At 37.4% G+C, this 72,089-nt stretch overlaps 1 protein-coding gene, 2 long non-coding RNA genes and 1 pseudogene across 3 annotated transcripts; 3 read left to right on the top strand and 1 right to left on the bottom strand.

The window, feature by feature from the left end:
- The first annotated feature begins 28,057 nt into the window (after window positions 1-28,057).
- LOC108991427 lies at window positions 28,058-28,618 on the top strand. The gene is made up of 2 exons (XM_018965669.1): window positions 28,058-28,191; window positions 28,318-28,618. The coding sequence occupies exons 1-2, from the start codon at window positions 28,058-28,060 to the stop codon at window positions 28,616-28,618; spliced, it is 435 nt and encodes a 144-aa protein (XP_018821214.1).
- A 2,972-nt stretch (window positions 28,619-31,590) lies between these two features.
- On the top strand, window positions 31,591-35,422 carry LOC108991424. Its single transcript, XR_001996141.2, has 3 exons — window positions 31,591-32,064; window positions 33,217-33,261; window positions 34,137-35,422. It is a non-coding gene; the product is annotated as an uncharacterized LOC108991424 (long non-coding RNA).
- Window positions 35,423-39,622: 4,200 nt separating this feature from the next.
- On the top strand, window positions 39,623-47,883 carry LOC108991437. Its single transcript, XR_001996143.2, has 4 exons — window positions 39,623-40,169; window positions 40,281-40,511; window positions 46,916-46,957; window positions 47,704-47,883. It is a non-coding gene; the product is annotated as an uncharacterized LOC108991437 (long non-coding RNA).
- A 2,550-nt stretch (window positions 47,884-50,433) lies between these two features.
- Window positions 50,434-59,754, bottom strand: LOC108991428 (annotated as a pseudogene).
- Between the last annotated feature and the right edge of the window lie 12,335 nt (window positions 59,755-72,089).

The following is a 72,089-nucleotide window of genomic DNA, read 5'->3' on the forward strand; positions in this document are numbered from 1 at the left end:
GATGAACCTCTGTGAAGGGACTGGCATGACAGTAAAGGTTGCAAGCCTAATAGATAGACACACGGGATGGTGAGATGTTCAGCAGGTTAGAGCTCTCTTCAATCCAATTCTTGCTTATGATATCCTCAAGATAGTGTTGAGCCCTGGTAGATATGAAGAATGGTTCTGGAGCCATGAGAAGAGTGGAAATTTTAGTGTGAGGAGTGCATACAGATCCATGACAGCCCTGGAATCTCAAGACTCACCAAAAAACTCTACAAGAAATGAAGATAAGAAATTATGAAAGTCTTTGTGGCAAATGCATATTCCCCATAAGATTAAGATCTTTGCATGGAGGGCTTGTAAAGATGGGTTACCTACTAAACATAATTTGTTCAAAAGAAAGATTGTGGAATCTGCTCCGTGTGATTTCTGTGGATCCCAAATTGAAGATCTCACTCATGCAAGTATTAACAGTCTTGATACTCTTGCTACTTGGAACATGTTTATGCCTACAATAAGTACTAGTCCTCCTACTGATTCTATTAAGGTTACAGCCAGAAAGTTATTGAACACAGGTAACTTATTACAACTAGAAAGATTCTTTCTCATTGCTAGGGCTTTCTGGTATAGACGAAACAAGTTGATTTATGAGCAATCAAGGGGGGGGGGGGGGGGAAGCTCAACAACCTCCTATGGTGGGGAAATCCAAGACTTTCGCTTTTGATGAAATTCGAGAGAGAGTATGGAAGAAGCAGTAGGGCTGGAAAGAAAAGTTCCTGTCCATAGGTGGGAGGGAAATCTTGATCAAAGCAGTAGCTCTCTCAATCCCATCCTATACCATGAGTTGCTTCAAGCTGCCAACAAGTTTATGTAAGGAATTAGAGAAGATTTTGGCTCAGTTTTGGTGGGGATAGAGGGCTGAGGAGAGGAAAACTCACTGGTGCAAATGGAGTCTGCAATGTGAACTGAAAAGTAAAGGTGGAATGGGGTTTAGAGATTTAAAATGCTTTAATTCTGCTCTACTGGCCAAGCAGGCGTGGAGGGTCTTGAAGAATGAAGAATGAAGAATCCCTTTTACATCAAGTGTATAAAGCTAAGTATTTTCCCCAATGCTCATTCTTTGAATCAAAGTTGGGTTATAATCCATCCTATGCATGCAAAGGGATATGAGAAGCAAGGAAGATTCTATTGAAAGGTTGCTAATTGAGAATTGGGAATGGACACACTGCTAGAATTTGGGAGGACACATGGGTACTAGGACATCAAGCTCTAAAGAATGAGATGAACCTCTGTGAAGGGACTGGCATGACAGTAAAGGTTGCAAGCCTAATAGATAGACACACGGGATGGTGAGATGTTCAGCAGGTTAGAGCTCTCTTCAATCCAATTCTTGCTTATGATATCCTCAAGATAGTGTTGAGCCCTGGTAGATATGAAGAATGGTTCTGGAGCCATGAGAAGAGTGGAAATTTTAGTGTGAGGAGTGCATACAGATCCATGACAGCCCTGGAATCTCAAGACTCACCAAAAAACTCTACAAGAAATGAAGATAAGAAATTATGAAAGTCTTTGTGGCAAATGCATATTCCCCATAAGATTAAGATCTTTGCATGGAGGGCTTGTAAAGATGGGTTACCTACTAAACATAATTTGTTCAAAAGAAAGATTGTGGAATCTGCTCCGTGTGATTTCTGTGGATCCCAAATTGAAGATCTCACTCATGCAAGTATTAACAGTCTTGATACTCTTGCTACTTGGAACATGTTTATGCCTACAATAAGTACTAGTCCTCCTACTGATTCTATTAAGGTTACAGCCAGAAAGTTATTGAACACAGGTAACTTATTACAACTAGAAAGATTCTTTCTCATTGCTAGGGCTTTCTGGTATAGACGAAACAAGTTGATTTATGAGCAATCAAAAGAGAATCATGTAGCTATTATCAATCATGCATTAAGTCTTCACAACCTCATCTTTCAGGAACACTCCAAATTCGAGACCTACTCCTTGCTGGAATGTCCCTCCAACAGGTTTTTTCAAACTCAATGTGGATGGGGCATTGTTCTATGATTATCAAAAGGCAGGTGTGGGGGTTGTGGTTAGGGATGATCATGGTCAAGTAATAATGGCAGTTAGTAAAACAGAACCAGAGGTATCGAAAGCTGAATCAGTGGAATTACTTGCAATGCTTAGAGGGTTTCAATTTAGCTCTCAAATAGGTTTTTCCAAAATAATCCTAGAAAGTGATTGCCTAATTTTAGTGGAAGCTTTGCAAGTAGAGGGGGGAATCCTTATTAGTATTAGGCAATCTCATTTCTGAGGTGAAGAGGATGCTTCATCACTTTCAAGAGGCCAGGGTACAACATGTCCCACGCATGGGGAACCAAGTAGCTCATTGCTTGGCAAGGCATGCTTGGAGAGTACAAGATGTTTAATTATGGATGCATTCTTTTCCTGATTTTATTGCACAACATGTTTGATTGGACAATTCTCTAGTGTAATCTTAGAGCTGTTATAGGAATGAATGAAGGTTTTTTATCAAAAAAAAAAATTACATGTACAATGACTTTCTTATATACACAATGTATGCTACAATCAAGGGCAATTACAATAACTACACGTTAGGACAGCTTGGTGCATGCATGTAACGCCCCAATCTCGGATGAGTAGGAGAGTTACTAACTGTCACCTAATATCATATCTCACAGTCAAGATATAAACTCAAATTTCTTGATTACACGTAAATCTCCTTGTTTTAAACCAACTACACAAAAATAATTAATTAGGAACACCACAAAGTCTAAAAAAAAAGGTCAACCTTCCAAAACCAAGATAACTGAGCAAAACAAAACTACTTAATGAGATCTACAATAATCAAAGGTCCATCCTTATACTTAATTTTCTATGCTCCCACAGTTTACCCATGCATGCTACTTAGTTTTTATCATCAACTGAAAAATCCAAAACATCAGAGAATTTTGTGGAGATAAGGGGTGAGTTATCAACAATTCAGTAAGCAGATAACATATACTAGTATGTAGACATGAACCTTCATAAAGTTTAGAATGCAGAACAAAACATTTTAACTTCAGAATGCATATCCAAAAACATATTATCAAAATATCAGACCGATTTTTCCAGAATCATTCATGAACAAAAGTCCTTTGGCACATTATAACAGAAACATCAACTTATTAGAACATAGACTACTACTATCACCCGTGACAGGACCGTACACTACTATTATCACTCGTGGTAGGGCCGTATACACTAGTATCACTCATGGTAAGGCCATATACCACTACTATTACCCGTGGGAACCCTAACAGATCAAAGCAGAAACAGAACGTCATGCTAAAGGTTTTTCAAATGCCACATCATGTCAAAACAGAGTATTGTACATATTCATATCATCTTCACATAATTAAAATAAATTCAGAGTATCTTCACATAACATGAACAATTTTCAAATTTCACATTCACTCATTTTGCACAGTTCAGAAATAGAATCCCAAATCTTTTGCTCACGTCTACACCAATCATGACAGAAAACACTCTCTCTTTCATACAAATTTCATTAGTGATGCAGAATACATAACTGAGGTAGTTTTCACATTTCTTTTCAAAACAAACATGCATATTTTCACAAATCAATTTCTGTCCATTGCTTCTTACGTAAAGTCTAGCATAGAAACCCTGCTTACCTGACTCTTCAATTTTTCTGAAAATTCTCACAACAGTGTCAAGCAAAATTGATCATCACCTAAAAATAATTAATACAAACTATTAATACAAATAAACTGACACATCTAAAATAAACAACACAATTAAATGACTCCACGGTAACAATTTTTATAGTTCCAATTCTTCTAATCCAGTTACTACTTAACCATAAAGTGACTTCCCGTACATTGCCTATTTAAGGCATTCACACTTAAATCCTCTTTTGAGCCAAGCCTACTACAAAATATTGTAGTGGTGTTCTGCCGCGATTAAAATCAATCTAGCTTAAAAATCTAACGCATATGAAATAATATAATAACTTTACAAATATTTAAATAATATAAAACTAAGCCCAATTTAAAATATATTCCTAACATAATAATATCTTAACATAAAACCCAACTCAAACACAAAATTCCAACATACATATAGCCTAAAACCGAAATCCCTTGCGAACAACCCAGTAAAAGAAATCGGCTAACACACTAAAGGGAGCAATGTAATTAAAAATTCAAAGCTTACCCTTTGTAAAAATAATTTTACGGAATGAAATATATGTATATGTATATATATATATATAATCCATTTTTTATTTGAGAGCAACACAGGCAATAGGGGAGAAAAAGTGTTTGTAGTAGAGGTTACTGAAAGAGGAACGACGCAGCGCTTGGGGATAGTGGTTCAAGCCAAAAATCACTGTGGCGCACTCCGCTTCCAACGTGTGTGGTGGGGAAACTCTAAAGAGAGAGATCAGAGAGAGAGAGAGAGTGTGTGTCGATAAGACGCTAACTGCTCCGTGTGGTGGTCACTGGAGTCGTGAACGGACCAAGGTGGCTAGGCACGTTGGGACACGATGGTGAGTGCAATGAAGTCGACGGTATGGCTTGGTGGTAGGCAGCGTCTTGTGAGGTGGTTTAAAGGGTGCTTTGTTTCGAGTTGCTTGAAATAGAGGTCTTGATGCATGCCAGGGCTATTTTCATGGTGATTCAAGGTAGTGGCTGGGTGGTGCAGGGTGGCTATTGGCGTGGTTGGCATACGATGTAGCTGCATGAACGTGCTTGGTGGCTTGTGTCTGTGTGGTTTTCGAAACTAGGGGTAACCCACGATGGCTTTAAGGCTGAAGAAAGAGGTAACAACGATGCTATGTCTGTGTTTGCTGGAGAGAACCTGGAGGTCATGCTGTGGTGCGAAGCCATGATCCTTTTTGGCATGGCCTCAGTAGGGGTGTAGCAGTAGGGCTATCCCACGGTGGTGTAGTGGCTTAGACCTAGGTGATAAAAGGGCTGCGGGAGAGAGGTTGATGATGAAGGCTATAGTGGTAACTGATGACACAACACGGAGAGTGAAAATTGAAGAGAGAGAGTGGCGAGAGAGAGGCAACCAAAATATAAACTTCCATAATTGAATTAAAAGCCTAATAATGATTCCACCCAAATTATTAGCGTAACCTCATATAAAATAGTTAATAGCACTCTCCACATAATATTATAACTTCATACGAATAGCAAAATAAAAACTCTCCAAAGTTTGGGGTCCTAAATTTTTCGTTACACTTAATTTATGAAAAATAAAAATAAAATAATATAATATAAAAATAACAATCTAACTCTTACCTTTATAGTACATCCAACTTAATCTCTTTTTTTTTTTTTTTAATTTTATTTATCAAAGAGTGAGAAATCACCTGTCCAATAGTGATCCCCACCCAATTTTATTAATAAGCCCTCACTTGTGGCGGAGGAATACCGTGGTAACAAAAATATGTACTCGGGCTTTACAATAATAAGAAAGACTAATTAAGCCCCAAGCACCAGACACCAACTCAAAACTCAAACAAAAAAAAAACTAATAAGAGAACAAAACCAAAATAAAACACTAAAGGAATATTATGAAAATAAGAGAACTGACACTCAATCCTAAATACAACCACACTACCTGAGATAAGCCAAACCACATGAATCAGTTCTAAGAATACCTCTTAATAGATGAGGAGCATCCATCTGCCCTAACCACTCATGAGAGACCCCATTACTACACAATCGAGCCAAAAAATCTGCAGCCTTATTACCTTCCCTATAAATATGCTTAATAGAGAAATTCATCTCTGCCAACATATTCATAATATCTTCCCAAAAATCCTCTAAGTACCAGAGAGTACATCTTCTGTCCTGAACCCAATTAACAACCAAAAGCGAGTCCATTTCAAAATTAATATTATTAAGCCCCAAACTTTTACAATGTTCAATCCCTCTTCTCAAGGCAATAACTTCCGCAAGATTATTACTACCACTCCCAGTGGTTTCGGCAAACGCAAAAACCATCTTCCCAAACTCATTTCTTACTACTCCTCCTGCACCCAAAATACCAGGATTATTAATACTACTTCCGTCCACATTCAGTTTAAACCAATCTTTCTTCGGCCTCTCCCATCTAACTGCCATTGAAACCCCTCTTTTTTTAAAATTAATAGAAAGATTCAAAGACTTCAATATCTGTTCATCCTTTTCCACAAGCCGGGAATCCTTGTGAATCTTAATACCCACCCAATTAATCCAATACTTTATCAATCTCCATAAAACTTGAACCTTCTCCTTCCTACCTTCCATTCTCGCTGTACATCTCCATTTCCATAAATTCCAAGTGATAATGACAGGAATAACTCCCATTAGAATACCTAATTGAGAGGACTTCGATGCTCTTCGGAACCAGGCCTCAACAGTTGCCCTCCAAGACCGATTCGGGACAAACGGAATACCCAAAATATTAGAACTAAACTTCCAAATAGCCTTAGCAATATTACCACTATATAACACATGATTAATATCCTCAATGGCCCCGTCCCTACAACATTCACATTTCGAGACTAAAGGCACACCAATTCTCCTTATACTATCATCCACTGCAAGGCATGAGTTTAAGGCCTTCCACATAAGCACAGAAAACTTCTTAGGTAAAGCTGAATTCCAAATCCAATCCGACCATTGACAATTAGGATTACGAATCCGAACAAAAGACCAGGCAGTTTTGGTCGTGAAAGACCCATCCGAATTTTCCAACCAAATAAGCTGATCCTTACCATTCCTCCTACTACTAACTTCATTGACTATATCCTCCATTTTATCAGGCCCTACTAGCTGCTCAAGTTGCTCCATATCCCAATTGTTATTAATCATACAATCTTTCACCTTCAATTCCGGATCACCCACCATCTGATACTGCTCCATTAGAGGACCAGAATTTAGCCAACTGTCTCTCCAGAACGACACGTTCCCCTCCCTAATCTTCCACCTGGAACGTGAAAGTACAACAGGAATTTCTTTGACAATTGCTTTCCAAAACCTAGTGCCTCTAGATGGATTAAGCTCTGACCATGCAAGTATTTAGCACAAAAAAATCTTTTCCATAAAGAATCTGAACTTAACAAATTCCAGGCAAATTTAAGATGCAATGATCTTTGCACATCAACAAAACTTCTCAAACCAACCCCTCCTTCATCAATAGGTTTGCATAATCTGTCCCATTTAATCCATTTCCTCTTGGGACTCCCATTAAAAGAGCCCCAAAAAAAAGTGCTAAATAATTTATTAAACTGAAACAACACTAATTTCGGAACCTGCATCACATATAACAAATGAATTGGCATACTCGACAACACATGCTTTAATAAAATGACTCTCGCCCCTGTGGAGAGAAAACTCACCTTCCAACCTTCAATCTTCTTTCGAATTTTTTGAATAACCTCCTGAAAATGAATTAACTTCAATCTACTAGAAACAATAGGCACCCCTAAGTACTTGACCAGGAACACCCCTTCCGTGAACTGTGTATTCAATAAAAGGTGTCTACGTCTAATAGAATTAATTCTTTTAGAAAAAAAGATAGAAGACTTGGCACTATTTACCTGTTGACCAGACCACTCAGCATAAATACGAAGAACTTCAACAATTTCCGAAACTGAAGACTTTCCTCCATTTGCAAAAATAACCATGTCATCAGCATATAAAAGATGAGAAATAACAGGACCATGTCTAGGATGAGAAAAAGTTTTAATTCTCCCCAATTCAAATTTATTTTTTAACAGCCGAGAGAGAACTTCTTCTACCAAAATGAACAAGTAAGGAGATAGAGGATCTCCTTGACGGAGACCACGTCCACCCTTGAAAAAACCTTTGGCGACACCATTCATAACCACAGAATACCAAGGTGTAGTAACACATTGAACTAACAAATGACAAACCTTCGGGGAAAACCCAAAAGCTTTCAAAATATGACTTAAAAAACCCCAGTCAATAGTGTCATAAGCTTTTGCAAAATCAATTTTCATCATAATATTACCTCCTCGAATTGGCTTGTTTATATCATGAATAAGCTCCTGGTTAAGACTAATATTTTCAAAAATACTTCTACCAAGCAAAAAAGCTCCCTGTTCCATAGAAATAATCCTACTGAAAATTGAAGTAAATCTGTTCACTAAAATTTTAGAACAAATTTTATAGACCACTGAACAAAGACTAATGGGCCTAAAATTCCCAAACGACGTAGGATTCTGAACTTTAGGAATTAAGATAATATAAGAGGCAGAGTAAAACCTTGGTAAGACAGCCCCGCCAAAGAAATCACTAACAGCTTCCAATAAATCTTGATACACCAAGGACCAACAATGCTGAAAAAAACCCGAGCCAAATCCATCCGGCCCCGGACTACTATCCACCAGAATAGAAAAAAGTGCATCTTTTACTTCCCCAACCGACGGAATACTACCAAAAAATTGATTTTCCTCCTCCGAAACTTCCTCAGAAATTAACCCCACCAGATCTGGCAAAGAACTGGTTGCTTTAGCTTTGAGGAAATCCTCAAAATAAACACACGCAGCCTCATGGATATCTTCAGGCGAGTTAAGCACTCTGCCATCAGAGAGCTTCATTTCTACCACCATATTATGTTTGTTATTCTGCAAAGCTTTAAAGAAAGCAGTAGAAACCTCACCTTTCGATACCCACTTTTGTTTGACTTGTTGAGCAATACGAGACTCTTCCCTTTGTAACCAGACATCAAGCTCAACCTTGTTTGCTAAAACGTCAGCTTCTACATCCTCTGAGTAACATTCTTGAAGTCTTAATTCACCTTCCTCCACTTTAGCTTCTAACTCTTTAATATGCTTTCCTGTCCAGCCAAACACTTTCTTGTTCCAAGATTTAAGAACCAATTTTAACCTCTTCAATTTAGCAGCTAGCTTCCACAAACCCGTACCATTAACCTCCACCTGCCAAGAACTAGAAACACATCTCCAAAAATCGTCATGATTAGTCCACATATATTGAAATTTAAAAGATGTGTGACCATACCTAGCAGATGAAACCAAGTGACCCAATACCATAGGGGAGTGATCTGAAGTCCTCCTAGGAAGATATTGAATTCTACCTGACGGATAAAGATCCTTAAACTTGGAATTACATAAAGCTCTATCCAGTCTAGCCCATGAACGCGCCATTCCTAATCGTCCGTTGCACCAAGAAAAGCCATTACCTGAAAAAAGGCATCTCAACAAATCTGCCATCATCAATAAAGGAACAAAAATCCTCCATTGCAATAAGCATCCTAGGATTTCCCCCTCTTCTTTCATTATCATTACAAATAACATTAAAATCCCCAATAATCACATGAGGAAACTGTAAATTATTAACACCAAGTAAATTAGACCACAAAGGCCTCCGATCTAAAAACCGACACTTTGCATAAACCGAAGAGATCAAAAAACTAGAGTTAATAAGCATAGTAAGGTGCTGATCCGAAACACCCATAACCTCCACCTTCAAATCAGCCTTCCAAAAACACTAAAGCTTACCTTCTTGATTTGCATTAGAAAGACACTCATCAAATTCTAGAAACGTCTTCCAATAACTCAAATGAGAATCATCCCTAAACGGTTCTGCAATAAAAAGAATAACAGGATGCAGCTCACGTACAAGCCCCCTCAATCGTTTCCTCGAGGTACCAAGGCCTCGGATGTTCCAAAATAACAATTTATTAATCAAGGATTCTGCTTAGAGGGCTTGCTAGGAACCCTATAGGACCTACGTAACAAACGCTTACTAGGAGACTTCCTAACTACTAAATCAGAATCTGAAAAATCATCTTTTTGTTTACCTGGGTGGGGATACTTACCTTGATCCTCTGATTTGGACTCCATCTGCATATCTGTCAGAACTATCTGCACCTCTCCTTCTGCTACTGGGATATTCCCGCTTGACACCATGTCAATTCTGGACTCTAGCTGCACAACATCCTCCGCTACGGATGATGTCTCGATGAATTCCACCCTTCTTGGTTCTAATTGGCCAGTCACTACAGCATTGTCTTTCTGCACTGCAACTTCCACTACTGGAATTGTCTCGATGAATTCCACCCTTCTGGGTTCTAATTGGCCACCAACTCCAGCAGACAGATCATGAGTTATTATTGGTAAATAGACCAACTCCTCCGCTGGTAAAGTCCCGCTAGCCTCTCCACAGATCAACCTCTGCTCGGGGGCCTCCATTTCTTCGATAACACTCTCAGACACCAACTTCGACTTCCCTACATCCTTGCCACCATCCAAGACCGGCACCTCAATCTCAACATCTTCCAATGCCAAAAACAGGGGACTCTGAGGTTTTCCCCGAATGATCTGTAGTAATCTTCGCATCATCTTCTTTATCTTTTGGCACCCAAATCATGAATCAGCTCATGATCGATATTCATCAGAACACACACCCTTGCACCATCGGTACGAGTTGCACAGCGTGTTGCATTATCTCTCCTTAAAAAGATTCCAATCGGTGCAACAATATTCCGCAAGAACGCTTCTTGATAAAGATTCGGAGGTAATCCGGGCAACATGATCCAAACTGGAACCAATGATGGTTCCTCATCTTCAGTAAAATCTGTAGACCATTGAAAGGGTCTATAAGCAACCCCTTCAATATCACAGCTTTGACGGGATAATGATTTCAAGAAATCATCTTCATCTGAAAATCTCACAAAGACATTCCGAGCCTTCCGCATAGCTGAAACTACTGGCTATTTCGTTAGTCCCCATCTGCTGTGAATGAACCCTCTGATGCGATCCAAAGATGGTCTTTGCCTTAAGAATTTTAAAACCATAGAGAACCGAAAAGGAACTGCCGAACGATCCAACTCCTCCTTAGTAAATTGCACAAAGAACTCACCTTCAACACATTTTGGTGGCCTGAATGGTATCGAGACCTCAGGGAGAGCCTGAGTAACCTGGGAAACCAATTCCGCAAACGTGCGTGTCTTTACATCCAACTTAATCTCATACCTATATTACCGCTGATTCTTGATGCAGCCTGTCCTTGCCTTCTACTTCCATTATATAATATTTTTTACCTTGAGATCCCTAGAAATCTCTAGTTCTTAAAATCCTCAAAGTTGAAATCTATAACCATGAGATTTAAGTCCTAAATGATCTCAAGTCACAACTAATTTCTCAATCATCATTATTTTTACTCTCAAACCATTGTCTTACCAAAAACCATGCTACTGATGCGCACTCTGTTAACTTAGCAAAATTTCTAAAACTAGGATCCATAAATATATCAACGCAGAGTCTAATCCATTTCAGCACCTACCAAGATGACTCTTCCCATACTTCAAAAACAAATAGACAACTTATCTCGTAAATCTATGCACGCTCACTCATACTCTTAATTGCTCTCTTTCATTCTCATCTGCAATCAATAACCTTTGAGTACACATTTATGACTGATGACCACACACTACAACCCATGCTCCAAGATGTACCAACTTTCATAAAACAAATATCACCGTATCAATGGGATAAAATTTGATGCTAAAAATGAGCAATCTAAAAGAGTCTACCCACAGCATCTTTTCCATCAATTATCTTGGAACTGATATGAAGACTCAGACACCTACTCTAAATCAAGCTCATTCAGAGGGGTAGGATTAAGTATACAAAAAGTAGTAGGTCAGAAGTCAAACAGGGAGTGATGAAAGTCAAGCTTAACTCGTATGCTTCCTATCATGGAGAGAGAGAAAAATTATCTAATGAATGAAGATACCTTTGGTAACCAAGGTCTACTCCGCCAGGGGACTAAGGAAGGAACTTATTCGCCACAGAAATATGGGTGTCAGGAAGTAGTTTGGTGCAAGGTTGGTCCTTCCATTGAAAACTCCCAAGTCAGAAATAGTTTCCAAAATACTCTTGTCAAAACACAAATTGAGTTGCCAAAAATATTTCATTAAGTTGGACAGAGAGGTTGGCTTACTCAAAAATAAATAAATAAATAAATTAGTATATAGGCAAAAGATTTTTTTGGGCCTCTAAGTCCAACTCTAAAAAGGTTTAGAAAAAATGATTGTTTTCCTTCATCTCAAATTCCCCAAAAGACTTCTAAGAAAGACGACTTAGAAGCCCCTAAAAGAATATTGGGCCAAATCTTAAAAGTAAGTGAAGTCTATAGACCATTTTAAAAAAATTAATGGAATGATCTTTTTCGATAAATGTAAGACGTACAAGTGTAAGGAGGTCAGAATGGTTGGAAAACTCATGCCGTGACAAGGATAGCGAAAATTAAAGCATAGGATGTGAAGAAAGCTCAAACCGTTTTGTCAACTCCTACACATGCCGACATATATATATATATATCTATATATATACACACATACAAGTAGTAATGAAACTAGTAGTACTGAAAGCCCAAGAGACGTTTGTAACAGTCTGCCAGAAATTTATTGGTAAAATTTTTATTGACTTTAGGAATCTCGTGAAAACCTCATAAGTTTTTACGAATCGACCAATCGCATAGGTTTTAGTCTGTCAACATAGTCAATGTTATCACTCATTATGATGCTACAAATCTGAGTTTAATTTATCTGAGGTGGTTAGAAGTGTCAGAATGCGTTATGGTCTACGTCATTAGACTCAGTGAATTATTTAAGATTTTATGGCGCAATAGCCTATTTTCATAATTCCGGATGAAACGTTTGTTGAAAATTGTGAAATTATTTTTAGGGACACTTTGAGGTTGAATTTCGGTAAACGATTTTCACTGTAGGTTAATATGAATATTTAGGAACTTTTAGTGCTAAGTTTATGATTCACTTTTTCGGAGTGAATAGTAACCTTGGTAAGCGCACCAATTGCAGTGTTTCAAAATCACAGTGTGGAATGTCCAAATTAGATTAGAGAAATTTTATTTGGACACTTGGCAAGATCTTAGCCACACTTAGTGAATAATATTAGACACTTGGTACCATGAGGAGCGTTTGATGGATTTGAATGAATCAAGCTGTGAAATCATACTACTTAAGCAAAACTTTGTTTCATCTGCTCAACTAAATTGTGCCAGATCAAAGAGGGTTTCAATCCTAGTAAACCCTAAATGGTGGGAATCCAATTGAAAGCCCAAAAACATTGTTGAAATCGAAACCCTAAACGGTTTCCCCAAAACCCTGAAGTTGGCCTCTAAACATATTCTAATCCGATTTCTAGCATTGTGTTTAATCACTTGATTAAATCACTTTCACATGCTATTAATCCTTCAAATTTGTGTTAGAACATCATTATCCATACTTGTTAACCTTGAAAAATTGATTGGGCCAAGTGATATTGGATTTGGACTTGATAGCAACCCAAACCCTCTTTAAACCCCAAAATTTAGGCCCATTCGGTTTAGGCCCATTAAGGCCCACGAATTTGGTCACCATAGGATTGCTTCATGGCTAAGTTTTGTACCCCCACTTGGCTGGCCAGATCCTTACAAGAAGGGCCTAGAAGGTTCTTGAAGTACAAAGTTAAAGGGCCACCTCACTCTTTCACTCTTACACTCCACCTTGAGAAAAGATCTTGGACTGATTTTTATGAGAAGAAAAGGGCAACACTCAAGCTTCCTTTCAGTCCTATCACTTTTCATAGCTTGTGTAAGAGGCTCTCCAGTCCACTTCCCACGAAAAGCAACTCTCCTTTACACTTTTCCTTCATAGAACACAAAAAGACACTCTCGGACAGCTTTTCATACCTCTCTTGAACGCCTGTTTCGAAGCTTTTGTAGGTGTTTTCTCGCAAAGTTTCCTTCATGAAAGTTGTTTCTTTTGGAGTCTAGTTTATGTGGATATCTTATTAGTTCCATTTGGAGATTATTTGATTAGTCAAAAGTTGTTTATACCCTAGAAAGGTCATTCTGGGCGATAAACTGGAGAGTGTGTTATATTTTGGAGTTTTTGACCAAGTTAATGAATAGATCTTGGTCCAAAATTTTTATGGAGTACTGTTAACATGTGTATATGATTATTGGTTGAGGATTTGTTGCATGATTAAGAGTTTTGGTGAAATAGTTTCTAAGGTCTAGAAACCTAGAAACTGGAAGAGGAAAAACAGTTTCTGTTTTGAGAAAGTTTAAATCTTTTATGGTTTAATCTTATTCCAATGGCTTTGATATTATTATTGGAAGATCCTAAGCCTCTTATAGAGTTTGAATGGTTGTATTTAGTTTTAAATTTTCTGAATTAATATTTGAGTTTAGGACAAAATTTACATAAGGCATGTAAATTTTGGTGATTTTTAGAGTTAGGATGCAAAATCCTTAAGTTAGGGGTCAAATGGTCATTTTCCCACATGTAGAGGGTAAAATGGTAATTTTACTCTAATTTAATATTTTTCCATATTCCTAATTGTTAGTGATTAAGTTCTAATTTTTAGAAATCACTACTTTCAGTTTCTTGTGATCGCACTTGAGTTTTGTCTCAAAGCGCGAAGATCGAGGTAAGTTAGCTTTTAACTTACTATTAGTTTAATGTGTATGAGTGATAAGTAAGGAAACTAAAGTGTATGTATGCATGTTATCATATGTGCCATATCAAGTCATTACATATTTATCTGTTACACAGAATTTATTCTATCATGAATTATTCATCTGTTACATAAGATATTCTGTCACGTAATGCTATACATTGCAAGTATGTCATGTTAAGTTAAGTATGACATATGTTACATGTATTTCATGTCACTGTCACATGTTATGCCATGTTAAGAAATGTTGTCTGTTACATGGTATGCAATGTTACGAAATGTTGCCTATTACGAAATATTGCCTGTTACATGTATGCCATGTTATGAAATGTTGTCTGTTACATTTATGTCTCAAAATATGTCATGTATTCGTCTTACATTCATGTCACGTTATGCTACCTCAGGACTTCTGTCTTTTATGTCAAGTTCATGTTACGTCACGTTACGAAATATCATGTATGCAAGTTAAGTTATTCATGTCAATCACGACCCTAACCGCTAGGATGGGGTAATATCCTAGTGAAACTCCTTTGTTCACGCTGGAGTGTCTAAATAGGTGTGAAATTCTCTAGATTGACGAAATACAGTCAACAGGTTGCGAATGAGGCTTAATTAGCTGGTCACTGGAGCGCGCCAGGCACTAATGCCGATGGTGCCACACATTATGTTACCTGTGTCCACAGCAAGTGTGGCACAAACAAATAAATCATGGGGCCACAAAAACTGTAGAGCATGAAGTATGGGGCCACAACAACTATGAAGCATACACTACGTGAGACACAACAATTGTGACACGTAGAATACGTGGAGCCACAACAACTGTGGAGTACGTATTAACGCACTCACAGCTGGTATAAAAACCTGTGATGTGATGCGGTAATCAGCAGGGACACACGGCTCAAGGGGACTTGTGTAGCACCCATATGGTCACTTTAATGATTAAGTCTATTGAATAAGACTCCAAGGTCATGCATTTCATGTTCAAGTCATGTTTCACGTTATGTTATGTTCAAGTTTACGTTCATGCAATCATGGTAATCCCATGAGACAAGAATATGTTTCAAGTTCATATTATGTTATGTTCACGTTTACGTTATGTTCCGAGTTCACATTTATATTATGTCATGCTCAGGTTCATGTTATGTTTCAAGTTCATGCTCGTGCTATGTTTCAAGTCCATGTTATGTTCCAAGTTCACGTTCATGCTATGTTTCAAGTCCATGTTATGTTTCAAGTCATGTTCATGCTAAGCTTCAGTTTCAGTTTAAGTTATGCCAGTTATGTTATGTTGTATGTCAAGTTATGCTATGATTACTTATGATTTGATTATACATTCATGTTTTTACTGCCATGCATGCATCATTAACTTGTGTGGAAATTTCCTGTTAACTTGCTGAGATTTGTAATCAAATCTCACTGTGGTAGTCCTAACTACCATTCCTCCCGAATGGTAGATTTTGTTACAGGATCTGAAGGAGAATCAGGAATCGACCAACTAGAAATGATCAACTAAACAATGGTGTGACGTAGATGGTAGTACAGTAGTTACCTCATTACTACTTGTATTTGTGGTGTTCAATCTCCAACGCTCTTTTGATCACAACCATTTTGGATTAGTGTTGTGATCTCAGTTGTTTAGTACGTCATTATGTATGAAGTATGTTTTAAGTATTTGGGATATTTCGATTTGGTGCATAGTATTGCTAAAGAAAAAAAAAATTATCCGCTACAATATTGCATAATGCTAGATGCATGTTAGGAATATTACATCTTATATGTCATGAACGGGGGGCAGGTAACCTTGTGTTGCATGTCTCGACGCTTCAAATGTCCGTCCGATCCCAAGCGGAATTTAGGGGTGTCACAACGTTTGCCCATTGGAGAGAAAATATATATGTTACTTTTATATATATATATATATGAACTATATATAGAGGAAAAAGTAAATTAATACACAAACCAAGAGATGTTTGCCTAGTTGGGTGATACAGTTTTTTTACAAAAATAGTATGATTTTTACAAAAAAACTTGATTAATAAATAATTTAATGCATAGAAACAAAAACAAAGTTTGATAGTACAAGTTTACAAAATAAAGTACCATACATGCCTAATGTCAACTGTGTTTGATACAAGTTTCCAAAATAAAGTGGTACTCACATCATAGATGAACCATAGTTTAATACATAATTTCACATGTTGTATAATCTTTTGCAGGATTTAATGAGAGGATATTGAATTTTTTATACTATTGCTTGAGTTGATTTATATATGCACCAAGCTGAATCATCCGATCTTTTTGGGAAGTTTATGTTGCAATATTCTCCCAAAATGAGGCTGCCACAACTACTTGGGCTGTAGTACCTTTCTCCTTGGGCAAGCTTCAAGAATTCATTAATGCTGATAGACTATAACAACCACACCACATAATACCAGTTTAGTATTAATTAGGATAAGACAGGCAACCCAAGGAGAATGAAAAGCAGAAAAAATTAAGTCAAGGCCAGAGCAAGCACTAAGCATCAAATCATATGAAAGATATAAAACTCTTGGATATACATGCCAAAAAAATAGAAATGAAATTTGAATTCTTTAAAACGAAAAAAAGGAACTGCATAAACATTCACAATTTTTGCAAGCCATGTTTTGCACACAAGTCCCAAAATCCTGAAAGAGTATAAATAACTAACAAAAAAGATTTAAAACTAAAGGCTAGAGATTACAAGAATAAATTTTCAAAACAACAATATGAGTATTTTTCTAGAGCATCCACTCTAATGTTTGGTTTACCTAATCCAGTGTGGTTTATGTATATAATGGTCACTGCAATTGCATGGCCAAAAAATATAAGATCAAACAGAAAGTGTAAAATGAGGATCTTATCAAATTATTACTTTTTTGAAACAATATACTTACAAACTTAAGAAATTGGTTGTGGAGAAAATTTTGAGACAAGCTAGGGTTCACGTATCAGGTATGTGAAAGAAAACCATCATTCTTATGTTAAACCATAAACAATTATATGAGGACAAGTCAAGCATGCATAGTAGCAGATACTCTAAAATATAGGGCTTTAATGTGCATAAGAATGCGCAAAACTACACATATCTCTTTGAACAAGAGAGTAAAACTCTCTTTAGATTTAGGCACTACCAAAATAGAAGCATGTGCATAACTACACATATCAGGCACCATTGAGAAATTACATCTGATAATTCAGATTTGACCTTTAGCAATTAGTTGAAAGAGCAAGATAATGGAAACAATTTTTTGTGGAAGAAGTAAAGCACTTTGTCAACTACTTTAAGTCACACAAGGGAAAAAAACAAAACACTTTGTCCCATTACAGGCCCATAAAGGAAACGTCAAGATATATATATATATATATAAAAAATAAAAAAATAAAAAAAAAAAAAAAAAAACCTAGAAGACTGAAGCATAAATGGGTAATGACTATAATGTCTAAGTCACTTGAGCCCCATGATAAAATTTTAAACACAATCGAAGGACAGTGACAATCATAATAAGGGAGATGAATAATATTATCATATATAATGCTAGGGCAAGCAATAGAAAGATATTATGAGCTTAAACAAAACACCAGTCAGCTTACATATAGTGTTGGGACGGCTGCGATAACAAGGCTAGTAAATGCCACATAAGTCTGCACATGATAAAATTAACTTACGATCACAAATAATAACAAAATCAACATAAATCATGGACAATTACAATCAAACTTAAGCTGCCAGGCATGTCAGGAATATATAGCACACTTAATGACTATCATAAATTTGAGTACAACATATTCAAATGAATCAAACCATAAACAATTCTTCTAGTGCATCCCAAAGAAGAAATCTAATGACTTATTGATCACTGCTAATGTCAAATCAAACGGCTGTTGTGTCTGCTTTAGTTTAGAGAATTTATTCTCAAGGGAAAAATACTCTTACCTTTTGAAAAATCCTTCCAGACAAACCACCTTTTCTTGGTCAAAGAACCAGGTTTTACACCTTTTTCAGATTAAAAGCACAATACAAAGAAAAACGTGAACACTTCTTTAACCAAATTACAGATGCCAATAATGTTGGCAGAGAAGATCATATCAACTCCGATCATATTCAAGGTAAATAATTCTTGTAAGAGAAAAGGGATGTTAACAACAGGAAAGAAAGATTCCAACAAATTCCTGGTCATTCAACAAAACATCCAACATTGGTCATTGAGTTTTAGGCTAGCAATGGGAATTCTATGCTCATAAAAGAGAACCATGCAAAACCACTCTAAGTGAATAAATATTTCAGATAAGCCAGATAACAAAATGATAAAGTCCATGAACCAATGACTCTGACTCTAATCCCTGCCTTTTGCCTTGCTCTAAAGGTTATGTAAGTTCTCTTCTAGCTTCCTCAGAGATTCATCTTTGGATTTGGATTTCTGCCTTGCTTTTCCAAGTTTTATGCAATAGAAAGAAATAAGTAAATAAATCAAAGTTAAAATATAACTTAATCATTATTACTATAACTTAAAAAAGTGTGAATGGTATAGAAGAAATGCAGCTATTCATCTAGCTAGAGTTATCATCCCTATGGAAACTCCTGTTCAGGGAGCTTTAAACAGTAAAGTATGGTAGAAGATACAAATAATAGAAGCAACAAATAAACATTAATTCATCTAGCAACAATGAATTGAGATGAAACATTTACGGTGGCATTAATTTCCAGATGTGGTTAAGCAACAAAAAATTGTGTTGTCTTTGATATTTCAAGGATCTTATGAAGTATCTGTTAAAAAAGGTGAAAATAAAAATTGAACTATAGATAATGGACTATAGATAATGGAATTGAATCCAGAAGAGGGGGAATTGATGCTAAAGCTGATACCAGTATGCAGAGATAGCCCATTAACAATGGATAATAGAGCAAATAAATAGGATAGTGTGCCACAAGAACTAATAGAGCATTGTGAATTTATAGATAAAGAAACCATTTAATTTTCATTGCAAAACCAATGAATCCATTTGTATTTACAACAACCAGAGTTTGGAAAGGGATTCACAAAAAATAACAAGTGAACTTACCACGATGCTCCCATTTATGCTAGACAACTAAATGAGTAGTTTGTATGAATACGACTGTCATATCTATCCCTTGGTTCTAGCAAGATTTCCTGAAAAAAAATGGTGATATTAAGAAATTGTAGAAAACAAGATAGAGTCTTACCTACCTAAAGCTTTAAGTAAAGAAAAAGAAATATACTGCATTACAAATGATCACCTTAAATGATGCATCATTCAGGATATGTGCAGCAGCTACACCCAATATATCACTACCAATGATTGTAACTGAAGCTATTGAACCTTGTTGCCTCTGAATATGGGAGGCAAATGTGCCTAGTCATCATACATATGCGTATCATCATGGAAACAACTTTCTCAAGCACAAATAAACTTAATAGAAGATGAAAAGAGACACCCTGACTTAATTAGAATAAATCTTGACTTAATTATTTCAATAAAACTCTTTTGCTACATCTTTTTCTCCACATGAATTAAAATTAAATAAATAAAGAAACAATTGTTAATATTGTAACTTGCTTAAGCAAGAAAAACCAATCTAGATATATATATATATATATATTTTTGACATTCAAATATACAATTGGCACCCAGAGACAAATCACATTAAATACAAGAACAAGGTTATATTTCTCATCGCAATCATGCCAATTTTTTTTTTTAAAAAAAACCAATTTAATCATGATTGATCTTGACTCGTAAGTAAAAGCTCATCTTGACTGCAGCAAATAATAAATTGTGTTTAGTTTCCACACTAAAAGAGTAACTTGATTTAAACTATTGCAAACAACACAACGTTTGGCAGTCAAATTACATCTATGAACAAAATAGCCTTGAAAGAAACAAGTTGTGAACACCTTATTGAAGTCTCATTTCCTTAAAGAACGCTTTCTAGCTACTCAAGGAACGATTTTTTTTTTTTTTTTTTAAGAGTAGGAATAATTGAGAATTTGTTTTTCACATGGGATAGAAACAAAGCAAGTTAAAAATAGTATTAAAGCTTCCATAAAAAAACTACATACCACCAGTCAACATTTATCATTTAAAACATCCTTTTTTTCAAAAAACAAAAAATTACATTTTTTATTAGTAAAGAGTTTAAAAAAAATAAACCAAAACAACAACATATCTATTCTTCCTGCAGTATACACGTGGAAAATTAAATTTTGAAGAAGGCTCATGCCAATGACTGCCCAATACTTTATGACCCCCTCTTGATCTACACAATACATGTCGGAAGCACTCTAACTAAGTTTCCAAGTAGCCTATGTTCTTGGATAATAAAATCAATCATTTTCAAAACCAAGTGATGGGCACCAAGATTCATATCACCAAGGACATGTCATTTATTCCCATAGCCAATTCATACAAGAAAAATAAAAAAGTAAAGGCTCTATGTCATTGTCTGCCCAAGGCTTCATGATCCAACAATACTTGCAAAATAATTCTCGCTGAACATTAAAATTAAAAGAACCTAAGAAAATGAGAGTCTTAGAGGAAAATATTTGTGTAAAGATAAACCCAACGCTGCAAAAAAACATGACACGCAAGGAAAATAAATAAATAAATCCATTTATTAAACTGCTGCATGGCATGCTTTCTAATTGTGTCATGATCCAAAGAATTTATAATTAAATAAGGCATTTTTATAACTTGAAACTCTCGCTCTCCTCATGCTCTGACCCAGATTCAACACCATATATATTTACAACAAGATTCAAAATAATAGTCCCTACATGCAATGAAAATGTATGAAATAAATCTCTAGGTTAGGGCATTTTAAAGTTTATAGAGCAATCGGTGATGGAGCAGTAATATCCATAATACTTACAGAGCAACCAATGATGGAGATCTACTGCAATGGAGATCGACTGAGGATTTACTTTGTGTCCCTCTCGTAGACATCCGAAAAATTAAAATTACAAGAAACTAAGAAAATGAGGGTCTTAGAGGGAAATATTTGTGTAAAGATAAACCCAACGATGCAGAAAACCACGACATGCAAGAAAAAAAAAATCTAAACCCATTTATTAAACTACTCTTAGTGGGAATCTGCATGTAACTTTGCACTAAACAAAGAAATTCTCACTAAGCAGAGCGTTAACCATTAGGGCCTCCAACACCCTATTCAAGAAAAACCAAGAATTAAACCCAGACTCAAAAACAGAAAATCATAGAACATTCCCAACCGAAAATTGATTGGAACAAATTAATACATAAAAAAAGGGAAAAAAGAAACTACGTCAGAGCTAGGCTTCTCTAGCCATGGACAGTGGAGAGAGAGAGAGAGAGAGAGAGAGAGAGAACTACCAAAACCACTGTTTTTAAGGTGCAGTGGAGGAGATCGAGAAGAGAAACGACAGATCTGGCTCGAAATCGCAGATTAGGATGAGGTCGAGATGATGGAAACAGAGTGAGAGAGAGGCATTGGGGCTGGGCTCATAGCTTCGGTGGTTTGGGTTTCAGCAAGATGAAGAAAAATCGAGGGTCGCAAGGTAGAGAGAGAGAAAAGAAAGGGGGTCTGAGTTGAGAGAGAAAACTCGAGAGGGAGACGAAGCCAAGAATGAGACATGGATTTGTGTGGTCTAAAGTTCTTCTGGTGAAAATATCACTGACACAACGTCACACCACAGGATGTAAAGACTAAAATACCCTCACATAAACGGACACAAAACATGAAAACAAAAGGATAAGAAAGACAAAATATACAAAAAATGCACTACATGCACAGAGGACGATAATTCTACTGTTCACTCCTATCACCACTTATATATTCACTATATATATATATATATATATTAATGCTCAGATTTACAGAGAAGGTATCCTCATATTCCAAACTTTATCCAAGATGTACTAATCCAATTGAAAGTCCACTCGTTTCTTCTACTACAACCATGTACTCTAAAACGTCCAAAACCATCTCCAACAAAAATAAGTACACCTATAACTTTCAACCCGACAAGCTAGAGTTGAATGTCCATCACCTTATTTCTTACTAGTCCTCCCAATCCTACTCTCAAACTAAGTTGATCACATTCTACACCATCAAATAAAGATATCATTTCCAATAGTTTGCTATAGCTATATACTTAGATTCGATAATAATCATTTACCCAAAAATCTGCATAATCTATACCCAAGTTGAAAAAAATTATAGTGCTTACAACCTACCGAATTTATAACCTAGGATTCAATCAAACGTAAGTATAAAAATCTACGTAATCAATAACCTCTGGCTTAATCAAAATCACATATCAAAGTCTCTGGTTTCTATAACCTTTAATCCGATAAACCATAATCTGCTGAATCTAAATCTACAAATCTTATAAAAATCGTTCTCCTAAAGTCTACATAATGTATAACCTTAAATATCCAATGAATTATTTCTTAAAATTAACATAATCCAAACCTCAAACCTTATCAAGATTACTTCTTAAAATATGTGGAATATTAAACAATAAATAAGATAACAAATAAGGGAAGAGTCAGAGTAGTTTCTTGGCATAAACCAGTTACTGGTTGGGTCAAATTGAACATTGATGGAAGTTGTGCACAAAATCCAGGTGAGTTGGGAACTGGTGGCATACTGCAAGACGAACATGGAAACATGAAGGTGGCATTTGCTGCTGGTTTGGTCAGGGACTAATATGCCAGTGGAGCTTCAGGCTTTATTAATGGATTTACATAAATGTCATGCTTCGGGTGTTGATAATATTATTTTGGAGCTTGATTCTTTATTGGTGATCAATTGCCTGAAAGATGGGAAGTGCAGCTTATGGTATCTGGATGATTTTTGAGAGGAAATTAGTGGGATTTTATCAAGAATAAATTTCCGGTTTCAGCATGTGTTCAGGGAAGAAAATAGGGCAGCAGATTTTCTAGCTAGGATGGGAAGTAGTGGATGTAATGAAGAATGGTTTTCAATAGAGGACATTCCAATTTCGCTGAAGGGAATCCTTCGGATCGATCGTAGTGGCTTACCTTATTTGCGTAATTCTAAGCAAGTTGGGTGAGGTTCACTTGATGTTTTACTAGTTGAGTTATTTCTGGGTTTATTTGTTGGCAGTCTAGTTGTGTATAAGGTATTCATCCGCCAAAAGTGAATGTTTTTTAATAAAATAGGGAGGGGTCACTCTTGGACATGTGACCTTAGACTCTTTAAAAAAAATGTCATTTATTAAGCCCTGCAAAATTTACAACCTCAATCGACCAACTCATATACTAAAGTCTATAAACTCTAATACCTTAAATCTCATCAAAATTAATCGTAAAGTCTGCAGAATCCAAAACCTCAAATTTCCAAAATCTCACTTCATAAAGCCTATGGAATTTGAAACCTTAACTCCCATCAAAACCATTTTTTTTTCAAGTATGCAGAATCTCAAACCTATTTTTGATACCAACTATAATGCCCCTGTCACACATGGGTAGGAAAGTTACTAACTGTCACAAAACATCATATCTCACAGTATATATAAACTCAAATTTCTTAATTACACATAGATCTCCTTGTTTTAATCTGGCTACTTCAAAATAATTAACTAGAAACACCCAAAAGTCTCAAAATAAACGCCAGCCTTCCAAAATACCAAGATAACAAAGCAAACCAAAACTACTGAATAAACTCTCCAATAATCCTCTTTGTACTTAATATGCTTGCTAACACAGTCTTACACATGCTTCCTATTCTTGATCATTAGCTGAAACATCCAAAACATTTGAAAACATTATGGAAATAAGGGGTGAGTTATCAACAACCAAGTCAGCAAAGAGCATGTACTAGTATGTAAATTAGTATTTTATAATGCAGAACAAAACATTGTAGCTTTAGAATGCAGATCTAAAAACATCTTATCAGAATATCAGAGCGACAGTTCCAGAATCATTTGTAAACAAAAGTCCTTTGACACATCATAACTAAGACATCATCTTATTAGAACATAGACCACTACTATCACTGGTGGCAGGGTCGTATACCACTATTACCACCCGTGGTAGGGTCGTATACCACTACTATTACCTGTGGTAGGGTTGTATACCACTATTATTACCTATAGCAGGGTCGTATACCACTATTATCACCCATAGCGGGACCTTAATGGAATAGAACGTAAACAAAATGTCATGTCTAAGGTTTTTCAAATGCCACATCATGTCAAAACATAGTATTGCACATATTCATATAATCTTCACTTAATCAAAACAAATTCAGAGCATCTTCACATAAGCAAAATAGATTTAGAGCATTTTCACATAATAGATTATTGTACATATTTCACATTCGTTCTTTTTGAACAATTCAGAAACAAAATGCCAAGATTTTTATATAAAATACTTTTTCTTTTATACACATTTCATGAGTAGTGTAAAACACATAACTGAGATTGTTTCCACATTTCTTTTAAAAACAAAATGCATATTTTCGCAAATCACCTTCAATCCATTTCTTCTTACACAAAGCCTAGCATAGGAATCCCGCTTAACTGACTCTTCAATTTTTCTGAAAATCCTCACAGCAGTGTTAAGCAAATTTGATCGTCACCTAAACATAATCAATAGAAACTATTAACACTAATAAACTGACACATCTAAAAGAAATGGCACAATTAAATGACTCCACGACAACAATTTCCATAGTTCCAACTCTTCTAACCTAGTTACTACTAAACCACAGCGTTACTTCCCGTACATCACCTATTTAAGCCATTCACACTTAAATTCCCTTTTGAGCCTAGCTTACTACAAAATCCTATAGTGGTGTTCTGCCACAATTAAAATCAATCCAACTTAAAAATCTAGACCATCAGAAAATTGGCCCACTTAAGATATATTATATATTTTTTAAAATAATATAAAACTAAGCCCAACTTAAAATATATGCCTAACTTAATAATCTATTAACATAAAACCCAACTCAAACACAAGTCCAATATATATCTAGCCCAAAACCAAAAGCCCATGTGAACAACCCAGTAAAAGAAATCAACTATCACACTAAGGTGAGCAAGCAAATTAAAACTTCAAAGCTTACCCTTTGTAAAAATAAGTTTATAGATTATATATATAAGCCCCTTTTTATTTGAGAGCAACACAAACTAGAAGGGAAACAAAAGTGTTGGCATCAGAGGTTACGGAGAGAGGAACAACACCATGCATGGGACAGTGGCTTGAGCCAAAAATCATGGTGGTGCACTTCACTTCCCATGTGTGTGGTGGAGAAACTTTGGAGAAACTAGGGTGTGAATCTGTGATCCTCCTCTTTGGCATGACCTCGGTAGGGCTGTAGTAGTGGGGCTATCCCACGGTGGTATAGTGGCTTAGACATAGGTGATAGAAGGTTTACGGAGAGAGGTTGATGATGGAGGCTACGGTGGTGACGGATGACACAATGACACAACACGGAGAGAGAAAATAAAAGAAAGAGTGGTGAGAGAAAGGGAACCAAAGAAAAATCTATTAGGGGTTGAGAGAAATAGTGAGGCTTAACAGAGTGAGTAGAGTAAAATGGAGAGAAGCAACAAGGAGGAGAGAAACACAGGAAGGAAAAATCGTATTGGGGAAGAGGGAGAGAGAAAATAGAAGAGCAATTCACTCACCAAAACAAAGCTGTCTTACAGGCGGGTGATCTTCTCTACGGGCCTTGGCCATATCTTGGGCCTAAGTGTTACAATGCATGTTAGACAATATTAATTTGCTGGAGTGGGTTTGATCAGGGATTCTTCATCATGTGATTGTCGGTCATGCATATCTTCATTGCTTGATTTTTGGTTATGCATGGAAGGTTGACTTGGGCTTGAAACTTGATTGGATTTGCGGGATTGTCGCTGATAGACGTAATGGGGCTTGTGTCTTAACCATTGGGAGTAGCAGTTGTGGTTGTACGTGACATTGAGGTGATCATGGGGAGGGTGAGAGGCCGACGTAAGAGAGATTGGTGGTAGAAAACAATTAGGAGCATGCGCTGGCTTCTGGTGGAGGAGGGCTACCTAAGGTGAAGAGAGGTTTTCCGTATATGAGGGCTGCTTGTTTTACGTCACGTCCATGCAGGAGAGAGGCAGTTGGGGCTCATGGTGTGGCGTATGTGGCGGCAACATGGGTGCTTGGCTAACGTGATGGTGGTGTTGTGCGGTGTTATAAAGACAAAGTGTGAGATCCTTAGTTTCTTGGTTTTATTTATTTATTTTCTAATAATGGTTGTGTATTTTATTTTTACTTTACTGTATCTTTTTATTTTATTTTGTTTTTGAGTTTGGGCTTTTTGTTTAGTGCTTTTCTGTGGGTGTTTTCTATTTGGGCTGTGGGTGTATGTGTGTGAAGGCCCCAGCTTGTGTGCATAAGGGGAGCCCAGCCCTTACGCCCTAAACGGCGCTGTTTTGGCATTGCTGGAGAGAATTCCTTAAGGTTTCATCATTTTTTTGTAGCGCTGCTGCCCCTCTTCTTCTTTCTCCTTCTTTTTCTTTTCTTCTTTCTTTTTCTCTTCTTATCCTTCCTTGTTCGCCGCCCACCTCAGCCTTTTGCGTCACACCACGCGTCCCCATCTGCAAAGCCCTTCCACCGTCACTTGCACCACCGCCCCTCATCCACATCTCGTGAGCCCTACGTCCAGTTTTTCCCCCATCCCTCTCTGCAACCCGTGGCTTTTTCAATCATGGAAGTGGCTCACTACCGTTGGTGGCCATTGGTTGCATGCCACACGTGGGTCTCTCGTAGCCTCGGCGCCATTCACAACCCCCAATCATAGCGGTGGCTACGATTGTCGAGGACCCCTATTCGGCCTGTAAATAGGCCAAGCTTCTCCCTTTCGAAACAATCTCCAAGCTTGTTGTCCCTCTCTTAAACTCATCACCACCGTCTTCCTCTTCCTCAAGTACCCCTTCCAGAAGCCATTAGGGCTATTTTTACAGTAGTGCCGTTGTGCACAGTCACCCCAAACTGCCTTCTCAAGGCCGCACAACCACCCCCGAGCACCCACCTCTCCTTTTCCGTAGTCTCTATCTCACAAATTCACCCAACCCGAGAGTTGTAGCCCATCCTCGCCTCTACCTCGCCGCTACTCTGCCACTTTTGGCGTCACCTCACAATGCGAGCGCTTGTCCAATCGTGAAGAATGCTAAGTTTGTTTAGACCGACAAGTGCAAGAGAAGCTTCCAGGAGTTGAAAAAGAGATTGACTATAGCACCCGTTTTGGCACTTCATGAGCCGTACAAGCCATTTGTGGTTTTTAGCGTTGCTTCCAAGTTTGGTCTAGGATATGTTCTTATGCAGGAGGGGTGAGTTGTAGCATATGCGCCCCGCCAATTGAAGGATCTTGAAAGGAACTATAGCATGCATGACTTGGAGTTGGTAGCTGTGGGTTTTGCTCTTAAGATTTGGCGACATTATCTGTATGGGGAGGCTTGTGAGGTCTATACTGATCATAAGAGCCTAAAGCATCTCTTCTTGTAGAAAAATCTCAACATGAGGCAGAGAAGGTGGTTAAAGTTGATCAGTGATTATCAGTGCGCGATTAAGTATCATCCAGTGAAGGTGAATCAAGTTGTAGATGCGCTGAGTCAGAAGTCTCATTTGGTGGATGAGGCTGAGATGTCAAGGTTAGACTCTCTCCTCAGTGGGAGGAGAAGACTTCTTGTTGAAAGCTCGCAGCAAGAGGAAGTGGTAGCTTCGATGCATGATGTTTGAGTTATTGATTTCGAGTTATTGATTTTGAGGAATTGAAGACTCTTTAGAGAAAAGTTGTTGGATATCCGAAAAAGAGTCAGAAAGGCAAGAGGACCCTTGCACTTCAGCTTGGACAAGGATGGTATTCTTCTGTTCCAAAATCGTAGGGTGATTCCTGCTTATTTAGAGTTTATGGAGTGGATTATGGTCGAGGCAGATGCGACCCCTTATTCAGTTCACCCCAGAAGCACGAAGATGTATCGAGACTTAAAGAGAAGCTTCTGGAGGGAAGGGATGAGGAAGGACATTGCTATGTTTGTTGACAACAAGTCAAAGTTGAGCACTAGAGGCCTGCTGTAATCTCCAACCCCTCCCTAACCCCGAGTGGAAATGAGACGACATTGCTATGGATTTTATAGTGGGTTTTTCGAGGACTCCTAGTAGAAAGAATTCGATCTGGGAGATTATTGATCAGTTGATCAAGAGTGCTCATTTCCTACCTATCATTAATACCGACACTTTGGGGAGGTTGACTCAGTTGTTTGTCAAAGAGATAGTGCATTTGCATTGGATACCCAAGATCATTGTGTCGGATCATGACCCGTAGTTCCTGTCTCATTTTTGGAAGAGCCTACAGGCAGCCATGGGCACCGAATTGACGTTCAGTAGTGCGTATCACCTTAAGACCGATCGCCAATCAAAGCGCACCATTCAGACTCTTGAGGATATGTTGCAAACTTATGCCTTGGAATTCAAGGGTAGTTGGGAGAATCACCTACCACTAATAGAATTTGCGTACAACAACAACTTCCAAGCATCCATTCAGATGGCCCTTTATGAGGCTCTTTATGGGAGGAAATGCAGATCTCCGTTGTTATGGCTACCTTCTCAAGACCACACAACCACACTTGAGCACCCACCTCTCCTTTTTCAGTCTTTATCTCACAAATCCACCCAACTGGAGAGTTGTAGCCCATCCCCTCCTCTACCTAGTCGCTACTTCGCCACTTTTGGCGTCACCTCGCAATGCGCGCACTTGTCCAATCGCGGGACCCGTAGATCGACACACACTTGATCTTCCAGAATTGCCTGACTACGTTGTAAGTACCACTCCAATGCGACCATTGGGATTATGACATCCATTTATCACTAACATCGTTTGCAGTCTTGTTGTGTTGAGATGGACCTTGGGCCTGGCAAAGTGTTGGGATTGAAAATCGTAGTAGTGGTTGGAATTGAGCCATGGGCCGGATGGAGGATGGGATTACGCGTGTAGCTCAGTTTGTGAAACTGTTAATATTGTGGCTGTTATGATAATGTATATTGTCTGATGTGTGTTATGCCATGTCATTCAATATAGCATATGCATGCATCTGCATATTTACCTTTATTAATATTTTTCTTGATTATTTAATTGTGTTGTATTCTACCATCTGGCGTGATTTGAAAATTGGGTTTTTGGGTGCGTGCGTATCACAACCCCAAGCCGAAATTAGGTATTATCTCGATGGAGCTCCTTTGATCACTCGGGAGTACGTAAAATTGAGTAATGTTCATTGGATTGTCACCGGGCGACAACGGGCTCAGACGAGATGGTAACGCTCTCATACTGACTCTGTGGCCCCACGCTAGTGGGGGCTAAAGGATGCTTGATCACGTATGGGCCGGACACGAAGCTAGGCATCACTCATTATGAAGTCACATGCATGGTCGTTAGCCGTGTTGTGACGAAGGGTGCCAGGGTGTGTGCATGGTCCATAGGGGAGACCATGGTGCATGCGTAATAAATAATAGTTGTGTTTTAGGCCAATGAGGTTTTTGGCGTGAGTGTTCTATTTAAATGTGTTATTTTTGGGAAAGGGTGGGAAAATGGATATTGTGGTCTTATGTTTGCATGGTTGTCATACTATGTTCGTTGTATAGATGCATGAGCTAATCTCTTGGTTGTTGCATGTTGATTACTTACTGCGATTGCATGACTTAATCTCTTGGTTGTTGCATGTTGACTTAATCTATTTTTCTCCCACATTTGTAGTGGGACTTATTATAGCTTTATTTATATTTTTCGCCAGATGACTGTATAACCTCTTGGTGGATAATTGCATTTTCTTTTTTTTTTCTTTTTGAAATTTTTGGTATTTTTTGCCACCCTCTTCTGCCGTATGAGTCATTTTCTCCACTCTCCTTTTCACTAGTGTCATCACCCTTAAGTTTTTCCCCAACCATGGGTCCCCACTAGTTTATCTAGTTTTGCCTTCGTCACCGTGCATCGCCGCTGCTATTGTCTCACTCCTCCATTACCTTGTTGTCGCTCCGCCACTTTTGGCACTACCTCAGTGAGCCAAAATGCCCCTATGTTGCTTTTATTTTTCAATTTGCACTTTGTATTAAACTACATGTTTTGTGTCCATCAGCGTAGCGACGCTCTCACTCGTCCAAAGGTGGGATGCTATAGACAGACATGCACTTGATCAACCCGTTTTGCTTGTATGCATTGTAAGTACCTCTCCAATGTGACCCTTAAGCTTAGAACATAATTGTATCGCTAACACAGTGTGAAGTCTGGTTGTGTTCAGAAAGGCTTTGTGCCCGATGAAGTGTTGAGCTTGATATCGTAGTAGTGGTTGAGAATTGGGTCATGGGCCGGGTGGTGGATGGGTTTACGCGTGTAGTTTGGTTTGTGAATTTGTGTACATGTGACTGTTGAGATGTTGTCTATTGCTTGATGTGTGTTATGTCATGTCATCCAATATACTGCTTTTCATGCATCTGAGCATTTTTTGTTATTATTATTCGCTTTGATTATCTAACTGTGTTGCGTTGTACCATGTTGTATGTAATACCCGAGTCCTACTACATAGGTCCTTACGTCTTTTTATTAATTCTAAGTTAAATATTTTGAGATGAAGATATTTTTATTACTTCCAATTATTTTATTTTAAGATGAGTATATTTTATTTTAAAATATGGTTCATTAAAATAAATCAAGGGTATTATTTTTAAGACTTTAAAATATTTTTCTTTAAGTCCTTCAATTTTATTTATTTAGAAAATGGCCCAATTAATCTCTACCATTGGATTGGTAGGTAAAAAGTATTCTTAAGGTGGATTCATCTCCACCATTCATCTTCCAAGTTTAGATGACAAGCTTTGACCAAGGCAAAAGTTTCCCCCCACCCTTTCACCCGTATAAGGCTTCTAAGGAAAGCCATTAAGCCTTTGAACCCACAAGCTTCCTAAGGAAGCTATTGCATCCATCGTCCAAGTCAACAAAGAGAAAAGAAAATAAATAAAAACTAATCCTAAGCAATTTCTCCACCAACCCGTTGGTCAAGGCTACACAAAAAGGCAAAATCAATTTCCTTAGTCCTGTTACCGTAGCTTCCTCCATAAGCCAAATTAAATTCCCTTTTCTTCTCTTACACGTCGGTTCCAAGGGACAAGAAAGCAATTTCCCTTCTTCCTCTTGCACCCACCGATAGCTAGAACAAGGAAAGGAAGAAAATACTTCCAGCCCTCACCGTGCAACAAACCTTTCTCTCCCATTCCATTTCTCTCTCAATCTCAAGCCAAGCTTCCAAGTTTCTTCTTTCTCAAGAGGGAAATAGTAAGCTAAGAGCATCCTCAACCCTCTTCCTTGAGTATTTCGAAACCTAGCCATAGTTTAATCAAGTGGGTTTCTATTGATCGATTATTGATGTTCGGTTTTGGACTTCCAGCCAAAGGTTTCGTATATCCTCTGTTTTCCTAAGCCGAATCTATCTCCATTCTCCTCATTTTCATGTTTCGGAAGGTTTTCACCAAAGGTAAAACTCTAAACTCGACCCACTCGGTTTTGTTGATGTTGGGAGACCCATTGAGTTGTTTTAACTTGATTCTTAATTTTTAGTTGTTGTCTATGTGTTGGGGGACATCAATGCTTTGTTCTTTTGGCAAAGCCGAGCATATTGAAGCTGTTATGTTGTATATTTTCTACCTTTCGAAAATACATATTTTTCTATTTGACTTGGAAGATTAATTGATCTGTTGTGTATATATATATATATGAAAAAACTGTGTTTATGCCCTGTTTGGAGTGTTCCAGCCGTGTGTCCCAAGGTTGAGGTGGTGTTTTCTCTTATGTTTTCTTGAGTCCAAGCTATGTTTTTAATCATGCTTTTATGTATTAAATTAATGAAGTTAAGATTATGAGTTTAGACATGTTTTCCTAAGATTTATAGCCTAAGTAAGCCACCAAGACTTTTAAATTAAATTGGTAAGCTTACCTTAGAAGTTTTAAACATGCCAAGAGTTTGTATCTCTTTATTATTATTGTTTTCAGAATATATAAATATATGAAGCTTTCTTAAGTTTCTACGTCTCTTGTACTAGTTAATTGTATGATTGATAATTGATCAAGTGAGGGATGTTTAAGACCATGAAAACATTGAGATTTGCTAGCTGTCCATGCATTACAGAAACTAGAAAACAGGTTCTGTTTTGGAAGCCTAAACCAGTCACTTTACCTTTGCTGAACTTTACCCCTTCTTGTTTAATCAAAGATAAACTTTAGCATGAAAAACCATTGGAGAATGAGTGACAAAACCAACCCTCTTATGAGCATTACCTCTTGTGGGATCTATCTTCCATATGATGATGCAAAACTGTCAAAATGCCCTCCTTTATGAAAATTCCAGATTTATAGCACCTCTTCATTTTAACTTATGATTTCCATCTATTGCCATTATAGAAAACAATAGCCTTTAAGAAATGGACAGCAAGCAAGCCTCATACTCTCATAGGTACTTAAATATTGTAATGAGGATACTAAGAGTTGACTTACTGCCATGTATGTAGCTAAATGGGTTAAGGAATACGTCTTAATTCCACTTGGAATTTAAGTAAGCGCGTATGGGTATTGGATAGTAAAGTCTTAAGTGGAATGAATATTAATATGTTTATTTCATTTCATTGAATAGGAGTTTATTTTCAAGATTCAAGGAACTTACTTGTAAAGCCACGAGGTAAGTAGCTATGACCATGCTCCTTACACACGAAACTCCTTTATGAAAAAGTCTCTCTCTCTTTCCAAATGTTTCTCTTATGAAAGAATAGATGCATGTATAGTATGTATAAGCCTTTCTTGGTAACCCCTGTTAAGTACCTTGTTAATTACCATTGTGTGTATGTAAGGTAATGCATCATGAGATTTTATGCATGCTCTCCCAAATAATTAGGCCGTACCTATATGTATCATGACATGAAACATTCCTTTCAAAGAAATGCATATGCATTGGCACTAAATGAAGATGATGAAAACGTTACTTTTTCTAAAGAAAGGAAAGGAAAATGAATGAAAGCATGGATGTATGAATGTACGTAATGGCCACATGTATGAAAACGGTACCAAATGAATGGGCAGATTGCAATGCCGAGTAAGTAGTACTGGAAGTGCACCTAGTGCTGCCCCCCATGAAAAAGGGGTTCCCAACCTGCGGCCGCGAGCGGGAATCCAGGTCCAAAAGACCGTTAACCCCAACACACAGGGCGTAATAGTGTGTACTGGCCCAAGAAAGTGAAACGTAAAGCAAAGTCATTTCTAAATAATGTTATGCATGAAAGCAAGTAATGTTTATGCATGAAAAGTATTGTTAAGCATAAAAGTACAGTTATGCACGAAAGTTAAGCATGAAAGTACAGTTAAGCATGAAAAGTACAGCTATGCATAAAAAGTACAGTTATTCTTAAATTGTTACGCATGAAAACATTGTCAAGAATTAGCAAATGTTTATGTATGCATGTTTTCAAAAGAAAAGATTATGTGATTAATAAGTTAACAGCATTGTGTATTGCTTACTGAGTATTAGACTCACTTTGTGTTTATGTTTTAAACGTCCAGGTAATGATGAAAAGGCTGGGGAGCAAGACATTACTGTAGAGGGAGAGGCAGACGCTTAGGACCTCCCCTAACTAGGATAGTTATGTTACGATTGATGGGTTATGTTATGTATAGATATTTTAAGTTGGGATGGACTCTGAGAATCTCTTATAGATGAATGTTCGAATAGAACGTCCATTAAGTGTTCCCTTTTATTAAACGAAAAATTTGGAGTGTATGTGTGTCATTTCCATGCCGATCACATGTTATAAGAAAGAAAAGAATAGCCATGTAAGTCAGGATTCCGTCCTTCCTGGGACGGGGTCGTGACATTGAATGGTTTGGAAACTGGGTTTTTAATAACATGTGGATGCATGCGTATCACGACCCCAAGTCGAGAAGTGACATTATTTCGGTGGAGCTCCTCTCTTCATTCTGAAACATAATAAATTGTGTGACGTCCCCTGTGTTGTTGCTGGGCGACAACGAGCTTTGACGAGATGGTAACGCTCTCGTGCCGACTCCATAGCCTCTCTGCTGGCGAGGGTTAGAGGATGCTTGGTCACGTATGCATCGAGTGTGGATTTAGGCATTACTTGTAATGTGGCAAAGGGAGCCATGGTGTGCAGATGGTCCTTAGGGGAGACCATGGTGCATGCATAACTAAAATGATTGTATGGACTTTATGTGGATCACGACCCCAAGTTGAGATGGGACATTATCTTGGTGGAGCTCCTCTCGTCATTCTTGAACGTAATAAACTGTGTGACGTCCCCTAGGTTGTCGCCCAGTGACAACGGGCTTGGACGAGACGATAATACTCTTGTGCCAACTCCGTAGCCTCTTTGTTGGCGGGGGCTAGAGGATGCTTGGTCACGTACTCGTTAGGCATGAAGTTGGGCATCACTCGTTACGAAGTCACATGAACGAACGTTACCTATAGTGTGCGCATGGTCCATAGGGGAGACTATGGCGCATGCGTAATAAAATGGTTATGTTTTGGGCTAAAGGGATTTTTGACATTAGTGTTTGGTTTAAATACTATCTAAAGAATTTCGTCAAGAATTGTTTTACCACTTGACATAGACATGTATAAATTAAAATCAATCCATATATACGTGCATACACGCACATACATATGTAGATATAAGACCATATTACGAGAACCCTTAGAAGCTTCAGAACCTAAGAACCCTTCTATTCTCCTGTTTTCTTTCTCTTTCCTTGTAATTCCTAACTACTTGCATGTATTATTGTTCATCTGAAATGGAGAACAAATACAATTGTTAATTGATAATTTCTGAGTATTTTGTGTATTCTATCTTGCTTTCCGCCTCCATTATTTATTTACTGGCTTACAACTTGCATTCTAGTCATCTGGTCACTTTGAAATCCAATTAATTGGTCACTATTTTTCTTATTTACTTATACATTCGTTATTTGCACTCCAGTTATATGGTCCCTTCGGAATCCAGTTATCTCATCCCTCTGGACTCCAGTAATCCGGCCACATTCATAACATGGCAGTTTAGGCCATATTAAAAGAAAAAAAATAGAACGTAACACTTTTTTTTTTTTTCCAATTGTGAGGCATCTTCGCTTCGTATTGGTACCAATGACTATAAAACAAAGCCTATGAACTATATGGGCTGTGATATTTCTTTGGCACAATAGAATAGAAATCAAATTACGATTTTAGAAATAGGGAAGATCGATCATAGATTCCAGTAGTATTATTGTTTGGTAATGAACTGAATGCTATATTTTGAGAGTTAATTAAAAAATTTGATAATTGTTTTTAGTCAATGAATTTATTGCTTGACATCATAATAATGTATTAATACTAGTCATAATAAAGGAAATGAGTTTTACATTCTATTTTTTTTTAATATGACATGACAGTTCCACGTGGCACTGCCAGATCAAAAGATCAATTTTAGCCATAAATTCATATGAACAAATAGCACCGTCCTAAAAAAAAAAAAAAAAAAAAAACTTTCATAGAAAAGTCTAAAGGAAAAAAATATACATGAACCCCATCGAATGAAGGAAAATATTCAAACTTCAATCTCTCTCTCTCATTTTCAATCTCTTTCTCTCATTTTCATTGCGGACCCTTGTTTGGGGAGTTACTAATATTACAAGGATATTTCAGTAAAATGCTGGGTAGAGGGTCCTTCTACCGTTAAAAATTGGGTAAATTATATATGGCAAATTAAGGAAAGATAAATAATATTTGTAGTCATGAAATGTATAAGTGTCATGTAATTTCTTTGAAATAAATAAATAAATATGGGATCTATATGATAAAAAATAATTTTTATAATAGTCAATCCTAGATCGCGGTTTGGATTTAAAGGTGACTTGAGGAAATCTCAACTCATTTCGTATGGAGAAGTCTTCTTTGTTTTGATGTGTTCTCATATAAGACAAAATGCTTATTGACCGTTGCTTTTTACTTTTCTTCTAAGGACTGTTTCCATTACATGGGTGTAATGAAGGCTCCGAAGGCCCTCACCCACCCTTTCACCCAGCCCCTTCACGCACCCATCATCTCAACGCAGAACTCGAAGGCCATCACCCACCCCTTCACGCACCCCTCATCTCGGTGCAGAACTCGTCACTGTGGGCAGACCCATCTCCTACCGTCATCGATGCCAAACCTCACCAGTTCAGCCCACTTCACAGCATGGGCGAGGGGGCATCTCATCTGCAATCTAGGAAACGCACGAATTGGAAGGCAGCCTGAGGAATTGGAAGCATCTCAAGACTCACGGCGAAGGCAATCCAGGTCCGTTGATCGCGTGAGAGATACCATCACCACCAATCGAGCTAGGTTTCATCTACTGCCTGGTAACCGTGCCACATCACGTCCCCCTTCCTTTTATAGAGATTCCCCTGCTCCCTGACCCAAAGGTTGTGAACACACATATAGGGTTTTGACCATAGATTCACGTTTAATAGTGTAGAAATATTCCCTTTCTGTAGCCCCTTCCATGACAAATTCACAAGTCGCCTACACAAATGAAGCCACCATTCCAAAAATCTCCAAACACCGCACCTCAAGAAGTCGATCCTACCATAACACCCACTCTGTATTTCTATCAACACCGTGGCTCCAAGAAGACGATCCTTCCAAGTATGTGAATCTAACTCATCTCAAATCATTTTTAGCTGTTATGTATGCAATGCACAAATTTCAGTTGGGGTGACTCTAGTTGGGAGATCAATTTCACCTAAATTTTTTATTATAGTGGTTACTGACCGAGATAAATGTGTATCCATATTATGCAAGCTGTGCTCATGAGCGCGACAGTGCTAAGTTTCATGTTATTTTAATTTTCAATTGTAATGGTCAGCTGTTTAGAAAATATTTATTTTGTTTACCCATTTCATTTCTTTAGATGTTCTGGTTTGAAATTGCATAATGATGATGCATAATGAGATTATTTAACAATGCATAATCCTGTGATGTTTATGGTTTGCCGTGCATGTGGTTTTGTTTTTGGGTTTGCATACTTGAATGTGGTAGTGGGGTGTTTTGATTTATGTTTTTTGTGTAGGCTACTGCCGTGCATGTGGTTTTTTTTTGGGTTTGTATACTTGAATGTAGTAGTTTGCTTGGGAGCTCATTTCAACTCACTTCAAAAAATTATTAGTGTGGTGTGTTTTGTTTTTGTTTTTGGTATGCATACTTGAATGTGGTAGTGGGGTGTTTTGATATATGTTTTTTGTGTAGGCTACTGCCGTGCATGTGGTTTTTTTTTTTTTTTTTTGGGTTTGCATACTTGAATGTGGTAGTTTACTTGGGAGCTCATTTCAACTCACTTAAAAAAATTATTATTGTGGTGTGTTTTGTTTTTGTTTTTGTTTTTGGTATGCATACTTGAATGTGGTAGTGGGGTGTTTTGATTTATGTTTTTTTTGTAGGCTACTGCCATGTACTTATATATAATAAAGTTTAATTTTGTTACTAAACTTTTGTCTTCCCTATTCTTCTAGCGATACTCCTTACACTCATCTGCCATACATCGTCCATATCAACAGGCATGGGTCATAATTTAATTGTGGATCATTACTCATATTAAGGCATGCTGCCTGTAACGTTGCATATTTGATGAACAACATATTTTGTTGTGTTATATTACCAATTTCTTAGCTATTCCAAATGGATGATCCGGAAAACATGATCCGGGATTGTGAGATTTGGGGCGATGGCATGGAGGAGATATTCATTGACATGCTCTACTAGGACGCCCTTCACGGTAGATTAAAGGGTGGAAAGATCGCGTTTAGAGAGCATGGAATTTATGCTTAGTGACTCACTGCTATTGGTGTAAAAGTGTTGACGCGAACCAGGTTCGTGGCAAACTTACGAGGTTGAAGGGTTTACAATGTTTGTTTACCAATTTATTGAGCCAAACCGAGATGGGTTGGGATCCCAACATGAAGACAATAGTCGAGAGTGACGAGTCTGGGAAAATGCCATCGGGGTAAAAATAAACTTACTGACCATCTTTATTTAATAGAAAATAAAGTTTGGTCACTACTCATGTGATTATTAACATGTATGTATATTCTATAATTATTAGGTTAAATCGAAATAGGGGAGGTTTCGTACTTTCGGCAGCCCAAAGTACGTGGAACTGTGCACCATATTTGGTGCTTCTGTTGCATACGGGACTATGCAACACGCGTCAACATAGCTACCCGCAGATAGCAACGAGGAGCGGTGCCTTGATGAGGAGATGCGAGCTCGACACCCTCCCGCATTTGGCAATCAACAAGGATTGCCCATTGACAATGATGACTTTATTGACTTGATGGGGATCGGGTCACCTTCAGTCGATGCACCGACATAATCATCACGCAGGTCGAAGAAGAAAAAGAGCAACTTTGAGGTACAACTTTCTGAGGCCGTAGAGGGGTGAAACGCACGCAGATCGCGCAGCGTAAGTGTTATGAGGATCGAGAAGATGTGGATTCATCAAAGCGCAGCAAAGGATCACAACCTAATGATGCCACCAATGGCGGTTACGATCCAATTAGTCATTGTGCGACATTGCTCAGCGAGCTTTCCCCGAGGCTGAATCCTCAACTACTTGTTCGTGCAATTAAGGAATTACTAAACCCATATATGCAGCAGTTTTACTTGTCATTGGATGCTACCGGGAGGGACGATTGGGCCCGTAATTGTTAAAGTAGCATGCATGAGTTGTATTTTATTCTTTATGGCATTGGGACTGTATTTATTTTCTCATACCTTTCATGAGATGATTTATTGGTTTGATGATTTTATGTACTGCTACTTTTTTGACCATCGTTGGCTGGACCATTAATTTAGATGTAGTAGATGAGGGCCTGATTTTAAGGGTTAAGGCCTTGTTTGGATTATGCATGATTATTCACCTTAATGCTTCTTGTTCTGAGATGGTTATAATAATGCATGATTATTTTGTTAACTTGTCAGATTACTTACAACTGTTGTCAAAATAAAAGTGCGAATTAACCCACCATGGATGATGCGAATTGGTCAGCAGGAAGCTCCATGATGAACTTGAACCTTGATGCATATGACATATTCCTTGATGGGGGTTCGACTGATAGTAATGGAGATGAACTTGCAACTAATGATCTTGAGACACTCGCATTTCTTGAGAGGGCCGGTAGACAAGCGCAATAGAATCTTAGACGACCACAACATAATATCATCCTATGGGGACATCAATATATTTTGGAAGTTTTGAATGGGAATCCGAGGAATTCTCGCGAGTTATTCCGAATGGAGGTTGATGCCTTCCGCACATTATGCAGCTTGTTACGTTCAAATAGATTTCTGAAGGATACGAGAAAAGGGATGACCGTCGAGGAACAATTAGGCATGTTTACATCGGTAGTGGCGGCTGGAGATGAACAACGGAAACTATTAACTCTCATGTAAGGAAAGTTATGCAAGCCCTATGTAGGCTTGGGACACATCTTATTTACCCAACTCACACATCCGAGGTGCACCCAACAATTGCAGGCAATCCGAGAAATTATCCTTGGTTTGAGGTAAGTTGTTTATGGTACATAATAAATTATAATTCTGATTATGTTGGGTTATTGTTTAATAAATTATTTGAACGTATGCAACCATAATAAGATGGGTTCTTCATTTGCAAGGATGCATTGGTGCAATTGATGGGACCATGATTGACGCCATTGTACCTGCAGAGGTGTGCGAGGCATATCGCAACTAGCATGAGAGAGTTGCCCAAAACTACTTGTGTGTATGTGACTTGGACATGAAGTTCACATTCTTGTACACTGGTTGGGAGGGAAGTTCCCATGATGCACGCGTATTCATCGATGCATTGAGTCAGGGCCGTAATCAATTTCCAATGCCTCTTGATGGTAAGTATTTAATATTATTTAATTATTTTTATCTTCAAATTCTTTCTCTTTATATGTATTTTGTTACATCTGTGGGAATGGTTGGTAAGGGCCTAATTTTTTTCCTATTAATGGGTAACAGGTCATTATTATCTAGTCAATTCAGTGTTCCCATTGACTCGGGGATTTATGGCCCCCTATCCTAGAGAGAGATATCATAGAAGTGACCGTCAGGATTAGCGGAAATTTAGGGGGTATACGGATTATTTTAATCATCGTCATTCATGCATTCGTAACATAATAGAATGTACAATTGGGGTCTTGAAATCACGATTTAGAATTTTAAGACTCATGCCTGCGTATAAAGTTAGGAGGGAAAGGGATCTGATCATTGCATGTTGTACGCTACACAATTTTATTAGAATGACGATACCGAACGATTGGTTGTTCGAGGACTGGAGAAATAGGGAGATTAGTCCAAGCGGTCATGCATATAGTGACGATGTAGCTTCAGCACGTCGTCCTAACATGACCGTCGAATCAGCCCGAGCTATGGCTGCAATTAGGGATGACATTGTCATTCCTATGTGGGAAGTCAGGGGTGGTCATTGATATGTATATAATAAATATTGGGATTATAAGGGTGTAGTTAGAGATTCAAATGTATTACAAATTTGATTTTGGTGTGGCAATAGATTACTTATTTACGTACATAGGGAAGTTTGTAACAAATTTCTTTAGAAAATATGTTTTCTAATTTTGTGAGGTCTATACATAAATTTAGTTTAATAAATGATTGGTCAATATGTAATTTTTATACTACTAAAATTATAAAATAAAGTAATTTTATAATTTAATAAAGTTATTTTTCTGATTTATTATCATTGACCATAATCGAAACTAACAAGAGCTAGGCAAAATGACCATTAGTACTTGAATATGGAAAATCATTTTAAGCACAATTATTTATAAAAAATTTATTTTATATATATCAGTATTATTTAACGATTTTGGAAACAATTACAAAATCATTTTTAAAAAAATTTTTATTAATCAATTTTGATTTGATATTTTACAAAAAAAATTCTGTTAGAAAATAATATTGTAATCCGGAAAATATTAGTATTCACTATATTAAAAAAATTAAAAATTAACTAGGTAATTTATAAATTATTATTACTTATTTATAAATGTATTTATTAATAAAAAAAATTTATTAGAAATACTATGCAATAATTTGTGGGATCCACATCTATCTCATCTCAAAAAAGCTAAAACCATATCAATTCACTCCCAATCCAAACACACAACATTTTCAAAAACTATCTTATCTCAACTCATCTCACTACTATTCACAACTCATCTCACTACTCATTGCAACTTATCTTCGAATCCAAATAACTCTTCTTTTTCAAAAAGATTGGATCAAAAAAAAAAAAAAATCTAGCTGAAAGCTCTCACTCCTTTTTCTCTCCAGAGACTCACCCTTAGCAAAAATCCAAGGGTGGAGCTTGAGCTCCTCCCACCCTCCTCCCATCTGGTTAGACCAGAGACTATATAACCCTTTATTTTCCAATTCTTTGTTTGCTTTTCCTTCCAAAGTGTAGTGAATCGCCGATCTGCTGTTTTTCGAAATCCAGTGTCCACCACGAGCCCCTTTGCAGGATTCCTAGGTTGCCGATCATTCGGACGGCCGAAGGATTTCGTCAAGTGGAGCGGTGCGTGAGTCACACGTGCAGGTCATAGCAGCGTGTGAGATTCAAGTACCATCGCACCAGGAAGCTTCTACTGTTGTCACATGTGGCGGTTTTAGGACCAGGAAACTCGGTTTCTTCAGACTCAACTGGCCGCCACACTCCTAGCATGGCACGTGTCCCTCATGCACCACCATAGTCTATTTGTTTCTTGTATTTTATTTTCCTTTAGGCTGAAAATTCGGATCTACAGTTATAATCCGTCATTTTCATATCTATCTTTATGTTTATTGTTATTTCTTTTTATTTAGGTAAAAATAAAAATGAAAGTCTCTTAGACATTTTGTCCATAGAGTAAAAGTCTTCTCATTCTCTGAAGGTGCGGTTCGAAATCTCTGCTTTAAGCAAAGTGTGGTCTCTCAGACGGGTTGTCTGTAGAGAGTTATAGAAGTTAAGACCATACCAGTCATAAAAGAATTTGTGTACGAGTAGAGCTCCAATCGTGAGTAGTTGGCTTGTAATTTAAAATGTTCCCTATATATATTAGGTCATAACTGTAACTTCGCTTTTGTGAATGAATGAAGTATATTTTCCATTAAAAAAAAAAAAATGAAGATTGGACAGCACTTACACACTACTTCATGATTGTATCTAGCAATATTCTTAAACAAATACTAAATAGTCAATGTGGAACGCTCTTTAGACAAATTAATTCCTAAATTCTGTTTTTGTATACTCTCTAAACTGTTGACTTTCATCAAATCAATCCCTCAATTCAAATATCACCAATGGGGGCCTGCTACAAATCATTTCAAAATTTAAAAGTTATTTTAAAACTAAAACATATAAAATTAACAAAAAAAAAACCTAAGCAACAGTATGCCTGGGTGCACCCAAGCATGGAAGCCTGGGTCGTATGGTGCGACTTGAATGACGCACTTGGGTCGCAACGGCCTGTAATGACATGGAAAGTCGAACAATCAGTGCTTGCAAACGAATTATATTAGAATAGTCTTCCTGTACATTCAAGGCTTCACTTTTTATTCGTTATTTAAAATAAAATATAATAAAATAAAAACACCAGCTATGACACCACGACTCAATGTTATAAGGAATGTATTATGGATAATTTTATTAGGCCAAAATTAAGTTTAATAGGCCAAAATTGAATAATTTTATATAGACTATGGGTCTAAAATTTATTATGGTGGATTATGAAATTTTATCAAGCTCAATAATTGGATTAAAATTCATTTAATATTTATGGCCAAAAAAATGAATTGGACAAGTTGGACTCATTTTAGAATTTGAGATTGATCCGTTAGGGTTGTTAAGTGCCCATGAAAATATAGGCAAACTCTAAAATTTAGTTGGACCCTTAAAATGACCCAACTCATTTGTAGGAACCAAAAATAGGACCCAATAGAAAACCCAATAACCCATGAAAACCCATAAAATGGACTCAAACCTATGTGGAAGGCCCAACCCATGTGCTTGATAGACACACTACCCCTATGTCCCAACTCCCAAGCCCGCATGTGTATAAAGTTGTGGTGCCCTTGACTTCGACGTGTGATTTAGAGCTAGTCGCAATGCCAAGGCACAAACCACACAGATCACACACTCCATCGCTAAGTGTTAGTGTGTGCAAATATGCAATATGTGTACAACAAAAATAATACAGCAGAACAATAAAAGGATGTTCAAAGCTAGGTACGAGAAAATTTTAAACAGTACCCAAAAAATAATAATCCTCTGAGAGGTTATACAGTCATCCAACTAGAAAATATAAATAAAGCGATAATAAGTCCAACGACAAATATGAAAGATAATAGAAAGCTCCAACAATCACCTTCCGGCAGAGTTGGTCCTTCCGGCTCAAACTCTCCCTCTACATCAAAGTCTACGAACCATAGATAGGAATACCACAGTAAAATTTCACAATCTCAGTAAGTAATCAACATGCAAAAATCAAGAGTTTAAAACGTGTATTTATACAACCAACAAAGTAAGACAACCATACTAACAAAACACCACAATATCATTTCTTCCACATTTTCCAAAAATAACACACTTAAACCAAACACTCATGCCAAAAATCCCTTTGGCCCAAAACACAACCATTTTATTACGCATGCACCATGGTCTCCTCTATGGACCATGCGCACACTCTGGCTCCCTTCGTCACACCATGGGTAACGTTCGTGCATATGACTTCGTAACGAGCAATGCCAAGCTCCGTGCTCGGTGCATACGTGACCAGACATCCTCTAGCCTCACCAGTAGAGGGGCCACAAAATCTGCACGATATAGTTATAGTCTCGTTCGAGCCTGTTGTCGCCTCGGCGACAACCCAGAGGATGTCACTTAGTTTATTACGCTCCTGAGTGATGATAGGAGCTCCACCGACATAATGCCACATCTTAACATGGGGTCGTGATTCACATAAAGTCCATACAATCATTTTAGTTACACATGCAACATGGTTTCTCCTAAGGACCATCCGCACACACTAGCTCCCTTCGTCAGACTACGGGTAATATCCAGCTTCACGCCCGATGCGTACGTGACCAAGCATCCTCTAGGCTTCGCAAACAGAGAGGCCTTGGAGTCGGCACGAGAGCGTGACCGTCTCATCTGAGCCCGTTGTCGGCCAGCGACAATCCAAGGGACGTCACTCAGTTTATTACACTCTCGAGTGACGAGAGGAACTCTACCGAGATAATGTCTCATCTCGACTTGGAGTGGTGATACGCACGCACCCACATGTTATTACCAAAAAATGAAAATCCAGTTTCCAAACCATACAACATGGTAGAACACGACACAGTTAGATAATCAAAGCGAATAATAATAATAAAAAAATGCTCAAATGCATGATAAGCAGTATATTGGATGACATGGCATAACACACATTAAGCAATACACATCACAACGGTCACATGTACAAATATTCACAAACCAAGCTACATGCATAATCCAATCCTCCATCCGGCCCATGGCCTAATTCTCAATCACTACTACGATATCAAGTCCAACACATCATCAGGCCCAAAGCCCTTCTCAACACAACCAGACTTCACACAGTGTTAGCGATAAAATTATGTTCTAAACTCAAGGGTCGCATTGGAGAGGTACTTACAATGCGGTACAAGCAAAACAAGTTGATCGAGTGTGTGTCGGTCTACAACACCCCGCATTTGGACAAGCGTGCGCGTCGCTATGCAGACGGACACAAAACAATTAGTTTAATACAAAATGCAAATTGAAAATTAAAAGCAACATAGGGGCAGATTGGCTCATTGAGGTGGCACCAAAAGTTGCAGAGCAGCAACAGGGCAGTGGTAGATTGAGGGATTTCACATCCTCCTCCCTTAAAATAAATTTCATCCTCGAAATTGGCAAGCTCGATCCATTAATTCCAAGACAAGTTGCAAGATACAACTCAAAACATGCTTGATAAAGGCATACAATCAATAATACCCAAACAGATATGGGTAAAGCTCTCTCATGTCTGCCACTCTCTCCAAAGAGTATTCCTGAGCCAAAGGATTTGCCCATGATAGCTTCACCAAAGGCATCGCCTTGGATGTCATCCTTTTCACTTTGCAATCAACAGTCTGCATCGGTGCAACTTCATAGGTAAGGTTAGGCTATATTTGGATAATATCCTGCATAACTATGACCTTCTTCTTGTATCTGCATAATTATTCTAATGACTCTATGTTGCTGCCATCCTATCCCTTATGACCCAAATTTGCTCTTTCATCTCTTGAACTACTTTTGGTCCAAGCAGCTTCCTTTCACCAACCTCATCCCAAAATAATGGAGATTTGCATTTCCTCCCATAAAGAGCCTCATAAGGGGCCATCTGAATAGATGCTTGAAAACTATTTTTGTACACAAATTCTATTAGCGGCAGGTGATTCTCCTAACTACCCTTGATTCTCCTCAAGAGTCTGAATGGTGCACTCTGATTGGCTATCGTATGCACTACTAAACTTCAATTTGGTGCCCATGGCTGCCTGCAGGCTCTTCCAAAAATGAGACGTGAACTGTGTGTCCCTATCCAACACAATGCTCTTGGGTATCCCATGCAAACGCACTATCTCTTTGATAAACAACAGAGTCAACTTCCCCAAAGTGTCGGTATTAGTGATAGGTAGGAAATGAGCACTCTTGGTAAACCGATCAATAATCACCCAGATCGAATTCGTCCAGCTAGGTTCAATTAGTGTTTTCTAAGGTGTCGAGGGCTACTCATGCTGTTTATGCTATGCTTTCACAAAAAATATGATGTTTCTTCTCAATTTTTCGTCAACTCTAGTATTCTTCATTTGTGTAGTTGAGATTGTGGTTAAATGAGTGATATTTAAGAGCATGAATGTACTAAAGCTGCTAACTATCCATGGTAGTGCAGAAAATTCTGCTATGCACTCTTTTGGGGCTTAAACCAATCCATTTCTGCTATGCATGCTATTAGTAATGTTCATGAATTTCTTTAGAATGCTTGAAATGGGGAATTTTAATGTTTTGGCTTAGTACAAAGTATGGTAGGAAGTTAAATGAGTTGAGGTTGTGCTTCGTAGTTTATTTTCCCTAAGTGAAGAGGAGTTAAGGAAAGTACTTTATTTCCTTCTTGGAATGAAAGTAAACATCTAGTTAAGGGTTTGGTTAGTAAAGCTTAGAGTGAAGTGGATATTGATATGCTCATTCCATTTCATTGAATAGGATTTATTAAAGTGCTAAAGGAACCAAGGGTTGAGCTTGGAGGTAAGTTACTATGACCATGCTTCTTACACAATACTTTATTCTACTAAATGCTATCTTTTTCAAATGCTTCCTTGTGGTGAAAAGGTAAATATATGCAATGTATGAGCCTTCTTGATAGCCCATGTTAGGTATCCTAATAATTATAAATGTGTGTATATGTATGATGTAAAGCATTCACATTCAAGGTTTAAATCATGAGATTTATCATGCACATGCTTGCTTAAGAATTAGTGATTTTCCTTAATATAAAGTATAGCATGAAATGCATTCTTATGAAAGAAAATGCATGCTGCATTGTACTAAGAAAGAAAATGCATGTTGCATTGTACTAAGAAAGATGATGAAAATGGTATGAATGGAAAGAAAGAGGAAATGAAGGTTTTATGTATAAAAATACATAATAGCCAATGACAGAATGATGATGGTACTAATGAAAGGGGCAGATTGCAATGCCAAATTGGTTCCATTGGTAGTGCACCCAATGACACCATCCTGATTGAGGGATTCCCAACCCATGGCCAGGGGTGGAATCAGGTCCAGAAGACTGCTAACCCTAACACACAGGGCTTAATAGTGTGTATCGGCCAAAGGAGAGTGAAAACAGGCTTTGAATGTTTATTGAAATGTTTTAAACTCGTATGAACTTTCAAAAGAAAAGAATAGTTGATGTATGATATTTTAACTGCATGGTGTACTACTTACTGAGTATTAGACTCACTTTTGTGTTGAATTTTTTAAATGTCTAGGTAATGATGTGAACGAAGCTATGGAGCAAGGCACTACTCGGGGAGGGGAGATAGATGCCTAGTGGCAGCCTAGGGTTGGGTCATACTATGAAGTTGGGTTATTTTGGTTGTTTTGTAAAAATGGTTGGGGCATGTATTTTGAGATGCAGTATTTTGGGAACTGGGTAGATGTTTCTACCGGAAGATGGCTGTAGTTTTAACTTGTAATTAATGAGACCGTCTTATGAAAGAAAATGGAATGGTCACTTCAAAATTTTTACCATGTTATTCAGGTCCCTTTGATAAACTATTTGTTTACTATTTAAAAAGAAAAAAAGAGAGGGCAAGTTGAAATGTAGCAGCTCATCCCATTTTAGGGAGAGGTTGTTACAGTGGACTCATCCATTTTGTGTGATAGGGTTATAAGAGAAATATGAGATAAGTGTCAAGTGGCATAAGTGAATTTTTCATGAGCTAGTTGAGAGAAATTTTGCTAGTGTTTAGTTTATTTTGCTTGGAATAATTTTTTAGACACTTTTATTTTGGAGGACATTTTATATTTAAATTCTCGTTAGGGGATTCCAGGTTAAAGGGTTCATCCCCGGGTCATTAGCGTGACATAAAAGTTTAAAGAAATCATGATTAAGATGTTTTTGTTTTCAACGATGGTTAGTTTTTGGATGTCACTCGGTTATTATGATAGATGCTAAGGTGTTTTTGTTTTTGTCATTTCGTTAATATTTAAAAGTAAATAATCACTAAAAAATTATTCATGACATAGACAAGTTTGCCTTGGGGAAAGAGAGAACTTTTAAAATAGGTGGTGTTGTAAAATGAGTTGCGTGTTAAGCCCATCGAATGCCTATAAAAGATTAAAGCCGACCATGCTTGGATGGTAGGAGGAAGAGAAGACATGACAAAGACAATGAGTTAATTAGATATAAAGAAAAATGTGACATAAAGTTATTAATACATAAAGCATGGGACACAGACTTGAAGAAGGAGAGTTTTGGTTTTCACTACAAAAAAAGTGCTTATTTGTTATTAGTTATTTCTTGTAAAAATGATTACTTCTTGCTAAAGTGAGTCTGGCTAAAATGAGTCTGTTTTCGTCGTAAATAATCACTTTCATCACAAATAATCTATCACAAAAACTCGTTTTTCTTGTAGTGAATTCAATTTTTCATATATATATATATATATATATATAGAAAACTCCATGAGAGTAATTATATCATACATATTTAAAAAGAAACTGTTTTAATAATTTATTTGCTAGCATCTAATTGGGAGGACAGGGATTTCTTTCTCAAATTAAGTAAATAATATTAATTAATCACGCATACGATGTAAAGATTCTGCCCACATCGGCTAGCTTCTAGCTAGCCCATTGTAATTAATCAACTTGTGAGAAGTTTTTAAACATCTAAACATAGACGCAATGTTGACGTGATTATATATAGTTACATACCTCACGCACCATGTTTTAGAAATCAAATACGAGCTAGAGTTGATAAAAACCAACATCAATTCTGAGGAAAAAACGCCGACTCTTGGTAGAGAGTTTATTAGAGAGAGAACCAGTCGAAACCTATAACTCGTTCGCAGATCCGGCTTGAGGGGTGGGAGCTTCGGCTCCCTTCCCCTCCCTCCTTCCTCCTCCTCTATCCCTTCTCTTCTATGTAGTTTTTGTTTTGTGTTTTTGTATTTTTTCAGGGGAAAAAAGAGTGAATCGCCGACCAGGATCTTCCCGCCGCCACAGGCCAGCACGCGCCCCGCCATGGTGATGCCCTGCCGCCGATCTTAAAGACCACCAAATGCGGCACCAAACGGAGCGGCGAGTAGCCCACACGCGCGGCTCGAAGTTTCGACGTCGTTCGGCGCGTGGCCTTCACGCACCACCCGGGAGCCCTCTGCCAACGCCACGTGCAGCGTTTCTGGAGTCTGTGAGTCCGAGATCTCCAAGGTCGACTGGCGGTTCCCTTCCCAGAGTGGCACGTGTACTGCACGCGCCACAGCAGCCTCTGTGTTCTGTTTTCTTTTGTTGCAGTGTTTTTTCTTTGTAGTTTTCTTTGTGTAATGTAGTTTCTAGGTTAATAAAAATCCAAAAAAAATTAGTACCTTCGGACTTTGGTCCGAATGGAGTATTAGTCCCCCCTCCGCGTTGACGGGGTTGTTGGGGTTTGGTATACCCTACCCTACTTAGTCGGTGTATGGGACTTTTTAATCTCTGTCGTGGACAGAGGTGGTATTTTCTCTAAAGATTTAGGTCTTTAGAGATTTACTGTCTGGACTAGACCATGTCAGTCACGAAAGTATACTGGGAAGATATAAACGATTGTAATTGATTTGTTTTTCAAATCAACTTTGTAAGTCCTCTCTTAATGAAGGTTAACACCTGTTTACTCAAAAAAAAAAAAGTTTCAGAAATCAATTCAGCTTGATCTGCATCTTATGTAGCGATGTCAAGAAAAGAAATGTAGCATGCAATATATCTGCAATACTATTGAGAAACTTGTATTTCTTTCCAAGAGAAACAAGAGTATTATTGAATTTCCATTGGCTTGTACATCATTTATTTTCACAAGGAGCGGTATTACTAGTGAGAAAAAGACAAGTTAATTACCTTTGACACATGATCCTAGTCGTCCAAATATAAGAGATCTAGATATTTGAATATATGTCCTTTAGTAACACTAAGAATTTTAAAGTTGAAGCTTCATGGACGTAGTTTTATATGCCAACCATTCATCAATTCTTAGCTATAGGAATGGGATGAATAAACAACGCTTGCACGCGGTCCTTAGTCTCACTGTCTCCAACGCCATGACCATCTCCATGCTGGTACATGAACTGGGACACCCTTGCAATGTTCATTGTGATTTCATTAAATGTTTTAGAGAATGGAGAACTTGCAATGCATTCTCCATTAATGGTCTTCCACGTTGCACTAATCAAGAACCTCATGTATTGACAAGCCTCTTCCTCGCTAGCACCAGTATCATTCATGTAGCATTGGATTGATTTAGGATTATCCCCCCTCTTTAACTCGTCCTAGATTACAAAACACATAAAACAACATGTTATCTTATGTTCAGGTGAAGTAATCCAAAATATTTTTTATAAAATATTTAGGATTGTGTGTTTTACTAACCGTAAATGTTTCGAGATCATCTGCAAGTCGCACAATGAATGATGGTAAGCGAATTATATCAGGATACTCTTCCAATGAATCCAAGGCTTCCTCTGTTATGGGATTTGTGACAAAAAAAATAACAATGCACCAATATATTTGGTATTGTTACAATGATCCATGCACATTCAAGGTATTCTTGAAGGCTTGGTGTATATCGGTTGTGAAACCAATTTGCCTCCAACAAATAAGATCTACATATATCTGCCCACTAAAAGATTTATGGTGGATCAATGAATTAGAAGAGTTATAATAGAAAATAAGTTATACAGTAAATAGTGATGAATAAAAAAGTCCAAGCCCTACCCCCTTTTTCATGTATGAAATGATATTGCATCCCTTTTCCTTGAGAGTGTCAAAAGCCATTTCATTAATTGTGTTGTAGACGGAAAGGAAACAAATATGTAGATAATAAGGAAGTTGTTCCATTCCATTGAGATCCCATCTAGATCACATGAAAAAAATTACATATAAGTATTTGCATCAAAGATAAGCAGCCATATTTGAAGTATTGGAGGCATGTTGCCATTAATACAAACCTCTCAACAGCATTTGTAAAGAGCTCAAGTTCTTCCAAAGTGCCATAGACATCATCTATTGTTGTCAACAATGCACCGAGCTTTGCTAACATTCTCCTCTCATATGCAAATTGAGGTTGAATTATTGCTCCTGTTGCCCATAGGAAATTCTCCACAACCCTATCCCGTGCAAAGCTCAAATCTCCAAGGCTAGTGCTCCTCCACCACCTTTTATAGTAGACAAGGAAATAATATCAGTTTTAGAACTAGAGCATATATTGCCGATTCTTACCCCTATAACCTAAATATAATATCAAGTAAGGGGATGTTTGGTAAACATGAGAAATCTCAAAACTTCTCAAAATTTCATTCACAAACACTTTTCAACTTTAAATTTTCAACTTTTTGATCTAATCATTACCTATTCATTATTCAAACACAAACATTAATACAACTTTTATAAACTTCAAAATAAAAATTATACTCGAACAATTTTCTTAACTTTATAATATTTTTATTCAAGTTTTTCTCTCCCATTTCCTAAAACTCAATAAAGCATATTCGCTCAAACTATTTCACTACTATTCATGAAATTATGAAGTACTCAAAGTAACCAAATATGTCCTAAATCTCCTCGTAGCTTTTGAGGAAAAGATACAAGTTACAAAATGACGATAAACATGTCTTTTTACCTTGACACTTCTTTTAGATCTTCTTGGTGAACTGCTTGTACCATATTAAAATCCAATTCTGCAAGCTCAAGCAGGGTAGGGTTCATATCTTCTCTATTCTTATATGCATCAATGAACCACCTCGCTTCCAACCTTATCACTCTCCAATGTAGTGGAAGCTCTAGGGCGTGACTAACCATCATACAAAGATATTGATCTTTGCTTTGATCCACATACTCTTTAAGATGTTTGATTGCAAAATCTCTCGCTTCCTCCAAGATGCTTTCCCCATCTCTCAAGTGGAACGAGGCTTCATACAAAGCTAGCTTTCCTTCAATATCGACACAAAGACATTCTTTGAAATTCTCCTCTTCATTGAAGAAACTTTTGAAAGTCTCTGAAACAACAAAGCACGCCAATTGTTAAAAACAAATAAGGGTTGGGGTTATGAATCCAATATATATATATTTTTTTTTTCAAAGCATTACTAGTATGTTGTTTACCTTGAGGTACATCATATCCATGTTGTCTTAGTAGTCTAAACTCAACAGTTGTAGCATACAAACTCTGCTTCTTGCAAACATCACCACTATGATGAGTATTATGTTTCTTCTCCAATATCCTTCTTATTTCATCCTCAAAGTGGTAGGATACTCCAAGTCTTTGGAAGATGTCAATCAGCTCGAGTTGCTTTATAGGATCCACCACTTTGTAAAACATCATTGTTACTTCTCCCTTCAACTTATCAATCTTTCGGGTGAATGCCTCTTCCTGTAAATTAAACCAGATTTTGGATAATCTAACAATAATTATAAAAACTACTTAGACAAATAATAAGAAAATAGAAATTGCACACTTTACCATATATTCGCTTGTTAAAGATTGGATGTAATCATAATTCCAAATGGTAGGATGGTAATTTGCTGATCGTCGGACAATAGTGGAATCAATAGTACTTGGAGTTTTCTTCAGGGGCCATGCTTTGTAAAGGATGGGGTACATAGCCCCCTTTCCCTCTTGTTAAAGGTGAGACGCATTATTTAGGTGGGAGCAATGTAGAGGGTTTACAATTCCGGATTGAATCAAGAATGCTAAGGCACATTGTATAAGGCATTAGTGAAGCTTTTTGTTTCTGATTAATTGGATTGTTGTGGAACGTACCCTTCAGCCTTCAAGCATATGACCCTTTTATATCGACCCTTGGGGTGGCTATATATCATCTCTTTGTGACGCTGTCAAGGGCACACTCATGCACGAATTTCAAATAAGATTATATAATTGGAAATGACGTTCTAAATTCTTATAAATGAGGAAGTCAAGTGATCTTCAATAAGCTGGGCCATGCACGTATCTGCAATTTTTGTTGTTTGCCCTTGACATTTCCGTGATAAGATCACGTATTTGATGTGATCTTTCCGTGATAACTTCCTTGCATATTAAAAACATGCACAAGTATATAATAAGCATATTAAAAAATTTAATATGCCAATTGATCTCAATATTCTTTTAACATGTAAAGATCATTAATTATCACATTTATAAGAAAGACTTTATTTATTTTGAATCGAAACCTTGTCCCAACATTATTAAAAGCTGAAAAAAGTTTCTTTAATTTTTTTAATATCAAAACCTAGTCTTAACAATTTTTATGATTTAAAGTTTTTAACGTGTCCATTTTGAGTTTTCCAAATAAATGGTAAAGAAAATAACACATGAAAATTCATATTAATTATGATATTCAAAACTAATTTAACTGTATGTAAAACATAATAAATCAAACTAAAAACTTTCGGTTTACATGATGAAATATCAATGAACATATATATGATTTATGGAAAATAAAACATGTTTGGGATTGAGTAATGCTATGAACCACTCTCATCCTATTTTCATCCCACTATAATGAGGTCAACATTGCCCATCAATCTTCATATTTAAAAAAAAAAAAAAAAAAGGATCAACCTAGGATTATAAAAATGCACATCTAATATTAGTTCTCTTTTATTACAAAAATCTCTTCATTCATTTTAATTTGATGTGTTAAGATGTAACACCTTGCTCCTTCTTTCGAGGACGGACAAGGAGGAGAGGATGTAACTGTAACGCCCCAATGGAACGCCCAAACCACATGACCTATACTCCAAAAGGACTAGTCAATGATATAATTGGAGTCCCACTAGAATCTTATAAAGAGCAAGAACTTCTCATTCCCAAGCAATGTGGGATCTCATACACCACTTACCCTTATCCATATCATATGGGGTATCACAATCAACCCCCCTTAAATTCCCGACGTCCTCGTCAGGCCTGTCCATTGTAGGTGGCACGGCTCAAGTCCCACATTTCTGGTTGGAATAGGCTCTGATACCATTTGTAACGCTCCAATGGAAGGCCCAAACCACATGGTCTATACTCTAAAAGGACTAGTCAATGATACAATTAGAGACCCACTAGAATCTTATAAAGAGCAAGAACTTCTCATTCCCAAGCAATGTGAGATCCCATACACCACCTACCCTTATCCATATTATATGGGGTATCAGAGTAACAATCTGCCCCTTCTCTTTAGCGACTGTGAGCCTCATTATGCGTGTTGAACCTCAAAGGCATGTTTTTAATGTTAGCAATTGATTTTTAAAGTAAGCCCAGTATTTTAAACACCTCAAATATTATTAAATATCCTGGAAACATTTATATGGGATATTTCCAATGTTATTGAACCAAACTTGATTTTAAGTAAGACAATTATAATATTTTTTACGAGCTCCAAAAATATTATAATTGTAGAAAATCATTTTATCAATATGATTTTAGTTATTTAAAATATTATAGAATTTAAATTATGTTGAAAACTCTAATTAATTAGATGGTTTTATTCTCTTAAAGATATTAAACAAAAATTTATCATTTTTTTAATGATGAAAGAATATTATTTTATAAATTAAGTTTATTTTAAATAATATTCTATCTTAATTCCCCTCAGTGTTTTAAGTTAAATCAGTGTTTTAATTTCCTACCGTTAGATTGATTTGAAGACCCCAAGACGAAGGACTTGGATTAAATACCCAAGCCCCTAGCCTTTTTCCTCATTTCCTCTCTTTCCCTCTCTCTCCTCCCTCTCCCCTTAAGCCCGACGGAATGCCCCTCCCCCTAGCCAAATCTCATTTAGCTCAACTCAGCGCCACCGTGCACCACCCATCCTCACCGCCACCATTGACGACCTCCCCTCACGCCGACGAGCACATCCACCGTTGAAATCCCTCTGGTAGCCCCTTCCTCAGCCGCACGCGAGCCCCCTCTCTCCTATCAGTTTCTCTCCATATCTCCTCCTATCGCCACCTTCATCAGCCACGGCCACCACCGAGCACCACCACAGGTCTCCCCTAACCACCCCCTTCAATGGCCAAAACAGCCACTATACATGGCTAACTGCCACCGTATGCGATGTTAGTCGCCACCCATGAACTCCCACCATGTCGGTCACTGTCGTACAACCTAGATCTTGTAGCCAAAATCCTAGATCTGGTCCCCCGAGATAGTCCCATTGTAAGGTCACGGTAGTGACCGCTACCGTCCAAGCTAGTGGCTTCCGATGCCATTGGCCATGCTAGACAACGAGGAACGTACAGGTTATCACGTCGATGGTATAACTCTCTTTCCTTTTATCCTCATTATTGTGTTATTCGGTTGGTTCAATTGTGGACTGTGATGTTTGTAATTGTAGAGTTCGCTGTGCAGTGAAATGTTGGGCGTAACTGTGAAGTGTAGTTGCAACGTATGTGCTGTAGTGATGACGTGGAGTCATGTGGATTGGGAAGAGTACATGTGGAATGAACTCTTGTGGCGTAGCATGGAATGGGAAGAGTACACATGGAGTGTACTCTGTGTGGCATAACATGTGTGAAGAGAGTACACGTGGAGCGTACTAAATGTGATGGAGCGATGCACCATATGGCATGTATGCTGTAGTGGTGATGTGGCGTAGCATGTGTGAGGGGAGTACACGTGGAGTGTACTTCCTTCCACTTGTACTCCATGAGGTGAAGCGATACGCCATGTGGCATGTCATGAATATAAGGATGGTTGCATAGTTGATGAGCGTAGAGCATGATGTGTAGTGTCGGAAACTGTGGAATAGTGTCTTGAAGTAGTTATGATGTGGGCTGTAGTCTAAGGTGATAGCTGTCACCATGTAGTTGACTTATGGCTGGGAGTATATGTGAAGTGACAGAATAGTGTAAGAGTGGAACATCAAAAGCATGACAAGGGAATGTCACGAAGTGACATGGTTAAACAAGAAGTCGTGCTTGTGATGAGTGAGGAGTTAGTGTAAGAGCAATGTAGCGGGAACATGACGAGATGTCAAGATGTGATAGGAGTACGTGAGGGACCGTACTCATGATGAGTTAGGAGTTGGCGTAGAAATGACATAGCGGGTTGTCAGGTGACGTGACAAGGTCCCAGTGTAGCTTGAGAGTAGTCTCGAGCTATGTGACATGGTGGGAGGCATAACTATGAATAGTGTCACGTCGTGTCAAGTGTTGGGATGTTAAGAGGGATGGGTAGCATGAAGAGTCATGCTAGCCGGGTTAAAGGAAGGTTGGTATCGGAGTATGGGCTTGTTTATACAAGCAGGTGATCGATGTGTTATATGTTGATCTTAAGTGATATGGAGGTAGGGTACCTATGTAATCTGTGAAACATATGTGCCAGATAGATTTACCATATGTAATCGGTAATCTGTCCTAAGCATAAGTACGCGATGTTTGAGCCTCTGAGTTGGCTTAGAGTCGTGTTATATGCATGGATGAGAATGATGATGACGAAGAGGAAATGTAAGCTCGAATGCAGGAAGTGACGTATGTATTGTCTAAGATTGGGATGTGTGACTTAGTCGGTCTGAGTCATGCATCGGGATGAGGTTAATAAGAAGAATAAGATGAAGATCTTAGTGTCTTAACCCTAAGGTGAATCATGAGATTCACTATAATGGATAAGCACTCAAACTAGAACGTTGAGTTTAGAAAAGGTAACCTCAAGAAGGTCACAGAAAGAGTAAACGTGATAAAAGAAAACATAGAAGACAGGGATAGAAGGAGTGTGTCTCATTGAGGAAAAGTCCAAGTGAAGTGTAGTTTATGTCTTCTAAGTTTAGTTGCTTATGCACTAGATAGAGAATGACACTAAGGTTATGTGTATGCATGTAGGTTGCCATTTGACACGCACATGAATGGACTGCATGATATGAAAGTAAATGGAGTTCACGTAAGTATTATGTTCATACTCTTCTACAGTTTCTAAAATCATATGAAATGAAAATGAAATGTTTTTCCGTTACGATGCTTTACGAAATGAAATGAAATGATGTTTTATGGATGCATGCTAAGTATAAGTGTTCAAATGTATACGCATGTAATGGCCCTTCCTGGCAGCCTCTTTTTATGCAACCAAAGTATTAATTGTATGCATGTGAATGGATGACTATACGCAGTATCTATTATATGTATTTTCATGAAATGAGATGTGAGGCTTATGCCTTGTGCTTTAAGTGATGCTTTACATGATGCAAAGAAAGTGTTTTAAAATGTCCCTAGGAACTGATGTTAAAATGTCCCTATGAAACTGATGTTAAAATGCCCTATGAATTGATGCTTTCTGGATGCCATGAAAGATGATGTTTAAACTCAGGCTTTTAAATGACGTTTTTCCATGAATTAACTGTTAAATGAAAAGAACTGAAAAGGAAATGACTGAATGAAAGGAAATGACAGAAAGAAAGGAATTAAATGTTTAAATGTATGAAAATACATAATGGCCATATGAATGAAAAGGGTACCAAAGGAATGGGCAGATTGCAATGCCGGGTAAGTAGTACTGGTAGTGCACCCAGTGCTGCCCCCATGAAAGGGATTCCCCATATGTGGCCACGGGCGGAATCCAGGTCCAAAGGAAGATCGCTAACCCCAACACATAAGGCTTAACAGTGTGTACCGGCCAAAGAAAGTGATAAGAAAGAATGTATGAATGCATCTAACTCTTTAAGAAATGAAGGCACTGACAAGAGAAATGTTTTACGAAAAGAAAATCTTTTTTAAGAAAAACCACGCCAAGTGATGTTTCCATAATGAATGTATATCTTACGTACGTATAGTATGTATGGAGTGATAAATGCATGAATGAAAACCTATGTGTGCATATTTTAACTGTATGAAGCAATGTTTTTAATTTCGTACCGTACCGGCCGGTACGGCTGAAATTTTTCGTTTCGGTCGTCTGGCCGGTACAGGTACTAGATATATACCGTACCGGCCAAAATACCGGCCGTTTCGGCCTAAATTTCGGCCTGTACCGGCCTATATTTCGGCCGATGCCGGCCGATATTTAGGCCTGTGTTTTTTTTTTTCGTTTTTTCAAACTACAAGTTTATTTTTTGACCCCCAATTTAGATTAGACTATTTATAATTTATATGTATGTATGTATTTATATATAATTTATTCATATATAAACTATTATTTTAGAATATAATTGTTATATATATTTATATATATAATTTATTCATATATCGACTATCCCGAAACGGTACACGAAACGGTACTGGTACCGAAATATTTCGTTCCAGTGTCTTGACCGGTACGCCATCCGGTACGGTATTCAAAACATTGGTATGAAGTAATGCTTACAAGTATTCAACTCATTTTAGTTTTTATGTATACCCCTCCCCCCTAGAAACTAAATGAGCATAACGCGTCAGGACGGACACGGCCCGTGGGGAAGAGTACAGAAGTCTAGGCATGAGAGTTTTAATTGTATGAGAGGCTTTTTTATTTTAAGATTTGATGTTTTTCGTTGTAAACCTCTTTTATTCTCAAAACACATTTTATTTTATAATGTAGAGTTTTGCACCCTTGGTATGAAGTAAAAAGTTTCAGAGCGAGCAGTAATTCATCTTTTCTTAAAATCATTTTATAGAATGTCCTGCGTTGCATAAGAGTCTGCAAAATTTATTTGAAGAAAATTGTTTTTAAGTTTTTTAATAAAGAAAACTTGAAATTTTTAAGAATCTAGAAAGAATTAGATAAAAGATCAAGACATCTTCTGCTACTTCTCTTCAAATCTTCACATAGAGGAAGTACTATTGTAATGGGCAGCCGCTTAGATTTTACGGGATTACTATGAAGTCTGAAACCTACATTACCCGCATATCTAATGATATATTATACATGAGATATATAATTTTTCGGCGACAATTAACTACTGGAAAATGCATAATGGGAACGATAATTCAAAGTCATTGGAAAAATATTGAGTCATTTGCGGCGATTTCTTAGTCTTTTGCAACGATATGTATCGCCACAATTGACTTTTCTCAACGATTTAATGATAAACGGAAATACCATTTCCATCTATTTTTGGTACAGTTGCGACAGACAAAAATCTCCACTTTGTGAAACATCATTGTTACTTCTCTATTCAACTTATCAATCTTTTGGGTAAATGCCTCCACCTATAAATTAAACTAATTATAAAAACTACTTAGAAAAATAATAAGAGAATAAAAATTGCACACTTTACCATGTATTCGCTTCTTAATGATTGGATGTAATCATAATTCCATGTGGTAGTATGGTAATTTGCTGATCGTCGGACAATAGTGGAATCAATTGTACTTGAGTTTTCTTCGAGGGCCATGCTTTGTAAAGGATGGGGTACATAGCCACATTTCCCTCTTGTTAAAGTTGAGACACGCTTTTTAGGTGGGAGTAATGTAGAGGGTTTGCAATTTCGGATTGAATAAAAAACGCTAAGACACATTGTGTAAGCCATTAGTGAAGCTTTGCTTTTCTAATTCAATAAAAGGGTAGTTATAAAAGGGTCATATGTACGTACGATGGTTAGTCATGCCCTAGAGCTTCCACTACATTGGAGAGTAACAAGGCTGGAAGCGAGGTGGTTCATTGATGCATATAAGAATAGAGAAGATATGAACCCTACCTTGCTTGAGCTTGCAGAACTAGGTTTTAATATGGTACAAGCAGTCCACCAAGAAAATCTAAAAGAAGTGTCAAGGTAAAAAGGCATGTTTATCCTCATTTTGTAACTTGTATCTTAGCCTCAAAAGCTACGTGGAGATTTTGGACATATTTGGTTACTTTGATTATTTCATAATTTTGTGAATAGTAGTGAAATAATTTGAGTGAATATCTTTTATTAAGTTTTAGGAAATGAGAGAGAAAAAGTTGAATAAAATTATTATTAAGTTAAAAAAATTGTTTGAATATAATTTTTTTTTAAGTTTATAAAAGTTGTATTAATTTATTTTTTTTGAATAATGATTAGGTTATGATTAGATCAAAAAATTGAAAAGTGTTTGTGAATAAAATTTTGAGAAGTTTTGAGAATTCTGATATTTACCAAACATCCCTTACTTGATATTAGGGCTGTTCATCCGGGTTTCGGACCGGGTATCCGGGTATACCCGGCCTAGAACCCAGATTTTAAATATGGGCCGAGTTTCGGCCTGGGTATGTCCTGTTAAGACCCAGTCCGAAACCCGGATGAATCCGGGTTTTAAAAAACCCAGAATCCGGGTTTCGGGTTTTACCCCTTTTTTTTCTTTTTAACAAAAGTCTTTATATTATTATTCTTTTTTCGGGAAAAAGTTGAAACTTTTTTTTTCAAAAATCCTATATTTTATTTCAATTTTTTCATGAAATAATGTTGAAAAGCAAAATTTTTTTATTATATATAAAAGCCTATATTTTTTATCAATGTCCATAATGATAAAAAAATATATCAAAATGAAAAACTAGATTTATGTTAAGAATAGCCAAGGTTACAAACAACTAATTAACTTTTTAACTAAATGCATGTAAAAAAATAAAAAAATCCACTACATAGTGCATTGTTTGAACTAATTTGCTTAGAACATTACAAAACACATTATTGCTTTAACAAACATGAACTAATTTTGCCAAGAACAGCTGCCTCTACCCCCCAAGGAGTATAAAAATTGACCCTGCTATTCAGAGTCCAATAATTGTACAAAGAAAGCCAGCATCGATCATAAACAACATCATAAACAATCTGTGACACATCTCGTGAATGGAATGCATAGAGTGCTGTAAGTATTCCTCCATTGTCTGGGATATGTTCAGAAACAAATTCTCTTTCTTTAAATAAGCATAACATGTAATCTAAAACAAGTTACATTAAAACATTGGAGCACATCTCCATGGACTAAAAAAGGAAAGCTCAAGCAAAAAGGACAAAAACAAAAAATAAAAAGTTGTGCAAATTAAGAAGTTGGAATACAGAGCTGAAGAAGGATTCTCTTCCAATGAATAAACCTTAAAGTGAATAAAATCTTACCAAGTATTGCTTCAAAACTACATTATATAAATAAAAAGACCTAGAGGATCTTATAATTCTTAGTAGAACTTTTGAAGTCTATACATTGCTCACAATACCATTTTGTTCTTAAAATCATTGATCCTTCCACAAGACTTTACAGGAAAGATCGGAAACAAGATCTTATAATGAGTAGAGTTGGCTAGAAATTTTCTACTATTTTTTTCCGAGGTGATGGTATCTCATTTAAAAAGACCTAATGCCAAATGAGAAACTGTAATCTTCTATAGAAAGGGCGCGTTATCTAGGCCATTTTACTAGCAAAATAACAAAAAAATCTAGATCTATCAAACTAACAGCATATAGTTTATACCCATGTTTAACAAAATAACAAAAAAAACCCAGATCTATCAAACTAACAGCATATACTGTATACTCGTGTTTAACAAAACAACAATAAAAACCCAGATCTAGTGCAAAATGTCATAGCCGTAGCAGAAGAAGAAGGACGCTAGCACAGAATGTCGTAGCACAGATATTACCTAAACAAAAGCTACACAAGCCATAGCTTTTCATCATCATTATTCCAAGGTATCTGAAGACGCGAGATAGAGAGGGTGAGAAGAGAGAGAGATCGAGGGTGAGAAGAAACATCAGCATATAGCATTTTCTTATCGTAATAAAACAGACCCAAATCAGAATAAAACAAACCCAAACTGCAGAGAACAAACCTTGGGTCACAAGGATGAGGCGAGTCTGCAACGACGATGAAGACGACGGTTCGAGGATGAAGAAAACAAGCAGAGAGGGTTTTGGCGTCTCAGAAAAGAAAAAGAAAATGAGGAAATTGGAAAACTCTTTGCTGAAAGGCCGAAGGCGAGACAAATCATGGACACTGGTGGGGAGTGAAGTATGAAAGAGGGACACAACGGCAGCTATAGTTTTGTGGCTAGGGTTTCGCGCGCGCGCGCGTGAGAGAGAGAGAGAGAGAGAGAGAGAGAGGGAGGGAGGTTAGGGGAGTGTGATCGAGTGAAGAAATGAAATTGAAGTGAGCTTTTTTCATTTTTACACAAACCCAGGTACTGGCTTTTTAATACGGAATCCGGATTTTATACCAGGATCCGAGCCGGTTATATCCAGTTTTCATAATGCGGGTTTCAACCAGGGAAAAAATCGGGCCCGGATGAACAGTATTACTTGATATTATATTTGATCAGAGGGGTAAGAATCTGCGTTAAACTAATATTATTTCCTTGTCTCCTACAAAAGGTGGTGGAGGAGCACTGGCCTTGGAGATTTGAGCTTTGCACGGGATAGGGTTGTGGAGAATTTCCTATGGGCAACAGGAGCAATAATTCAACCTCAATTTGGATATGAGAGGAGAATGTTAGCAAAGCTCGGTGCATTGTGGACAACAATAGATGATGTCTATGATGTCTATGGCACTTTAGAAGAACTTGAGCTCTTTACAAGTTCTGTTGAGAGGTTTGAAATCCTCTTTTGTAAGGCAGCAATGTTGGTCGCTGTAAATAATGCCTTTGGAAACTTGTGTAGTTACGGAGCAATTGCAAAGTGAAGTATTAGAGTTATTGGGCCAGTTTAAAGCTGTGTTTGAAGAACCAGTGGGTTTACCCCCACGTAGAGAATTTGATCATTAGATTTTGTTGAAGGTTGGTGCTCAGCCAGTTTTAGTGAGGCCTTATCGTTATACTCATTATCAGAAATCTGAGATTGAGAAGATAGTAAAAGATTTGGTCAGCAATAGAGTCATAAGGCCTAGCCAAAGTCCATTTTCTTCACCTGTGTTGTTGGTGAAAAAAGATAATGGTAGTTGGAGAATGTGCATTGACTACCGAGCCCTTAACATTGAAACGATCAAAGACAAGTTTCCTATACCTGTCACTGATGAGCTTCTTCATGAGCTTTATCGAACTAAGATTTTCTCTAAACATGACCTAAGGTCAGGTTATCATCAAATAAGGGTGAAAGAAGATGATATTTCACAAACTGCATTTAGAACTCATGAGGGTCATTATGAATTCTTTGCAATGCCATTTGGGCTTACCAATGCACCTACCACATTTCAAGGATTAATGAATCATGTCTTTAAGCCTTTGCTTAGAAGATTTGTTTTGGTATTTTTTGATGACATCTTGGTTTATAGCCAAGATTTTTCTCAGCATCTTGAACATCTAGAAGCAGTTTTAACTGTTTTACAGCAGCACACTTTGTTTGCTAAGAAATCCAAGTGTAGATTTGTACTACCTGAAATTGACTATTTGGGCCATATTATCTCGGGAGAAGGAATAAATGCAAATTCAGCCAACACTTCGTCAATGATTGATTGGCCAATTCCAAAAATAGTGAAGGCATTGAGGGGATTTTTGGACTTTACTGGTTACTATCGAAAATTTATCAAGCACTATGGCTCAATAGTTTCACCACTTACTGAGTTGTTGAAGAAAAACTCTTTTCCATGGAATAAAGAAGCTGAAGCAGCTTTTATCAAATTGAAGAATGCAATATCCAAGCCTCCTGTATTAAGATTGCCAGATTTTTCAAAGGAGTTCACTATTGAGTGTGATGCCTTAATGAAAGAAGGCCAACCAATAACTTTCTTAAGCAAAGCTTTAAAAGGCAAGGCCTTGTTACTTTCAACATATGAGAATGAGCTTTTGGCATTGGTATGTGCAATGGCAAGAAGGAGACCATACCTGCTTGGTCAAGTTCTTAAGATCAAAACTGACTAACAGACATTGAAACATTTGTTAGAACAAAAGGCAGCAACTGAAGCTCAGCAGAAGTGGATTTCCAAGCTTATGGGATATGATTTTAGGATTGAATATAGGAAGGGCAGGGACAACAAAGCAGCAGATGCTCTTTCAAGGAAAATGATAGATGAGTCAGCTACATTAGCTCTCATATCTTTTCCTACACCCATTTGGTTGGATGAGCTTAAGCAAAGTTAAGTTCTTTTTTATGATCTCTACAGCATTATTACTGCTTTACAGCAAGGCAATCTAGTTTCTAAAGATTATTCTTTACAGCAAGGCCTTTTGTTAAGGAAGGGTAAGCTGGTTATAGCACCTTCATCCTCTTTTCAACAAAAGATTTTACAATACATCCATCATAACCCAGAAGCAGGTCATGTTGGGTATCATTAAACACTACAAAAGGCACAAATGGATTTTTATTGGCATGGTATGAGAAGGGATATCAGAAGGTTAGTCAAGGAGTGTCAGACTTCTCAAATGAATAGGCGTGAAACAACACACCCAGTAGGTTTGTTGCCATTGCCTATTGCTCAGACTCCTTGGCAAGATATTGCAATGGATTTTATTGAAGACCTTCCATATTCCAATGGAATGACTGTCATCCTCACTGCAGTAGACAGATTGACCAAGTTTGGTCACTTGTTCCCTATGGTACACACTTATACAACTAGCAAGGTAGCTGAGGTATTTTTTGTTGGAGCTTCTAAGCTTCATGGGTTGTCTAAAACTATAGTCTCTGATCATGATGTGGTCTTTACTAGCAATTTATGAAGGCAATTGCTTAAAATGCAAGGAACTAATTTAGCCTTCACTTTCGCAAATCACCCCTAATCTGATGGCCAAGCAGAAGTTTTGAATAAGTGTGTCGAAGGCTATTTGAGATCATTCATTGGCACCAAGCCAAAGAACTGGAGTGCTTGGCTACCAATGGCAGAGTGGTGTTACAACACTACCATACATTCATCTATTGGCATGACTCCATTTCAAGCACTTTATGGGATATGCCTTCCTAAGCTGTTGACATATGTTCTAGGCACTACTGCTAATGCTGCAGTAGACCAGCAGCTTAAGTCTCGTGATGAAGTACTTTCTCTTGTCAAGGAGAATTTGAAAAAGGCCCAAAGTAGAATGAAGCTATACGCAGATAAGAAGAGAACTAAAAGAGTCTTTGAAGTTGGTGATTGGGTGTTCCTTAAGCTGCAACCTTATCAATAGAAATCAGTAGCACTGAGAAGAAATATGAAATTGGCCCCTCAATTTTATGGTCCTTTCCAGGTTGTTGAAAAGATTGGTTAAGTGGCATATAAATTGAATTTACCATCTTCAGCAAGAATACATCTTGTTTTCCATGTCTTGCTGAAAAAAGAAACTGGGAGATCAAATTTCCCCATTACCCACTTTACCTCATGTTGACAATGAAGAGAATATACAACCTGAACCTGAACTTATTTTGGAAAGAAGAATGAGAAAAGTGGGAAATCATGATTCAACCGAGGTACTGATTAAGTGGATTAGGACACCTATTGAAGATAGTTCTTGGAAGCTACTGTGGAAACTCAGAACTCTCTATCGTCACCTGGTGGGAACAGTCTTGTAGCGATTGTCACGGGTGCCTTGTGGGCAAGGCCTTGAAGTGGTGGAGATCAAGGAAGCCAAGGGAGAGTCTGTTATGACGTCCGTTAGGAAGTAAGTTGCAACAGTTTTAACAGTCGAGGGAAATCGAAGGAAGGAAAGGCTTTAATGAAATGATCCGTTTTGATCTTCAAGAAAGATTTTTGCATTTTATTTTCTTAGAAGCTATGTTTAGAGGCTTTAATGAAACATTGTGTTTCAAGATGTAAATAAGTAACTACATTTTACGTTTGTATTCTTGCGTTTTATCCCATACGATTGTTTTAGAAAGTTAGTTGCCCACCGGCTTCTATAAAAGCAGAAGGCAGGAACGATGTGTTTCACTAAATGATCTTGAGAGTCTATTTTGGGAGGTTGAGAATTCCTCGAAAATTCTCTACAAGGTTTGCTAATGAAATCTTGTTCAATCATTTCGTGTGTTGAGTGCTTCTCAGCTTTGCATTAGGCGTTTTGGTTACTTGTTCTGTCATAGAGTTTTGAGAAGATGAATATTTGATTCTCATTAATTTTCAAAATAATACAAGTAGTGTTTAAATACATGACTGTACAGAATCGTTGTAGGCAAAATAGCAAGCAGCTGGTATGCACGCTGCTGTACAAAGAATATTGTAGAGTTTGTTAGAACAGACACCTTGCCAGAGCACTGCACAATATTTTCATCATAACAGAATCAGCACACAGCCAACCTAGTACTCTACGTGACTCCTGAACCTTCTGGAAGCTTGGTTGCTGAGATGGAATTTGATGGATGAGTCATCTTTGAGCTCGAGGTGAGAGTGGTCTGCTCAATACTCCCCCGCGAGCCGATCGGTGTATCAACAACTGTGAGGCTTGTTCGTAACACGTGAAACCAAGATGAAAGTATTGGCTTTGTGAGAATGTTTGTAACACCCCGTATTTTAGTGTAATTTTTACTGAAGGATTTTTATTATTTATTCAAAAATTTATCCTCTTATTTTAAAATTGGTTGGATTTTTAGTGAGTTTATTTCTATGATTTTAATTTGTTAATTTGGTGAAAATTATTTTATTGTGTGCTTTCTTGATATTTATTTATTGTTATGCATTTAAATTGCTTTTAATATTTAAATTAATCACTGGGTGATTTAATTATTTCAATTTGACTTTACCATTACGTTTAAATTATTTTATTTAACTTATGGTTTTAAAATCGTTTCCGTTGGATCATTTTCGTGACCCAAGTTATAAGGATTGGACCTCATTTCTTTTTCCCTCTTTTTTCTTTCCTCTCCTTTTCTTTTCCTTTTTTTTTCTTTTCTCTTTTTTTTTTCCTTCGGTTTCTTTCTCTCCTGCGCGAGCCCGACCCTCTCTCTCTCCCCGTGCGACTTCGGCCTCCACCCAGCCCACCGCCGTCGAGCCGCCGTGGTCGACACCGCCCCCTCCATTTGGTTCCCCTGCCGCCGGCGACCTCACCCTACCAACCTCACTTCCATCCGAGCCACCGTTAGCCTCCACGCACGGCTTGAAGCCGCGGCCTTCACCTCCTTTGCGCGCCGCCGTCGCGCCACCTTTGGCCACCATCTTCCTACCACTTCATCCCTGACCTCTTGGCAACCCTTTGGACCCAACCCCAGCTCCGATCCGTCACCGGTGAAGCCCCACCAAGTCCATTTCCGATTTGTACGTTTTTGGCCTTAAACCACCATTTGCGCCGTCATCCACGGCAAACCACCACCACCATTGGCTTCACCGACCTCTCTAGGCCCTACCCTATCATTTTGGGGTCTTCGTTTGTCTCCGTTGAAAAGTGGGTATTTGTGACCCACGGCCACAGTGTATTTTACACTGTGGTGTTGCTCAGACGTCGCCTTTTTCAGTTTCGTGATCCTTCGGAAATCATTATATAGCAATGTAAGTATTTTTTTCAAAGAATTCTCGTGAATTTAATGTATTTTTGCACTAGCACATTACACTGTATTTTAATTGCTGGTTGGTTTTGCCGGACTGAGTCCGAGGAGTAACGGGGTTGATTGGGTTGGGTGATGGAGTTGTTAGTATGATTGGTTTAGACTATGAGATTTGTTGGCTGTTCGGGTTTAAATATTGGTGTTTTGTGTATGACGTGGGTTGTGGTGGATATTGGTGATTTTATGAAGTAATGATATACTTTGGGATTATGAGGATTTTTAAGTTTTGAGAAATTAAGATAGATTATTTTAGAAGCTTAGGCTTAAATATGGAAATCCGTAATTAGTTGAAAACTTACGGAAATTGTGTGATTATTTTTTTATAGGTGACGATTATTAGTCGACTCAACATTTTTTGAAGAAATTTCTGAAAAGCTAAGAAGTCCAGGTAAACGGGGTTTATATACTAGTTTTACATAAAATAAATGAAAGGAGGTTGACGTTGAGAATAAATGTATTTAATTTTTGAAAGAGATGATCTGAAAACAACCTCAAATGTTTATTCTGCATATGCATAAATTCTATACAAAGGAAAGTGTTTTTCTGTCATGATTGGTGTAGACATGAGCTAGTTTTGTGTACTTTATTTCTGAACTATATAAAGAGCGAATATGAAAATCTGGAAGTTTTGTTATGAACAAATGAGAATATTTTGTTTATGTTTATCTCGAACATGTGAAATGATCTGAAGCTTTTCAGTGTTTTGTTTTGATATGATGTGTCATCTGAGAATCTTGGCATGATGTTCTGATTCTGTATATGATTGTAACCGGATTTTCGATGAAATCCGTTCTGTTTCTGTTAAGGCCCAGCCACGGGTATAATGGTGGTTTATAACCCTACCACGGGGGTGAAACATGGAAAATGGCCCAGCCACGGGTATAATGGTGGTTTATAACCCTACCACGGGGGTGAAACATGGAATATGGCCCAGCCACGGGTATAATGGTGGTTTATAACCCTACCACGGGGGTTAAACATGGTATTGTCCCGATGTGATGCTAAGAGATGATTTAATTATAATGTTTCAGTTTGGAAATGCCAACGGAAGTTCTTTTTGGAATAAGTTCATTTTTCTGAAAATTTCGCTCTAATGTTTTTGTACAAGTTTTGTTTCTACATTCTGAAAGTAAATGTTCTGTTCGGCTTATCAAATGTTATAAATGCTCATGTTTACATGCTAGTATATGCTCTCTGCTTACTGAGTTGTTGATAACTCACCCCGTTAATCTTCATAATATTTCAGATGACATCGATGGCTCAGCTGAAGATCAGTATTAGAGTCTATGGAGAAGATTAGCATTGTTTTGTTGTTGGGTATCTCATGATATTAGTATTGGTGTTGGAGGTTAATTATCTTTCTTAAGTTTGCTTCAATGGATTTAGACGGTTTATGGATACTTATGTTAATGTTATATTATTTCTAGTTGTTATTTGAGACATGAAGAAGAGTTGATTTTATTTGGGTTGTTGGATTGAATATTGGATAGATGAGTTTATTTGATTTATTTAATTGAAGTATATACGTTCGATTTGAGGTTTGGGAAAATGGATAAATTCTTGAATTTGGAAGTACTCTAGCCTTGTTAGAGTTGATTATCAGGTTTTATGAGTTAACTCTCCGGACCCTCGGGGTCGGGGTGTTACAGATGGTATCAGAGCCAGGTTAGAGATTCTGCATACTATAAACCTTGGAGGTTTAGATATCTGTGGGTTTAAGAAGAAACTTCAGATTTGAGGTGTAGAATTTTAAAGAATAAGAGATGATTATGTGGATATTGGAGGTTTAGATTTTACAGACTCTATGATTGAGTTTCGAGATTTTGAGGTTTAAGGATTTTAGATCCGACAAGCTTACTTGGTGGACTGTAGGAGATAATCTTTATAAAATTAATTTAAGGTTTAGATTTTTGAGGTTAGATTTCTAAAGACGAAAGAGAGTTTAGAGCGATGTCGAGTTTATAATATTAGATGGTAGGAATGACTATATGTGCTGATTAATGATATGACTAAGTTTGGGTAAAACTATGTGTGCAGTACCATAAAAGTTTAAAGGTTTAATTGGAAATTATTATTTTTATTTAACTTGAATTTATTTGGTTTTGTTTGATTTTATTTTATTTGAATTGAAATTATATTATTATATTTATTAAGTTTATTTTGTTTTGTTCGTTTCGTTCGAAGCTGAAAAGCAGGTTAAGGATTAAGTTATGGCAGGATGATGGTATGACTGAGAACGCTTTTGTTATATTTAGCAGAGTAAACTTGAACTTTTATCAACTTGGTGTGCATTTATAATATCAAGGTTTGAAAGGAACGGCATAGTCTGGGTGATCTATTTGGGGAGTAAGATAGTTGAGATTTTCGATTTCATGGATGTATGACACGAGGCTTTAGAATAGAAGATTGTAAGTTCAACAAACTTTAAAGATAGACTTACGGAAATTTCACCAAAAGTTTAAGGTTTTGCAGATTTTCGGAAATGATTGTTATCGTTTAATGTTTAGATTTTGAAAGCTTTGGGAGTCAATTGTTTTATTATTGGATATAAGTTCATCGATCTTACAGATTTCAGAAATTGATTCTTATATAATTTAAGATCTTAGAATTGCAATTTGAAGGACTGATTTATAATGAGATTGAAATTTTTAATTCTGCAAGCTTGGAGTGTTAGCTTGATTTATTTTGGAGACTGATTAATCTGTGACCATTAATGGGGTTGATCGAAGTTGAGTTATTAATATAGGAAATTTTAAGGGAATTATTTCTTTGAGGATTGAAGGTATTGGTCCAGTTTGGATAATAATTGTTATTAATTCGAGGTTTTAGTGGTAGGTTTTGGGATTAGATCCATAGCAGATTTAAGGATAATAGTTGGTGCAGATCCAGGAATTAATTCTTGGTGAGTTTGAGGAAAGTGTGTAATAGTTCATGGTTTTGGAGATAAAGAATTTTCTACCAAATGTGGTGAGAGTTTTTTTTTTGGTTAGTAGGCGTTGAGCTACCTCGTACTCAATGGTATTATGTTGTGTTATATTTAAGGATTCAAACCTTATGCTGATCTTAAGGAATTAGAGATTAAACTTTTGGTGGTGCGGAATTAGGATATAATTCTTGTTGATTTTGAGATAATAGGTCTGGATGATGGAAATGTTTATTGATGTTTAACTTTCGAAGTGGCTAATAGGTTACCAACCTGTAGAATTCAACTAAGGTTTGTGAGTTTTAACATAAGAGTCGATTGAGGTTAGCGCAGATCGTGTTACGAAAATAGTAATAATCATTGGGATTCCTTGGATGTTGTGTAAAGGCTCTTGTGGAAAGATGAGATTTTGGATAGTATTGCCACCCTAAGAATACTGGACGTGTTGTGCCACTGGGGGACTAATACGAGTATGATGGAATTGCCTATGAAAATAGACTTGAGAGAACATTACTCATGCTTGTTGGGAGTTGTTGTTGGTATGGTCTTTTCGAGCGTGTTTTGAGTTGTATCTGGCATCCTGCTTTAGCGTGATGTTTGACCTTACAAATTTCGAGGACGAAATTTTTTTTAAGGGGGGAAGGATGTAACACCCCGTATTTTAGTGTAATTTTTTTACTGAAGGATTTTTATTATTTATTCAAAAATTTATCCTCTTATTTTAAAATTGGTTGGATTTTTAGTGAGTTTATTTCTATGATTTTAATTTGTTAATTTGGTGAAAATTATTTTATTGTGTGCTTTCTTGATATTTATTTATTGTTATGCATTTAAATTGCTTTTAATATTTAAATTAATCACTGGGTGATTTAATTATTTCAATTTGACTTTACCATTACGTTTAAATTATTTTATTTAACTTATGGTTTTAAAATCGTTTCCGTTGGATCATTTTCGTGACCCAAGTTATGAGGATTGGACCTCATTTCTTTTCCCCTCTTTTTCTTTCCTCTCCTTTTCTTTTCCTTTTTTTTTTCTTTTCTCCTTTTTCCTTCGGTTTCTTTCTCTCCCGCGCGAGCCCGACCCTCTCTCTCTCCCCGTGCGACTTCGGCCTCCACCCAGCCCACCGCCGTCGAGCCGCCGTGGTCGACACCGCCCCCTCCTTTTGGTTCCCCTGCCGCCGGCGACCTCACCCTACCAACCTCACTTCCATCCGAGCCACCGTTAGCCTCCACGCACGGCTTGAAGCCGCGGCCTTCACCTCCTTCGCGCGCCGCCGTCGCGCCACCATTGGCCACCATCTTCCTACCACTTCATCCCTGACCTCTTGGCAACCCTTTGGACCCAACCCCAGCTCCGATCCGTCACCGGTGAAGCCCCACCAAGTCCATTTCCGATTTGTACGTTTTTGGCCTTAAAC

Source organism: Juglans regia, chromosome 13 (assembly GCF_001411555.2).
Source record: "Juglans regia cultivar Chandler chromosome 13, Walnut 2.0, whole genome shotgun sequence".
In the NCBI taxonomy this organism is placed as follows: domain Eukaryota; kingdom Viridiplantae; phylum Streptophyta; class Magnoliopsida; order Fagales; family Juglandaceae; genus Juglans; species Juglans regia.

Excerpts from the sequence above, each read along its gene's own strand:
- LOC108991427 (XM_018965669.1), top strand. The coding sequence starts at position 28,058 with ATGAGGCAGAGAAGGTGGTTAAAGTTGATCAGTGATTATCAGTGCGCG. Across the intron at positions 28,192-28,317 it reads GATGAGGCTGAGATGTCAAG|ACTCTTTAGAGAAAAGTTGT; the intron begins GTTAGACTCTCT and ends GAGGAATTGAAG.